Source organism: Lepus europaeus, chromosome 14 (assembly GCF_033115175.1).
Source record: "Lepus europaeus isolate LE1 chromosome 14, mLepTim1.pri, whole genome shotgun sequence".
Classification (NCBI taxonomy): domain Eukaryota; kingdom Metazoa; phylum Chordata; class Mammalia; order Lagomorpha; family Leporidae; genus Lepus; species Lepus europaeus.
The window spans coordinates 20,500,173-20,561,120 of record NC_084840.1 but is presented as its reverse complement, the minus strand read 5'-3'; the positions used below and the strand labels follow the sequence as shown (position 1 = coordinate 20,561,120).

The 60,948-nt window shown below is 59.4% G+C and overlaps 1 protein-coding gene across 2 annotated transcripts; it reads right to left on the bottom strand.

The window, feature by feature from the left end:
- Window positions 1–625: 625 nt before the first annotated feature.
- On the bottom strand, window positions 626–24,283 carry CDK18 (cyclin dependent kinase 18). Of its 2 annotated transcripts, none has more exons than XM_062210214.1 (16): window positions 23,904–23,921; window positions 8,198–8,346; window positions 7,965–8,098; window positions 7,331–7,456; window positions 6,548–6,604; window positions 5,825–5,939; window positions 5,630–5,724; window positions 5,378–5,440; window positions 4,682–4,805; window positions 4,456–4,576; window positions 3,866–3,963; window positions 3,563–3,668; window positions 3,422–3,464; window positions 2,852–2,942; window positions 2,557–2,634; window positions 626–2,033 (listed from the first exon to the last, which is right to left on the bottom strand). In XM_062210214.1, exons 2-16 carry the CDS (start codon window positions 8,319–8,321, stop codon window positions 1,999–2,001), a joined length of 1,410 nt encoding a protein of 469 aa, XP_062066198.1. In that variant the 5' UTR covers window positions 8,322–8,346; window positions 23,904–23,921; the 3' UTR covers window positions 626–1,998. The 2 variants fall into 2 exon arrangements, with proteins under 2 accessions (XP_062066198.1, XP_062066197.1); XM_062210213.1 differs by lacking the exon at window positions 23,904–23,921 and adding an exon at window positions 24,009–24,283 and having other exon boundaries at window positions 627–2,033.
- Window positions 24,284–60,948: the final 36,665 nt, after the last annotated feature.

Genomic DNA, 60,948 nt, shown 5'->3' with positions numbered 1-60,948 from the left:
CCCCCTGGCCCCAGCCACGCTAGGGAGGGCCAACTCTCAAGGCCACTGCACAGGTGACATGGGAGGCAGGGCCTGGGGTCTGCATTCTTGGGTGGTCTTAGGGGAGAACACACCTGGGCAGTGACCTGGGGGATGGGACAGGGCTCTGTGTGTGGCCCGAGGCTTCATGGGTGGAGCACGGTTTGTAGCAGTGGAGAACAGTGAGGTCTGCAGGCCCGTTCTGCTGCCCCTGGCCCTGGCTGCCCTCCAAGCAGCCCGCTCTTGAACCTCCCTCCCTCCATCCTTCTCTCTGGCTCTGCACTGGGAGTGCATGAAGCAGGCAGACCCCAGCCCAGTCCCGGACCCCCTCCTCTAGCTCTCCTGTTGGTCTCCACCCACAGGCGCCACCTGGGGCCAGGGCCAGCATCCAGAGCACAGCCTCTGGGCCAGGGCCTCCTCTGGGCCCCACCCCCACCCCCAGTCATTGCAGGTGCTCCTCCTTGTGGTCGGCTTTGGGCCTGCACACAGCAGGGAGGCTGCTGGGTCCCCTTCTGCACCAGAGCCCAGCACAGGTTCAGAGACACACAAAGCCAACCCCCCCTTTACTTCACACACTCACACTCACACTTACACTCGCACACAGAGACAGGCTCACGAGGCCTGAGAGGCTGTGGCCCTCCGTCTTCGGCATCCAATCATCCATGGCACGAGGCACTCCTTTTGTTACCACGTGGATTAAATATATTATCTGTCTTGGCGCCAAGTCCCAGGATATTCACAGTACAGTGGGGACAGAGCTGGGGGAGCCTGAGACTTGGGCGGAACCTGGTGGGAAGGGCAGGACCCAGCCTCCCCTCGCCTCTGCCATTCAAGTTGTGAATGCGAGAGGGGCGCCCTCCTAAGGGTGGTGGCCCCTGGTGCTCTGGGCCCCTGGGGTGGGGCCCTCAGGAGAAAAGGCTATTCCACCTCAGACTGGGCCTGCGCACCCCTCCAGCTCGCAACCACCCTCCGGGCAGGCCGGAGGGGCCCAGGGAAGCTGGTACCAGGATCAGGTAGACAGAGCCACAGGTAGGAAAGGAGGGAACGAGGGAGGCTGTGCCACACTGGTACCCGGGACACACTGGGGTGGGAGAGCAGCCAGGGCCCTTTCCCCTCCCCCTCTCTCAGCCCCCAGGAGCCAGGGCCAATCGGTCACCAGTGTCAGGGTGACCCTGCATATCTGGCGCTGTCCCCAGGCTGTCCGTGCTCCGGGGCGATAAGATAGGCAAGGGACAGGTAGGAGCTGGGTCAGCTCCAAGGGCAGTGGGTGCTGTTCCACCTGCCAACTTAAGGCAACTCCATTCCGATTCGGGAGGTGGGCAGGGCTCACGGGGGTGGCCGAAGTGCAGCCGGCAATGCCAGGACATCCCCGGGTGCAGATGGCACCCAGCAAGGGGGAGGAGGAGGGAGGCGGGGGATGCTGGTTCCTTCTGCTGCCCTGAGGGCACGTGCCTCTCAGGGCTTGGGCACTCGTGGGGCCCCAGGGCTCCAGGTACCCAGTCTGGGTGCTGTGTCCTTTCCTACTCTCTTTAGAAAGAAAGAGGGTGAGACGTGTGTGGGCGCTCAGGGCCAGGACAGGGCTCCCCACTCTGGTGAGTGTGGCAAGATGGAGCCCGCAACCTGGGCGTGGCACTCAGCCTGGCCCGTGAAGTCTCCTGTACCTGTCGGTCACTGTACCGACAGCACACCTGCTGTACGCTGGTGCTCTGGCACACTGGGGTGGGAGAGCAGCCGGGGCGCCCTCCCCTTCCCTCCCCTCTCTCCGGGAAGCAGCTCACAGCCAGCTCCACAGTGGGTGATGGAGGGGTCGTGTCCGGCAAAGGCCCCGGGAGGTGTGTGGGCAGTAGGGAGGGGAAACAGCTGTGGTCGGCATGGTGGCCAAGCAGTCCTCCAGCCCAGCCACCGGTCTCGGCCGCATCCTGTCCGAAACTGTGCTTGGCGCGACCTCTCACCCCTGGGGCCTCGGCAGGTGCACCCAGCTCAGAAGATGCTCTGCCGCCGGCTTTTCGCCCGTCCTGGGGAAGGGAGAGGCAGAAGTGGGGCTGAGGTGCTGCCCTAGGAGGGTCACTGGTCCCCAAGCACACTGATGAGCAAGGGTGTGCGCTCAGCAGCGGATCAGGCCTGGGTTCAAATCCCGCCTCTGCTACTTTCACCAGCTGTGTGAGACTGACTTAACCACTGCCTGTGAAATGGGGAACACTGGTGGCACCAACTTCACAGGCTGCTTTAAGGAGGAAACCAGATAACGTATGGAAAATGTTGGTCATGGCCAAGGCCATCAGCTGTTCTAGGGACAGAGTCGCTGTCCAGGTGGAGACTGGTGAGAGGCGTTCGCACAGAGCATGCACCTATGCCAGGGTCACTGCCGAGTGCAGAGTCCTGGGGAGGGAATGGCCGAGGAAGCCCTCCCCGCCCCTGCTCCCTGTGGGCCCAGGGAAGGGAGGCTGGGGGGCCTGCTCTGGCCCCTGAGAGAGTGCCCACTGTGGGGGCGGCGCCTGCCCCGGGGCCCACCAAGGGGAAGCGGGCGAGGCCCCCTACCTGGTGGCTGGCTGGCCAGGCCGCGGTAGCCCGGGTCTCTCTGGAGCTGGACTTCCTTCAGTGAGAAGATGGAGGCGGCTGGGCGAGAGCACAGAGGGGCCAGGAGCGGGCTGGGGTTGGCCTCAGCGAGCGCTGGCCCCGCAGGACCCAACAGGACCCTCAGGGACGTCCCAGCCCCCAGCTCTGAGCACCAATCCAGGAGGGAACCCACACTCCACTCTGCTGGTCCCCCCTGGGGCTCTCCCCACAATGCTGCTGCCCCAGGTGGCTGAGGGGTGGCCACGCCCTCACTCACTGTCTTCCAGCTGGTGCACACGCTCCCCCAGCGACCGGAAATAGGGGTGCCTCAGGGCGGCTTCCGCTGACAGGCGACTCTTAGATTCATACTGAAAGGCAAGGGGAGTGGGCAGTGAGGCCCCAGCCAGGAGGCCGTGGGGACCCTTCAGGCAGCGTGACTCCTGTGCTAAGTTAAATCCCCAAGGTGAGAGGGACCAAGTCCAACCAGAGAAGTCACTGGGGTCAGCCACCAGCCCCCACCTGACCCAAAGCCAGGCAGGCCTGGGGCTCGGGCCCCCCAGGCGTCTCCAGCACCAGAGACGCAGACATGAAACTCCAGGAGCTGCCCTGGCTCCCGTCACAATGCGGGATCTCAGTGCGCCCTGGTGAGCATCTTTCCCTTCACTCTGTGGTCACAGAAACACCTGTGCTCCTGTTTCTGACACCTGCAGGTGTGGGCTGGGGTCTGGGTCCGAGGCACACCCGAGGCTGCGCATGGAACGCGGTACCCAGGCCCTGAGGAGGACACGACAGGGACATTCGGGGGACTTGGAGCAAGCAACCACAGGGGTGGGGCCCCGGCTCTCACCAGGAGAAGGCTGCTCAGGAAGCCGATGCCATCAGGATCCAACCTGCAAGAAGGCAGTGCTGACACAGGCCGGGTGGGGGCGCTGCCACCTGCGGGAGGGAGGGCTGGGCCCCAGGCAGGGGCTGTGGGGAGCAGGGCTACCTGGGAGCGTGGCTGAGCAGCGGCTGCGGGAGGTACCGGGGGAAGTTGTAGGCTCGGAACTCAGACAGGGCCATCACTCCAGGCCAGGTCTCTTCTGTCGGGGTCCCTGGGGAGATAAGAAGGGGCGGGGAGGGTATGCATGTGGCCAAGGTCAAGGTGGATTTGGAGGAGGGGGTGCAAAGAGTGACCCAGGCCACAGGGGTGCCCGCCCTGCTGACGGGCTGAGCTGCTCTTGGGCACCTGAGCTGGACAGAGTTCTGGCGCCCCCTGGAGGCAGAAAGGAGGGAGAGGCCAGAGACTGACCTAGGAGTCGGAAGATGAGGTGCAGTTCCTCCTTGACCGTGGAGCCAGGGAAGAGGGGCCTCCCTGTGGCCATCTCATAGTGGATGCAGCCCACGCCCCTGCAGGGAGCAAGGGGCGTGGTCAGAGGGCGTGCCATCCTCTGCCACCCAGGATGGAGAGCGGTCCTGGGATCCGCCCCTCTCTGGGGACTCGCCCGGCCCTGGGAAGCTGCCAGCTTAGGGTCTGCAGGATCCCTGTGGCCACTCCATGGGCAGTGCCCAGAGAGAGAAGGACGCGAACGCCCACCCCAGCCCAGGCACGGCCACTACCCACCTGACACATGAGTACCCCAGGTCATAGGTTTAACATGAAAATGACGCGCCTTTCAGAATTTTCACAGAACTGATGCCTAGGGAGGCCTCATTTCAGTACACACAGGTTCCCCCTCCCCATGCCCTCTGGGAAGCCCCCACACACCCCAGGGCTGGGAAACCCCGGTCTATTTCAGACTCAATTTTTGGACATGAGTTTAGCAGGATCCACGTGGTCTGTAGGGGGAGGTGGGGAGCTCCCGGCAGAGGGCCTGGGTGCACAGGGTGAGACTCACTCACCACATGTCGATGGGGGTGGAGTACTCAGTGGATCCCAGCAGCACGTCCGGGGGCCGGTACCACAAGGTCACCACCTCGTTGGAGTAGGTCTTAGTGGGCACTGACTTGGCCCGAGCCAGTCCTGGGGACAGATGTGTCACTGAACCTCCGCCCACAGGCGGAGCAGCACCAGCTGCTGAGCGCCCGCTCCCCCACCACTCCTGCGGCCCCCAGAGGCCGTGCGCACCGAAGTCCGCCAGCTTCAGCTCGCCTCTGTCATTGATGAGCAGGTTCTGGGGCTTGAGGTCCCGGTGCAGGATCTTGCGGCGGTGGCAATAGGCCAGGCCGCGGAGCAGCTGGAACATGAAGATCTGGGGCACGCGGGGGGGGGGGGGGGGCGAGGTGAAGCAGAGGGGGGCGCCTGCCCCATCTGGAAGACCCTAGCTCTGCCCCAAGTCCAGGGAGCGGATGGGGCAATGGAGTCCCGGGGAAGTCGGCTGGCTCTCGGGGCCCCTGCAGCCCCCGCCTGGGTGCAGGCCCACCAGGACACCCCACCCAGGACTACAGAGGAGACCACGTGTGCGCAGGGGGCTGGGGTGTCCTCTGGGCAGGGGTCCAGAAGCTGGTCTGGCCTGGCGGGGGGAGCACGCGCTGGACTCTTTTACAAACACTGGACAAGGTCATCTGTCCCCTGAGTCACTCCCTTCCCCAGCCCCAGCCTCCCTTCATTCTGGCAGGCAGCTCACGCCCCGATTTGACGGCGCTGGAAACTGACGCTCAGTCAGAGAGGGGCTTTCTACCCACGCCAGGTGCTGGCCCAGGGCATCCGTGTCCCTGGGTGAGGGGTTCCCGACGCAGGGATCGGCAGGGTCCCCCCTCCCACTCTGAGCTCTGGACAGCTGCAGGCTGAGATGGGCGGGGCTCCCGGCCCTGCGGCCCTCACCTTGACATTGTGCATGCTCATGAGGTTCCCACAGTGGTCCAGATACTGCTTCAGGTCACTGTCCTGGAACACAGCGCCTGGCTCGGTCCCGCCCTGGCCAGGCACAGGGCCCCCTCCCTGCGCAGGGCGTGTCCGTGGCTTGCGGCTGCCCTGAGCCCGCTGCTGGGGCCACTCGTGCACAGAAGTGTCAAACAAACCTGCCCCTCCCTCGCCCCCAGCCCAAGGCCAGCCTGGCGACCCAGCCGCACTCACCAGGTACTCGAAGACCAGCGTGAGGGAGCGGTCGGTGTGGATGAGGTCGTGCAGAGTCACGATGTTGGCGTGTTTCAGGTCCTTCAGCAGTGACACTACGGGGGCGGGGAGGGGACAGGCCTGCCTGGGTCCCTGGGCTCGGCCCCAGGAGGCCCCACTCTGTGCGGACGCCCGGTCCTCCCAGCAGCCCAGTACCCTCTCGGATGGCAGTGCAGGGCGCCCCTTCCTCGTGCTCCAGCCGGATCTCCTTCAGGGCCACGAGGTTCTGGGTCAGTTTGCTGCGACCTTTGAAGACGGTGGCGTAGGTGCCCTGGGGTGAAGAGGCCCCCGCCCCGTTAGCACGGCTGGGTCCTGGGCCAGCGCCTCTGCGTGGCTCCCACCCCTCTCCCTTCACCGAGACTTCGTCCCCCACTTCCGGCCAGGGTCCCTCTGGGACAACAGCAGCTACCCACAGGGCTCCTCCAGGGGCTCCCAAGGGAAAGGCCTGGGCGTTCCTCCTCTCTATACATGGCCGCTCACCCCAGGCCACCGACACAGCAACAACTGACCAGCACAGTGGCCCAAGGGCGCACATCAGCTTACGACAGCAACCCCCAGAGTCCTCACTGCCACCCCATGAGGTAGGACCATCGGATGGCTCCATTTCACAGAGGAAGAAACCAAGGCACCCAGAGAGGTCATGGGACACACCCAAGGTCATGGTGCTGGGGATTTGAACCCAGGTAAGAAAAACTCGCAGAGCGAAGACAAGAATGGCTTCTCCCCAGGGCCTGTGGGCTGCTCCATCCCCATCGGAGCACCTGCCCAAGGCGGGGCCAGGCTGCACGGCTGACACCTGCTGTTCTCCTGGGCGAGGGTCACACAGGGGCAGGCCAGGGAGGATCCTGGATTGCAACCACAGTGCCCTCAGTTTCTTACCTCCCCCAGCTTGTCCAGTTTCACGTAGGTTTCCAGTTTCCCAAAGCCGATGTCTGACTGAGAGGGAGAGCCAGGGTGCCGTGAGCCAGAAGGGGACCACAGATGCCATACCTCTCCACCCCCAGCCTCCCAGAGGGAGGGAGTGATGGCCCCATTAACCGACACAGAGCAACTGAGGCTGGCAGAGGGAGGGCAGCCTCTGAACTTCTCCTTTCTCCTTTGTCCCTGCGATGGAGGAAGGAGTTCTGGGGAGTACGAAGGTGTGGAGCCCAGCGCTGCACACCCCGGCTACCGTGGCTCAGGCCGCGGGCTCCTCCAGGGCAGGTGCTGTCCCTCTGCCCATTGTGCCTCGAGTGTCCCCGTTCAGAAGCCACCTCCCCAGCAGTCTCCTTCTTCTAGCTCAGTGTACCCCATCTTTAAGGAGACAGATTCCAGGCCACCCTCCCCCAGAGGCTGACTCTGGGAGTCTGGTTTTGTAGGATGCCTCCAGGCAAATCTGATAGACAGCTAGGACTGGGGGCTCTACCAGGTGGAGACCCCAGGGCCCAGTGGGGGCCAGGCGCTAAGCCAGAGCAAGGAGGGACCTACCCAGGGAATGAGTGTGGATTAGGGAAGGCTCTTTGGTTGAATCCACTATGGCCAGCAGGTGGCACCAGAGCCCAGGAATCTCCCTGTGAACCACTCCAGGCCTTGGCCTGGACAGGCAAGATCCCTGGGACTGCTAAGTCTGACGCTGGGGAGAGGGTGTCCCACCCCGTGACCTCTGACCCTCTCCGGACTCACCAGGGAGGCGCGGCGGGACATGCGGCTGAGCGGCTTGGGCAGGTCTGGGTTCTCCAGCTGTAGCTTCTGCAGGAATTCCTGGGGCAGACGGATATCCATGGGCAGGGAGAGCCTCTTGCTGATGTCCTGCAGTGACCCGGATGAGATGGGGACACCAGTGTTGGCCACAGGGTAGCGAGAGCTGTGGGGCCCTCAGCTCTCACTCTGGGCCCAGCTTTCCCTGCAGAGCAACACAAGCTGTGATCCAGGCTCACTCCCAGCTGCTTCACCCGGGGCAGGGGGCGGTGTGACCACCCAGGGGCTGCTGTGTGGACCGCAGGAGGCCACAGGAGCCTGAGCCCAAGTGTGGACAGTAAACCTCATGCCGCTCGGGCAGGTGCATATGGGTCAGAGGAACCGTGGTCAGGGTGGATGCGGCCTGCCCCATCCGCAGTACGGCCGGTGCACCTGTTAGAGACAGCCATTTCACGCTCCCAAGGATTGCTTTCAAGACAAAGAGGCTGAGGTGCCCGGAGGTTGCAAAGTCACCGAGCTAAGAATGAATGGCAGAGCTGGGATTTGAACCCAAGGCAGGCAGCCCAGCCTCCCTCCTGTGAAGGCATTGGGGGTCTAGGCAGGGCAGGGAGCCACTCACCTCCATGGAAAAGCGGCGCTGGCTCTGCGGCCGGCGGTACTGCGTGCCGGGGGACGGGTGCCCCAGCTCCTCCCTGCTGTCTGCGGGCGACAAGGTGCTGGGCTCCGGCTGGGGGTCTCCACTGAGCTGCAGGTCTGAGACAGATAGGCATCAGCTGCCCCCCCCCGGGGGGGTGTTCAGCCCAGTCCCCACCCCTGACCTTCTTCCCAGGGCACGCTGGCTGGGCCCCTCACCCTCGTTCCGCTGGTTGTGGAGCTGGGTGAACTGCTCGGTGAATTCAGCCAGCGACTCCTCAATGGTCTCTGTGCGGGGCACGGACAGGGAGAAACGGCGCTTAAAGTTCTTCATCTTGTTCATGATCCTTGGGGCCGGCAGCAGGGCCCTGGGGCAGAGGGACGAGAACAGGGCAGGGTGTCCAGGTCTGCTCCAAATGTGGATTCCGGTCTGGTTTCCCCAGAGGTCTGCTGCCTTGCAGGCCACAGGGAGCCAGAGCTGTGTCTTAGCCCAAGTTCAAGCTCCCTGGGGGTGGCCCTACCCTGACCCTCTGCCCCCAGAGTTCCCCGCCGCAGGAGCTGTCTCCATTTCAGATCGAGGAGCCCGGGCGAGCACAGATCATGACTGTGGGTGCAGTGGGCAGAGCGCCTGAGAGCCCCCACCTCCATCTGCTGCCACGAGTTCTGGGGGAAGGGCTGGGGTGACAGGGAGAGCAGCAGAACCAGGTGGCCCCGGGGCCAGCACCTCTTTACCACCTGTGTGTGACAGCTTGGAGCATCCATAGCCGCCAAGCCCTCCTGAGGGAGACCCCCACACTGAACACCAGCTAGGCTCACACCTCGGGACGTGATCTGCTCCAAACCTCACTTCTCCCTGATTCTGACACCTGAAAGTCCCCCCTGGCTTGTCCTGGCTTCCTCTCTCAGCGGAGGAGGCTGAGAGAGGCTCGTGTGCATGGCTGCCACCCCGGCCCTCTCCACTCCGGCTCAAACACGGGAGATCAGAGGCAGCCGAAGTCTCAGGGGGAAGCAGTCTGCAGGAAGCAGGGTCCCCAGGGAGAGGGGGCTGCAGCCCTGCCGGCTCCTCCCACACCAGAGCTCGCAGCAGGCAGGGCGGCCTCTGCTACAGCCATGGTGGGGGGTCGCTCCACTTACCCCCAGGACCCCTTCCCCCTGCTCAGGTCCCCATGCCCTCTGAGTGACAGGACACCCTGCTGGCCACCCACAGGGACCCCCGTGCAGCTGCTGCTTCCTGTAGACACCTCCTCCTCTCCTGCCCTGGAAACCCAGAGCATGGCTGCCCCGCTCCCTCCCCCTCCGGGGTTCCACAGGCTCGGGGTGCAGTGCCCCCATCCTGCTCTGCCCACAGGGCCCTCTTCTGTGGAGTGGCTGGGACCACAAGGCAGGCACAAGTCCCCTCCCTGCCACGCCTGCCTGCCGAGCAGACACCAGAGCCAGGGTGTGGTGTGGGGGCCAGCCCGCACCCCTCCCAGCAGTCATCCACGCGCCAGGCACAGCCCACGCCTGGAAGAGGCTCCTAGCCGTGCCACCGGCCGGGATGTGGTTGCCAGGGCAACCAGGCCCCTCCTGAATCCTCTCGGTTTAAGAGATTACAGGTCAGTAACATGTTTGCTTTGCTTAATGATCACCTCCTCTCTGCACCAGACAGGGAAAGGCCTTCTCCCTGGCACTGCCTCCTGCTGGCCGCCTCCAGACACAGCTCAGCTGTGGTCCCAGCGCTCTCCTGAGCCCAGAGGCTGGACCCGGCCAGGCCCTCCTTCCTCGGGCCAGTGGTTCACAGGTGTAGAGGCCACGGATCTGAAGGCACTCAGTTCAGCTCAGCACATGCCGGGCGCTGAGCTTGTGAGGTGTTTAGTGGGGTCCCTACTCCCAGGGGCCCCCGGGGCTGATGAAGGTGGCCGAGGGCTTGTGGCCAGCTTCCCTGGCAGAGCCCACCAGGCCCCCTCACTCACCCCTGCCAGCGACCTGCAGCGATGTGGCTGTGTCCCATCTCAGGCTTGCTGCCTGCAGGGATTTCTGACAGGAAGCTCCCAGGGGGCAGCCGCCTGCCTCCCACCCTTGGGTGCAGCACCCAGCCCAAGGGGATCCACAGAACAGTGTCACAGAGGTGGCAGGACGGCCTGGGTTCCCGTGACAAGAGGGCCGGATGCACCCCACCTGATGAGCGCATTTCAGAGCCCAACAGGAGAGCAGGGGCAGCCCCGTGATGCAGATGGGGGGAGGGGCGAGGGGGGGCCAGGCTCTGGATCACCAGGGAGCACCATGAACAGGGATTCCGTTTCCCTGCGGATTCTGAGGCTTGGAGGGATTCTGAGGCTTGGAGGGATTCTGAGGCTTGGAGGCAGCGTGTAGGGAAATGCAGTTTTCAAAGTCTCTCCAGTGATCCCAGCGTGAGGCAGCTGGGATCCAGAGGAGGACCATCCTGCCCAGGTGGTTCCAGATGGTTCTACCATGCTGGGGCAGGGAGTCTTCGGGGCTGGGGAAGGGACTGCACAGAGGAGAGAGTGCAAGTGAGGCAGGGGACCCTTCCCGGGACAGGAAAGGGCATTGCCTCGCTCTGCAGCCCTCACAGCTCGGTCATAGTTATCCTGGGGGGTGCGGGGGAGGCGGGCACTTGGCTCCCTGGGGCCTGAGCTCTGCCAGGAAGGACCAGCCACGCCCCTTTCTAAAAACAGGGCTTCCCCCTTCAGGCCATCCCAGTCTGGGATTTATGGTATGGCACAAAGAGTTTGCGGATCAGGAATCTCCCAGGAGCTGCCATAAATCCCTAATGGGTCAAAGGGGGCAGAGAGGGCATTAAAAGGCTTCTAGGAGGGAGACCCCAATTTCTGCAGTCAAAGGAGAGCCGGCCCTGAACGGCACCTGCTCTCCCCAGGGTTCGGTTAGGAGCAAGGAGCTTCCAGCTTGCATCTGGGTGGGATGGAGGGTGGGAGAGGCAGCCAGCGGGGGCAGGCAAGCGGGGCCACACGGCAGGGATGGGGAGCAGCCGTTCGGCACCGCCAGCGAAGATCCCCAGAGGAAGTGGCTGCAGCGGGAGGGATGGGCTCCTGACGGTGACAGGGGAGCAGGCGGCGGGGGTGGTGACCACAGCGGAGTGGGCGCCTCTCTCTGCTGGGCACAATCGGGGCATTGAACCCGGCGGGGTCTTGGGTGTGACGGGGCAGACGGGCAAGTGAATGGGGTGTTGTTTCCGAGCGCTGGACACAAGATGTCTCTGTCACTTTCCCCTGGGAGTGTCAGCTCCGCGGATCGGGGGTCGAGGGGGAAGGGAGACAGGAAGAAAGCCTGTCACCTTGGTGCCGTCTGCCCCTCACCCCGACTGGGGACAGAAGGGCTCAGTGTGACCCAGCCCAGGGCCTGGCACAGTGTGGCCTTTGTCCCCGGGTCAGGGAGCCATCTGGGGCTGTCCTCGTACAACTGGTGCCAGGGGAAGAGCAATGGGCACCCAGGGGTACAGGCCTGGCGAGGGAGAGGGGGAGGTCACAGGAGGAGGGATCCCTAGGCGCTGTGGGTGTGGGCAGGCAGACCCCAGTCAGCCTTCCCTCCTGCCTCCCTGCCCAGGTGAGGGGCTCATGCTCTCGGCCACCTCCTGTCACTTCCTCCTGGGCACACACTCGCTGGCCCAGAACTTCCTGCTGGCGCCTGAGCAGTGAGTGGCACAGGAAGAGGAAGGAGCCAGGCCGGGGGCACAGTGGGCACCTGCCAGAGGCCGCTGTGTACCCAACAAGAAAGGGCAGACCCCAGGTTGTCATTTACGGACCTGCCACTCCCACGGCTCCCTGAGGATGCTCAGGCTCCCGAGGGGAGAGTGGGGGGGAGGGAGTGCGGCCAGACTTATCATATCCAGCTGCAACTTCCTAGTTGTCCGAGACGCGAACTGACTCCCTTCCTCCTTTCTCCTCCTAGTGGGAGTCCTCCCCAGCCCCGGCCCCTCCCCATGGCTGCCCGGGTTCTAGTGCTACTTCTCCAAGCCTCCCCAACTCCCACCCTGAATTAAAAGCCAGACAAACCCAGGTTCAGATTCTGGTGTGACGACTAGCAGGCTGTGTGACCGCACTTCTGGGCTCCAACCCCGCTCACTCACTCAGCAACTGCTTACCGAGCACCTGCTGTGCCGGGCACTGCTGCAGGCCCTGACTCCAAGGTGGAGACAGTAATTCCCCATGGGGTGGGGAGACCCAGACAATAAACAAATAAAACATGCAGGATGGCAGAAGGTGACAAGTGCAATGAAAGGAAATCGAGTAGGAAAAGGGAACTGGGTGATGGGGGTGCTGCTGGCTGAAACAGGGTGGTCAGGAAGGCGCCTGTGACAAGGTGACATCCCTGGAAACACTCAGAACAGGCACAGGCGAGGAGGCCTGTCCTACCGAACTGGGAAGTGAGTCAGCTCGAGAATGGTGGTGCAAAGGCCCTGGGGCAGAACGGAGTCTGGTGTGTCCTCACACAGTGAGGCCAGAGAGCAGGCCAGGGCGGAACCGGCAGCAGCTGTGTGGGGCCTCACAGGGGAAGGGAGGGTTTGAGCAGGTGAGTGGGACGCTCCCACCGAAATTTCAACAGGCCGCTGCGTCGTGGGCAGACTGTGTGCAGGCGTGGGGAGCAGCATGGCGGAGCCGGCGTGGGCACAGTGGAGCTGGTGGCCAGGGGCTGGCTTCGTCTGGCATAGGCTTCGTAGAGAGAAGCATGTAGGTGAGAAGGGCTGAGCACGGTGGGGAGGTGCTTGGGGGGAGTCCGGCAGGCCACAGCAGTCAATGCTGAGGACGAGGGCTTCCGGGGTGGGAGGTGGCGACAGGGCTGGGGCAGCGCGAGGCTTTGTGGGGCAATGGCACCGAGATGTGCGAGAAGAGCCTACCCTGTGGGTGCAGCCCCAGCCCCAGGAGATGCCGGAGACAGAAGCCGTATCAATGTCATCAGCCTCCCTCCAACTTCCGCCCCATGCTGCTTTGAGACCTGGGATGGAAGGGGTGGGGAGCAGGGGCCAGCGGCCTGAGCTCCAGGACTGAGAGGGGAGGGCCAGGGAGGCAGGGTCCCCCTAAATGACCGCTCTGCAGGCCTCCGGGGACAGGTCTCTCCCAGCCTCAGAGCGGGCCTGGCCAGAGGGTGTGGACGCACCTGGGTCAACCTCTGCCCTGACTGACGTGATCTGCAGGCTGGCAGAGCACACAGGACCCTGGGAAGTAGCGCCGGCTGCAGACGGCTGCGGGGGCAGGAGACTCGGCCGCTGCTCAGCTTCCAGGGCCGGCATTAGAGCCTCCATTTAGCAAACCCCTCGGAACGCCCTTTGGCTCCGCCCCGGAACTGAGCCCCAGCTGCCAGCCTGCACCCAAAGTCCTTCCAGACCTTGCAGTCACCCCACCCCATCCTGCACTGTGCTCTCAGGTCTCGTGGGTCTTCAGCCGAGCCCCCAGGACCACCAGGTGCCTCTGATTTCCCTCCCCAGGGGCGCGGTGGTCCCTATGCCTGGTGCAGGTGGCACACAGCAGGCACGTGTCTGCTTCCCAGGGACACACGGCGCACGCACTGCGTCCCAGGCACATGTCAGATCCTTCCCCAAGTCTCGCTTTTGCTTTTCTTCTTTGCACTTTGATCTTGGTCTCTGTGGGCCCAGGGGCACAGGATGAAAGAGGAAACTCGTGACTGCCCACTTTCTGAACCCCAGAGGGTCTGTGCTGTGTTCCCCAAGGCTGACAGCCAGCCAGGATCCTCAGACACCCTCTGCCTCCTGCTCCCTGCCCGCACCGCGTCCCTCAGCCAGTCTGGGCCTTGGGCGAGCTTCAAAGAACGAGAGGCCACAGCTGACCAAGGCTGCAGATCACGAGCGGGGACTTCAGAGCCACTCCCTCCCTCCCTCCTCCCAGAGAGACTGTGCTGGCAGCAAGCTGCAGATAGCATCTCTTCCTTCAACCTCCAGCTGAGCCTGCTCCAAGCGGCTGGAGGCCTGGGACAAGGCTCAGGGAAGCTGCCCACCCCCGGCCGTGGCAGGGCTCGCAGCAGTAGCGGCAGCAGCCCTGGAGCCCCCTCGCTGACCTTGGCCATGGGCCTTTGGGCTGGCCAGGCCTGCAGAAGATGTTTTGCATGCTGGCGCAGCTTGGAGAAGATCCCCACACCCGTCTGGAATGTAGGAAGCAGGCAGGGGAGGCCTCCCAGAAGCAACCTGGAGAGGCGGCGAAGTGTCTGGGGCTCAAGGTCACCCCTGCTCCGAGCCTGCACCCCAGCCCCTACAGAGTCTCCCTCAGACCAGAACATGATGCTGTCCGGCCCTGCTCTCCAAAATTCTCTGTAGCCCGGTATCCCAGAAGAAACCCGCCTACCACACTGTGGCCCAGGAAGACACCGATACCTCAGTTTCTTTGCCTGCTAAATGGGGATGATACCTCACCCCCACTCCAACTGCTCAACTTAACTTTCTCAGCTGTGTCCTAGTGATGTCACTCCCCTATTTAAAATCCTTCAAAGGAGTGGGCCTTTGGCCCAGCAACTGGGATATCGCTTGAGATACCTACAGCCCATAACAGAGTACCTGGGTCTCAGCCCTGATCCAGCTCCCTGCTCATGTGCACCCTGGAGAGACAGCAGGAGATAGCTCAAGTAGTCGGGTCCCTGCCATCCACACAGGAGATCTGGATCGAGTTACAATCTCCTGGTTTCAGCCTGGCCCAGCCTTGGCTGTTGGGGGCATTTGGGGAGTGAACCAATCAATGGATGACTACTCTCTTTTTCTCTGTGTTTTGCTCTCCCTCTGCCTTCCAAATAAATAAGTAAAAAAAAAAGGGGGGGGGGGCTGGTGTGGTGGCATAGTGGGCAAAGCTGCCACCTGCAGCACTGGCATCCCATATGGGCAGGGGTTCAGGTCCCAGCTGTTCCACCTCTAATCCAGCTCCCTGCTAAGGTGCCTGGGAAAAGCAGCGGAAGATGATCCAAGTGCTTGGATCATCCATGCAGGAGACCCAGGAGAAGCTCCTGGCCCCTGGCTTTGGCCTAGCACAGATGCAGCCCCAGCCAATGTGCACCCAGCTGGGGAGTGAATCAGTGGATGGAACAGCTCTGTCTCTCTCTGTAACTCTTTCAATTAAAATAAATTAAAAAAAATTAACATTTAAAGCCTTCAGAGTTACCCTTGTGCTCAGGAAACAGTCTGAACTTTGTCTTTGGATTCCCGAATCCTTTGTGTGTCCCAGCAGCCACGCTTCCCCAGAGTCCGGTTTTATGGACCGCACCGGGCACACCCAGAGCAAACCACACTCACACCCCATGGCTCTGCACTTGCTGTGCCTGTGGCCCGGGCTGTCCTTCCTCAATTTTTCCCCGGGTAACACCCCTCCCCAACTCCGTATGCCAGTCACTTCCCTTGGGAAGCCAGGTGCGGCCACACCTGCTCCACCAAGGTGAAACGAGCTGCTTCCCCCACTCGCTTCCACGGTGGCCATGCACACAGGTCACCAGGCTGTGATGTGCTTCCGGGTCACCTCATGTAGCATACAGGGCCTGCGGGCGGCTCAGCTAGCTTGTAGAATGAACAAAGACGAGGCCAGACGAGCCCATGGCATTGCCTTTTCCTCCCTACAGACACACACACCCTGGACCCCTCGGGTCAGAGGCCGAATCTCCATCACCTGGAGCTCCGGACACACTGCCCTGTGCCAGGAATGCCAGCATCCTTCCTTCCACGCCAGGCAGGCGGGGGCCTCTTGTGAGGTTCTTGTCCTCATTAGGCCAACTCCAGGCTTGGCAGTGAGGACGCGTGCACAGCTGGGGAGGTCTATCCCGGCCCCCTCTCTGCCCTGTCCCCCAGCCCCGGCCTCTAGGGACGTCCTTCCTCCCCTTGAATCTCAGAGGGAATGGGAGGCGCAGGAATTGGTGCCCACACGAGCGGGACTAGGGGGCAGTCACCGAAGTGGCTCAAGTCAGGGGTGATGTCTCCCAGACGCCCTCCACCGAGCCCTGCAAGTGTCCCCTGGCCTGACACTGCTGTCCCCAGCCACGGGAAGGTCCCTCGCCCACACTCCCACCACATTCCAACACTCTGGGTGAAGCCCCCCAGTCCCTGGGCCCTAACTGCTCCCTGTCTCTGCCCCTAAGGCAGGCTGCTCTGACTCATCCCAACCCCCAACCCCCAGAGCCTCACCCGAGGTCTCAGTTGGAATCAGGCCCCCTCCCAGGCTTGTGGCCCCAGGCTGGGGCAGGGCACAAGGTCCTCAAGGACAGCAAGCCCTCAAGGGAAGTCTGTGATGACAGGTTCCCCTGACAGCAGGGCCTCCTGGGCTTGTGGGGAAGGGGTGCTGGGTAGGCTCTGGGCCACTTCCTGGGCTCCCATCACTGGGACAGATTCTCAGCCCCTCACAGCACCCCCTCCGGCCCCCGCTAGCTCCCTGTTGACCCCTGGCCATCTCCATTCTGGCTGTGTGGGCTGCGCATCTGTGCGCTGGTGCCCCAGGGCTGCTCTCGGAGGCACACTCATATCTTCTCCTGTTCCCCTTCTGACCTCTTGTGGGGCCCAGCTAAGGCTGCTCTGGACATCCTGAAGCTGAAAGGGGACAAGGGGCCCTTCCGTCAGCTCTGGTCCCGGAGCACCCCAGACCAGGGGGCCGGGAAGGCACAGCCGCCGGCTCCCCCAGCCTCGGGCTTCCAGACAAGGCCCGCCTGCCTCTCCCATGGGAAGTCTCCCGGCTCCCTTCTGCGGTCAATGTCTCTAACCCACAGCAACATTTAAAAATGATTTAGAAGTTATTTGAGATTTGGAGAGATAGGGAGCTCCCATCCACTGATTCACTCCCCAAATGCCTGCAACAGCCAGGACTGTGCCGGGCTGGAGCCAGGAGCCAGGAGCTCCTGCTGAGTCTCCCACACCAGAGGCAAGGGCCCAACTACTTGAGCCATCACCACTGCCTCCCAGGGCGTGCATTCACAGGGAGTGGAGGCAAACACGGAACACAGGCGTGGGGACACGGGACACGAGCCCCTTACCCGCCCCGGCTCTCTACTCCTTACGGCTGCCTTCTCTGACGACCCTCAGGGACCCTGTGCCCACCACATCCAGTGTTGGTCTACCGCAAGCAGCGCTCCCGTGCACTCTGCGCGTCAGCAGACATAGGTGCCCACGTATGCAAGAAGCCAGGGCATTTGGCTGCGTGCCGAGGGAAGCAGCCCATTACGGGCTAGGACTCCTGTCTCTGGTGTGCTCTCCATGCCCAAGTTTAGCAACACAACCTCGAGGGCCTTGGAGCCCTGGTGTCCCTGGGGAGCTCCGTCTCCCGCGCTGGGGTGAGGGAGGATTTCCCGGCATCTCCACACCACATTCCTATTTATATATCGCACCCCCGCCCCGCCCAGCCACAGCCTGGCCCCGGACCCACATCCGGACAGGCCCCCCTGGCCAGTCTTCAACCTTCCCTGTCCCAGTCCAAGTGACCAGTCTAAAACAGCAGCAGCTTCATGTCACCCCAAACAACCCCACGGGGCGCCTCTGCCCAGCCCCTGGCCTCTGGGCCCGCAATTACAGCCTCCCCCCAACCAGGCAGGGCCCAGGTGGCCACCTTGGCCTGGACAGCCTCCCTGCCCCTCCTGGGTCTCCATGGTCTCCCCCTACCCCGTGCCTCTGCACACACTCCCAGTTGTTCAGCTGTTCCCTAATTGGCCCTTGTCAGTGTCACTCACCCATCAGAGCTCAGGCTTTGGGTGGGAGTGGGAGCGGGTGTGTAGCTCCTTCTGGTCACTCATTTCTCAAGCACCTGCTCTGTGCCAGGCCCTGCCCCTGGGCTCAGTACCCCGTCCTGCACTCTCTCCACCTCCATGACAGCGCAGCCTCACTTCCCCTACCTGCCCCTCAACTGCCGGCACTCCCAGAGCACTCCGTGTGCCTGCCTGTTCTTCCCCTCCAGGCACCCTCCCTGGGTGACCTCATCCTGTCCCATGGTGGAAACCACCACCCACACGCCGATGACTCCCAGATCTGCAGCTCTGGCCCCACCAGGCCCCCGAGCCTCTGTCTGGATATTCTCCGAGAGTCCCCTTGGAGACATACTTTTAAGAGAAGACAGGAGGTACGTACAATTTCTAAGAAAATAGCAACACTTCATTTTAAATGGAAAAAAAAAGTATTTTTAGACTATGATTCCAGACCAGTTTTGTGTAAGGCCTAGGGAGCATAAGGCAAAGCCTGGCAGGTCAGGCAGCCAACAGTGGAAGAGCGGGGCCCACGCCGAGCAACTCTGCCCTCACAGCGGGAAAACACTACAGACACAACACACGAGAACGCACACAGCGCGTTCGGTACTTACAGACTCCAACGTCTGAATTTCAGAGGACGTCTTAAGTCTCACAAGATACTACTTTCCTCTTTTGATTTTTTTCCCCCCAAACATCTAAAAAGCATAGAAAACCACTCTTAACTCACAGGCCATTCAAAACCAGGTGGAATCTGGCCAAGAGCAGAGGTTGGCCAAGCCCTGCCCTGGAGCAACCAGCGGCCAAGTGGCTTCTGCATGTAGCACTTTGTGCACAGCGAGGTACTTGTTCTCTTCTGATTTGCCAGGGGGCCCCCCGGGGGTCTCCTTGCCCATCTGAGTGATGGCAGGGATGGGGTACCTGGGCCTCAGGTCGGGGGAGCCCTGGGGTTCCAACGTCAGGAGGAACGGAAGGCTGAGTCCCTCCTGGGGCCCCAGAGTACAGCTCACCACGCTGATGGGACTGGCAATGAGGCAGCCACAAGCCAGCAGCCCTGGGTGAGGTCTTAGATCCCTGGTCTGTGCTTCAGTTTTTGGGTAAAGGCAAGACTAAGAAGAGGAAGTGGCCTGCCCAGGGCCACTCAGGGTGGTGAGCAGAGCTGAGAACCAGCACTCTGGCCGTGTGAGCTGGTGTCCCGTGCCCTCTTTGCTTCCCAAGGCAACAGGACCTGCAAGGGCCTGCCCAAAGCCGGTGCCCCATCCCCGGGGCATCAGGGCTGAGGAAGCCAGCAGCCCACGTCGGTGAGGAAGGAGCCGTGTCAGGCCTGGCATCAGCATAGTACGTGGTACCCAGCCAGACACGGCAGAGCAGGCTGCCAGCTGGGCTCCAGGCCAGCGCCAGGGACGGACTCCATGACCCCTGTCCCGGCCTCACCTCCTCTGGAAACCCAGCGCTGCTTCGGTCACGAAAGACGTCCTCCCCAGCGGCACCTGCCTCTCCCCTGCTTTCAGGCTGGGGATCCTGCCAGGACCCTGGAAGGCCAGCCATGCCCCCGCCCTGGGCCTGGCTACTCCACAACAGACTCCTTTGCTGGGTGTTGGGCCAGAGGAGAGAAGAGGGCTTGGCTCCTGAGGGGTCTCCCCAGCAGAAAAGGGTGGGCTTCGCTAGGGATCCAAGGTGTGAGGGGAGGAACTATCCTGGGGCTTTCTCAGAATTCCCCACAGGAATGGAAAATGGAGAGGGGGCCGGTGCCGCGGCTCAATAGGCTAATCCTCCGCCTTGCGGCGCCGGCACACCGGGTTCTAGTCCCGGTCGGGGCACCGATCCTGTCCCGGTTGCCCCTCTTCCAGGCCAGCTCTCTGCTGTGGCCCGGGAGTGCAGTGGAGGATGGCCCAAGTCCTTGGGCCCTGCACCCCATGGGAGACCAGGAGAAGCACCTGGCTCCTGCCATCGGATCAGCGCGGTGCGCCGGCCGCAGCGTGCCTACCGCGGCGGCCATTGGAGGGTGAACCAACGGCAAAAAGGAAGACCTTTCTCTCTCTCTCTCTCTCTCTCACTGTCCACTCTGCCTGTCCAAAAAAAAAAAAAAAAAAATGGAGAGGGTGTTCAGAGTGATGACAGAAACACTTCAAGAACAATATTCCTGGGGCAGGCACTGGCACAGAGGTTATGGTGCCGGCTGAGATGCCAACACCCGGTGGCAGATATCTGAGTTGGAGTCCCCACTTGGCTTCTGACAGCCTCCTGCAAATGTATCTGAGGCAGCAGGTGATAGCCCAAGTACTTGGGTCTCTGCCACCCACACGGGAGACCCGGATGGACCTGCACCTCCTGGCTTGGACCTGGCCCTCCCAGCCCTGGCTGGTGTGAGCTGGTGTGAGTGAACCAGCAGTGGAAGATCCCTCTCTCTTCTCTCTCTCTGCCTGGCACCTGGGGCCGGCGGCTATAGGAATGCTAACTTCATTTTTATATTTATTTACTTATTTTTATCTACTTGAAAGGAAGAGCATGAGAGAAATCAACTTTCTACCTGCTGGTTCATCCCACAAATGCCGACACTGGAGGCTGGGCCAGGCTGAAGCCAGGAACCTCAAACTTCATCTTGGTTTCCCAGGTGGGTGGCAGGGGCCCAAGCATTTGGGCCATCACTGGGCCTCCCGGGATACATCAACAGGAAGCTGGATCAGAAGCAAAGTACTCAGGACTCGGACTGGCACTGATATGGCACGTGGGTACCCCAAGTGGCAGCTTAACCCACTGCACCATAACACCACCCAGGACCCTAACTGTAGGAAGAATATCAAGTAGGGGCCAAAGGCACTGAGAACCACCCGGTGTGGCCCACTGACCCTGTGGACCACAGCCCTCGGTGAGGTCCACAAGGAGGGCAAAAAGCGGGCTGTGTCGTAGACATGATCTCATCAGGATTACCACACGACGTAATACCAGCGTCCGCCCCATTACAGATAAAGGAAACGGACACTCGGGTGAGCACATCACTTTACCAGTTACCGAGTGGCACAGACAGGATTAGTACTAACTAACCGCAAAGTCCACAGAGGGCCTCCGCCCATGGATGGGAAATGCACACCCAACAGGTAATGGGTAAACCCATCCATCAGCCATCACGGGTCATCTGGTCTACCCTCAGGCCTCTATTTCAGGGAAGGAGGGGAGGGGACACAGGGTGAGGCTGTTTTAAAGAGTTTTGGGGAGGAGGATCTCTACAACGCCCCCTCAAAAGTCCGGCCAGCACCTTCCCGAGTAGGATGTCCTGGCTCGCCCTGGTCACATGGGCTGCCAAGGATGGTCTGGGGCTGAGAGCTTTTCAGGTCAAAGCCAGCGCCGACTGATGCCTTTCCAGTGTGCCTGCAGGCGGGGGGCCCTGGGGACTGAGGAGCAGATGGGCTCTCGTCAGACAGCTCTGGCCGAGATGCGCCCACACCTTTCTCTCTTCCTAATCTGCACCATGCCACTGGCTGGCTCAGGCCAGGCCCGGCTGACAGATCTGTAAGCAACGCTAGGCCCCAGACCCCAAGCTGCTGCGAGCCTGTGTCGTGCTGTGTGTCCGTGGGGGCCAAGGACAGGGCTGACTTTGGTCTGCTCCCCTCCCCTGGAGATGGCAAAGCTGGGGCTCAGCAGTGCTTGCCTGCAGGGTGAAGGTGAAGAAGGGTGGGGCAGGGGAGAATAGGGCTCAGGGCGGGGCCCAGGGCTGGGGATGAAAACTTGACTTGGCTGCAAGGGGGTAAAGCTAATCAGGTGGATCTGGATCCAGGCCAGCCACGCCCCCATGGACAACAAGCAGAACAGAAGTGGCAGATCCTGAGGTTCCAGGGGGAACGTCCTCTCGCCCCAGGGGAGGAGGCCACGGCCATGGCACCTCGGGCAGGAGGCTGCCGGTTCTCCAGCTCCCCCTGCCCACCGCCCTCATGCTCTGCAAACTAGGGGGGAGGCTCCCCAAAGCACAGGGTCCATCCAAGCTGTCTCTGACCACCACCACTGCTTATTCTCCTACACAGGGCCCTCCTGCCCCACCTGAACAGGAAAGGTTCTGGTGAGGGGCCTGTTCTGATGGGGTAGAAAAGCCTGCTCCCTACCCCAGAGCCAGCCACCGTGCAACCACCAGGAAGTTCCCCTTCCTAATAACCACTGTTGCAACAGCTGCCAGTTATTTGGTCTCTGTGATGTGCTGGGGCCCATGCATTATTTCACTGAATTCACATGATAACCCTCACTATGATGGTCCCCATTTCGCAGATGAACAAACTGAGGCTGGAGGAACTGCAAGAGTTGGCTGGGGAGAGAAGGATATGCACAGCTCATAGGAGCTGCAGCTGCAGCTGGAGGTGGATTTCGACAAGGCCCAGGGTTCGCCTTCCCTTTTAGCTCCCAAGCTTGGTTACAGAAGGAAAGAAAGAGCTGTGGAGGGGCCCACGGAGAGGCCGGACAAGTCCAAAACAGGGGCCCAGGAGGGAGAGGCCTGGTTGGCATAGGAAGGGCACTGTGGTGCCCGTCTCGGTGGCTGCACAAGTCTCAAGGAGGCAGAGCACTGCCCGGGCCTGCGGAGGAAACAGCCGCAGCCCGAGCCACAGCTCCAACCCCTCTGCGCCTGAGGCGAGGGTGCCCGGGCAGGTGCAGGACCAGGAGCCTGCTCGCTCCCAGATCCAGTGCCCTATCTCCTGCGACCCACGGGAAGCCTGGTTCTGCCTCTCTCCGAGCGACCCCAGCGCCACCACACACACCCCTCCTTCTCCTGAGGATGGATGCAGAACCAGACACCCCCACAGAGGGCGCTGGGACCGGCCGGCGACGGGCAGGGGCTTGGGGGCAGATGATGAATCCTACCTCTGTGCCACCCTGGGAAAATTGGCATCTCAGTTTGCTCAGCTATAAATTGGGGATATTATGCCTGGTTTGTAAAGCTGTTGTAACATACTGCTTGGCACAAGGCAGATATTCAACAAGCGGTAGCCAGTAAGGCATTTGGGTGTCAGCCATGGGGTGGACAGTCAGCCTAGTGGTTAAGACGAGCTTGCGATGCCTGCATGCCATATCAGGTGCTGGGGTTCAAGTCCCGGTTCCATTCCCAGTTCCTGTTTCCTGTTGTTGTGCACTGTGGTGATGGCTCAAGTACTGGGATCTGCCGCCCAATGTGGGAGACCTGGTGGAGTTCCCAGTTCCCAGCTTCAACCTGGCCAGCCCCAGCTGTTGCAGTCATTTGGGGAGCGAACCAGCAGAGAGCAGATTTCTCTCTTTCCTTCTCTCTGCCTTCCCAATAAATAACAAGAAAATAAAATTAAAAGAAATCAGATGTAACTTATTGCACTCCACTCTGGCTCTGGAAACCCCAAGTTTGAGAAGAACTTCTCCCAGCAGGATGTGGGCACCCGTGGGGGCAGTCCCAGGAACCCAACGGCCAGGGACACCTCCCAGGTCAGTCCTGGGACGGGAGCCCAGCTGTGCCAAGGTGACCCTCTCTCTAGAACCCTGCAGACACAAACACAAACCGACGCCAGCGCTGCCTTGCATCCCGTGCCCGCCCCACCCAGGGTAAAGGCAGGGGCTGTCTGAGGACCTCGGGCAGCCTCTCTAGCCATCTGGGAGGCTTCTGCCCCAGCAGCTCAGTGTCCAGGAATGCGGCCGCGGTGGGGGCAGGGACACACAGGAGCATGAGGAATCTCACGGGGTTGGCCCAGGGGGGCTGGCCACCGGTGACTGCGTCTGGGCACACAGATCACAAGGCTTCCAGGCGGCAGCACCCAGAGCCCCAGCTCCCCATTTCGGATTTCCTCCTCATCCCACCCCACCCCCGCAGCAGATGCCCCGGACCACAAATCCGTAGCCCCTCAGGGCCCTCCATCCGCTCCCAGGCCGTAGAAACCCTGTGTCCACTGCTCCTCTGGCCTCCCTGATGGGCAGACAGAGCAGGCAGTTTCCCGCTGCTGGGACCTGCTGATCTGGAAAGTTCACCGGAGCCCGGAAAGCCCTGCCCGGCGGCGACCTGGCTTCACACGCCCGGGTCCTCGCGTGGCAGGCGAGTCCTGGCCCTTGTCCTCCCCAGAAGGAAGGGCTCTTGGAAGGCGCCCGGCTCCCGCCTGGGTGGACACTCAGCTTTGGGGGGTGCAGCCGGAGCCCAGGCCACACAGCCTCCCAGGGGGAGACTGCGCGCGGGGGTCCGGGGTGGCACTCTGCCCCCACCCGGGATACCTGGCACTGCGGAGCGGCTTTCCAAGACGTCCCCCACCCCACCCCAGACACCTACTCGCACGCCTCGTGACCCGCGATCTCCCCACGTCGCTCGCCTTTCCCTCCAACCTCTTGCCCCGGGGCAAAAGCAGACCTGCGCCTTTAAGAGCCGCCCGCTTACCTTTGCTCCGCTGGCCCGGCGCCGCGGTGCCCCCTCCTGCGACCTCCCGGGCCCCGACGCGCCGCCCGCGGGACTCTCCGCGAGCGTCCTGGGGCCGCCGGGGGCCCGCGGGGCTGGGGTCCCTAGCCGGCGCGCAGCCGCTTCCCGGCTCGGGATAGGTGAGCCGCTGCCCCAGAAGCTGCAACCTGAGCCGGAGGAGGAGGAGGAGGAGGGGAGGGGAAGGGAGGGTGGAGGAAGGTGGGGAAGAGGAGGGAGGAGAAGGAGGAAGAAGAGGAGGAGGAGGAAGAGGAGGAAGGGAAACCCCGCCCCCGCCGCAGTTTTTCACGTGCACAGCTGACTCCTCCCCCGGCCCTCCCGCCCTGCCCACGGCCGCTGCCAATCCCCGGGGCTCCCTCTGCCCGGTGCCCACCCCTCTCCCCTACTCTGGGAACCGGGGTCCAAGGGCGTCTTCCTGTTTCGCTCCTGGGCCTGGCTTTCCCCAGCCCTGAGAGCGTTGACGGGGGCGTGAGGGCCCCTGGCCAGGGTCAGCCAGGACGGAGAGCGTGAGTGTCCTCTCCCAGCACCCAGCACCCTGGGAGCTGACGCACACGGACGGGTTCTGCTGGTCATTTTCTTGACAGCAGGAGCCCTGGGGCTGTCCCTGTGCTCTCTGCAGCCACACTTGTTACTTCTCTTTCTGGACAAAGTTCCCGCCTCAGGGCAACCTGTCCAGGACTGTCCTAGCCACTTCCCACCCGGGAGGGTCCTTGGATTTGTCCTTTGGAATGAAATCCTGCAGGCCAGGGGAGAATCACCCCAGGAGGAGCCCTACAGAATCTCTGGGCTGGTCCAGCGCTCCTTTGACGGGGAGGGAAACTGAGGCCCAGCAGTTACTGGCAAGTCGTGATTAGAACCCAGGTCAGTGGCATCTGACCTCAGGGGTCCCAAAGCCAGACACTGGGCCCCTCGCAGCCCTGCTCGCTCCTGGGGCCGTGTCCTCTGCCCTGCCCGGGGGCGCGGACTCTGCAGTCTGGGGGCCCAGGCAGGCAAGCTCTCTTGAGGGAGGCAGGCAGGTGTCAGGCAGGTGTCCTGGCAAAGCCTTTGAGGAAAAGGCTGAAGCATTGCAAGGCATGGCTGGACCCAGAGCCTCCAGGCTTGGGGGGGGGGAAGCAGCCTGCTGGCTGTTGCCCTCTGTGTGTGTCGGATAGCGGGGAGCAGGGAGCGGGCAGCAGGGTGGCCGTGCAGGGACAAGGGCAGGGCTGTGGCAGAGAAACCGTGTCTACCATTTTGTAAAAAACGGGCCTGAAGGGTTGAGTTTTCAAGAACCACGGAGAAGGGGTCAAGAGGTCTCAGCAGCATTTTCTGAGCATTTCTTTTTTTTTTTTTTTTTTTTTTTTTTTTTTTTTTACAGGCAGAGTGGATAGAGAGAGAGAGACAGAGAGAAAGGTCTTCCTTTTTGCTGTTGGTTCACCCTCCAATGGCCACTGCGGCCGGCGCATCGCACTGATCCAAAGCCAGGAGCCAGGTGCTTCCTCCTGGTCTCCCATGCGGGTGCAGGGCCCAAGGACTTGGGCCATCCTCCACTGCACTCCCGGGCCACAGCAGAGAGCTGGCCTGGAAGTGGGGCAACCGGGATAGAATCCGGTGCCCCAACCGGGACTAGAACCCGGTGTGCCGGTGCCGCAAGGCGGAGGATTAGCCTGTTAAGCCACGGCGCCGGCCTGAGCATCTCTTCTATGCCAAATAACAGCCAGCTCTCTGCGCCCAAACGCTTAACAAGGCCTCACCCGCAAGGGGCAGGTAAGTGAACAGCATGCTGGGGGCCCGCGTTAGTGCTCTGCTGAGCTGAGGGTTATGGTAGGAGAGGACCAGGGAGGGGAGAGAGGGCGTCTCCGTTTTCCCAGGAGAGCGGACACCATAGGCAGGGGCCGGAGAACATGGCTGCAATGCCTGGAGGCCAGAGCTTAGCACCTGGGGTGGGGCAGGAAGGGACATGGCAGAGGGAGGCAGATGCCGGAGGGCCTGAGGACCCCTCCAAAGCTCAAACCAGAGCGGCAGTGGCAAGGTTGGAAACACGATAGCCATAGGCAGCAGGGGGCCTTGGAGCTCCTTCCGTGTGTCTTGATTCCCAACACCTTCTCCTGTTGCTGTGTGAGCTTGGGCAGGTGGCTTAACCTTTCTGAGCCTAGTTTTGCAATCTGTAGAACAAAGATGCTGAACTGGATCTGGTGTGGTTATTGTGTGTATTAGAGAGAATATCTGCCAAGCATAGGGCCTGGCTCGTAACAGGGACCCACCAGGCACAAGGTATAATTACCCTTGTTTGTGTATTCAACAAACATTTGTGGAGCGCTTGCCTTGTGCCCAGGTGAGCCTGGGTCCTTGGGCTATCAGGATGATTTTAAACCTTAATCCCTGTTTTCATGCAGAGAGATGTGTAGAGGAACAGGCCCCTACTGCTGGGGCAGAGGCGCTAACCCTAAACGGTGTGGGGCCGCCCACCAGCTCAGACACTGTGCAGTCACTCCAACCCCTACATGGGGCTACATTTCCGAATCTCTGAAGTTGTCGGTTTTGAAGGCATTCTCTTGTTTCGTGGTGCCAGATGAGTGTCCGTAGGGAGCCTTGGCAGTCCCACACGAGGACTTAGGGAATGGGCAGGTGAGAGGGGAGCCAGGTGGAGAGCTGTCTGTATGTGGGCGGGGCTCATGGGCTGGAGTGGTTTTGGTGTTTGGGGCTGCCTTAATGTTTCCGCTCTCTGTCTGTGCCCGCCCATCCAACAGTTCCCTCCAAACCTTTTGGGGGTTCCCCACCCCCATCCCTCCCCCCAGTTTTCTTTCTAAGCATCTCAACAAATCCAACTCAGTAGAAGCAGCACCACCTGGGTCCTCTCACCACGGAGGGGCCACACTGGACCCCGCCACCCCACCAGGCAAGGCCTACAGACCGCGTGACCTTGGGCACATCTCTGCCTCCGTGTTGTGTGTGTCACGTGCAGACGGGGATGGTGTGAGGTTTCAGTGAGCTGTCAGCTTGGCGCCCTGTCAGTGCCAATTCCCTTCTCTGGCAGAGGGCAGAGGGGAGACCCTCAGCTGCGCGTTGTCCCTGGCACCCTGGCTCCTGGGGTCTGCACCCTGCAGGCCTGTAGCCCCCTTCTCCTCTGCCTGTCTCGAGCGCCTGTGGCGTCCCTGGGAGGCCGGCGCGGGCCCGGCAGCTGCGCTGTGACGATGGCCGATGGCCGGCTCAGCAGTAGTGGCCGTTGCACTCCTCTGCTCCGATCCACCCCTCCTCCCCGCCCGCCCACCCCTCGCCACTGCTCTGTAGGGAAGACAGGCTCCCGGCGCCTGGGGGCGCCTGGGGCTGAGCGGCTCTCCCGCACAGACTGTGTGGGCAGCCTTCGAATAGCTTCTAAAACCCCAAGTTCCAGTCCGCCTCGCTTTCCCCCAGGAGGCTCGGCATCCAGACGGGGGAAGCCGAGCCAACACAGAGGGAAGACGCCTCCCTTGCAGTGCAGGGCTGCAGGCTCCTCTCCGCTCCCGCCTTTACCCGCCAGCAGCCAGGCACAGTCTCCTACGGCACTAAAGGGGGCACTTGGGAGGCCAGAGACAGCCTCTGCCCCTCGGGTGCAGGGGTCCTTTCCTTTATCCAGGCCTCAGTCTTCCCGTTCAGCAGAATGGGAGTGGTGTGCTTGGCTGCCTTCTTGGGATGTGCAAATTAAAAGCTGTGAATGTGCTTTGTAAACTGTGAAACCATCTGCATGTGCATGAGATCATTAGTGTCTGGCAAGCGGGCCCTTCTCTGGGTGCTGGGAGTCCCGAGAAGCCCTGGGAACCGAGAAGCTGAGAACAGGGACCCTCACGCATGAGGGTGTGTGTCCTGGGCAGGCAGCAGCAGTGGCCCCAAGACGGGCCGACCCACGGTGGCTCAGCTGCTTCGGGGTACGGGTGGCGGTGGGGACGGCAGGGCCTGGCTGGGCGGAACCCCTTCTCTCTCCTCCTCTGGCTGAGCCCCCGCCATCGTTTTCTAGTGACTTATGGGGAGTGGGGACGATTCCAAGAAAAACGTCGCTTACCTGCTTCCAGCGGGACTCTGTGCATCGTCACTGCATCAGGAGCTACAGCCTCTCCTCGCTGTTCCCGCTTAGTGTACACACCACGTGTACCACACACACACACACACACACACACTGTGCACCACCATTCCAGGCTTCAGTGGGCAACTGAAGCCTGAGGGTTCTAGGACAGACATAAACAGAGTCAGCCAATCACAGACCTGTTGACCCTAGCAACCATCAAACCAATTAGATCCCCATCCCTGCATCCAGCAGGGCCTCCCAAGCTCTCTCTCTCTCTCTCTCTCTATCTCTCTCTCTTTCTCTCTGACACACACACACACACACTTTAGGTTGATGCATTGTCATGGCAACGGAACCACCATGCAAAGCCAGAGCCAATGGGAAAGTGACCCTGTAGCAACAGGACTGGGACACTGGGTGGGCATGCAGGCAACCCTGACTGAGGCAGGTCCCTGAGAGGCTCCCTTGCAGGAGAGCGGAGGAAGCAGAGCCCTGGGCCTCAGTGTGCTCATCTACTGAATGGGCCAAAGACTCCTCGTGTTACAGTCTGTGCTCAGAACATGCAGCTGCTTTTCAACTGATAAATGAGGATAAAAAATACAGATCTTGGGGCCGGCACTGTGGCATAGTGGGCTAAGCCTGCACCTGCAGTGCTGGCATCCAATATGGGTGCTGGTTCGTGTCCTGGCTGCTCCACTTCCGATCCAGCTCTCTGCTATGGCCTGGGAAAGCAGTGGAAGATGTCCCAAGTGCTTGGGCCTCTGCACACATGTGGGAGACCTGGTAGAAGCTCCTGGCTCCTGGCTACAAATCAGCTCAGCTCCAGCCATTGTGGCCATTTGGGGAGTGAACCAAAGATAGAAGACCTTTCTCTGTTTCTCCCTCTCTCTATAACTCTGCTTCTCAAATAAATTAAAAAAGACGAAAAAAGCGAAATATAGATCTTAAGCATTTTTAAGAATCAGAGGTAAAAGAGTTGACTGATCCCCAGAAATACCTAAAACCCAGTTCCTGAGTTCACTGGGCCTCGATGCGATCTGTGTGCGCGTGCCTGGCACAGATGCTGTCCTCTGTCAGCAGGAAGACTCGGAGGGGCCAGGCGGGGGCTTGGGGAGACTCTGGGAAATGTTCAGGAGGCCTGAGGGGCGGGCCTGGGGACAGGTGCTTATGAGGGTGCGGCGTGCCTAGGAGGGACCCTGCTCAGTGCCAGTGAGAAGGCTGGGACGGTTCAGGCTGGCACCGAGGGGCCGGGCAGAAGGTACCAGCTATCCCGGGCAGCCAGGGGCTTTCCAAGTTCTAGCTGTGAAAGTCCCGGGCAGACCAGAGTGGTTGCTCACCCCAGGGTAGTCACCTCGATGAGCTCAGTTCTGGAGTTGGGGGCAGGGGTCAGAAGCCTGTGGTGGCTGAGGGGAGATGGAAGGTGGGGAAGGGAGACTGGGAGCATGGGTGACAGCTGGGTGCTATGGAGAAGGAGCCCGGCCCATCTCTCCTGCCCCACCCTCGATTCTCTCCGCCCAGGGCTTTGGCTCCACCAAAGCCGGGAGTTGGGTCTCCCGTGTGTGGTCGGGAGCACGGTTATTGGTACCATCACCTGCAGCCTGCTAGGGTGCACACCAGCAGGAAGCTGGAAATGGAAGTGGAGCCAGGACTCTCACCCAGCGTTCTGAGCTGTTTGCTCAGTGGTGGGCAGGCCGGCCACAGTCCCGCCCCAGCACAGTGGAGCTCCAGGCCTCCTGCACCCCTGAGAAGTAGCGGAGTGTCCAGGCAGCGCTTCAGTGAATCTGGAAACCTGTGGGCAAATTATTCAGCTGCCTGAACCTTGCTTTCCTAACCGGGAGAATGGAGATGACATAGCATCCTTCCCCTCGGTCATGGTGAGGGTTAGAAGGGTTATGCACAGGGGCCGGCGCTGTGATGTAGCCAGCAAAGCAGTCGCCTACAACACCAGCATCCCATATGGGTGCCGGTTCTAGTCTCAGCTGTTCCACTTCCAATCTAGCCCCCTGCTATGGCCTGGGAGAGCAGTAGAAGATGCCCCAAGTCGTCGGCCCCTTGAACCCATGTGGGAGACTTGGAAGACGCTCCTGGCTTTGGCCTGGCCCAGACTGGGCTGTTGCAGCCATCTGGGGAGTGAACCAGTGGATGGAAAATCTCTTTCTGCCTCTCTGTCTTCCTGTAACCCCGCCTTTCAAATAAATCTTTAAAAGATAAGGGAGGAGGAGAGATGGCTTATGCATGAAAATAACCTGGTGTGGTTTTGGGGCAGAAGAAGAAGATGACCAGTATTAGCTGTTGTTCCTTCTGAGAGGGGAAGGGAAGCACACGGGAGGTTCCCAGAGGTTCTCCGTGCGGGTACGTTCCGGGTCACTGTGGCAGGTGCACCTGGGGCTCTTCATGTCCCCTGCACCAAGGGGCTCAGGACCCTGCCCTAAGCAGCCACTCAGGACCAGACGGTCTGCCTGGACCCCGCAGCACCACTGGGCAAACATGTCCAGGTTCACGAGAGATCAGAACTCCCTCTGATTCCTCCAAATGGGTAGGTCAGAAAAGCAGCCGCAGTGAGACCCTTGATCGAATTTGAAGCCATAAGCCTGCACAGCAATTAGGCCCCTGTAAATTACAGAGCCCGCCTCTCTCAGCGCTGGCACTGTCTCATTAGCCAGGCTGCCCAGAGACACAGCTCACCCTGCTGGGAGCCGCCTCATTGCCAAGTTCCTGCTCCATAATTAAACACCAAGGGGGGGCGGTAACCGAGGGGAGGGACAGAGCAAAGGTGAGGCCTTGCCCTAGCCCTGCTCAGGTATGAGTGGTGAGCGGCTGTCTCAGGGCCTCCAGTGACTCAGGGGGAGATTTGGGAAGTCTCTGGGTGGGGGGAGGAAGTGAAAGGACCCCACATGAGAGGAGGGAGCCCCCTCTCCCTCCCTGGACACCCAGGACTAGAGTGAATGGCCAAGTGCGCTTCTGTGGCACAGCCTGAGGCTGCCCTTGGGGATGAGGTCCTAGAAAGACGGGGATCATGAGACCCTCATTCCGGGTTTCTCTGAGAACAGCTGAGCACCCCCACTCACCTGCTCTCCCCCCCCCATTCCATAACCGACCAAAGGCTGATGGGGTGGATGCCTGTGGCAGACAAAACACCTCCAGACACCTAAGCAGCTTGGGCCTGGACGATTCTGACTCCACGCTCCTGCTGCAGCAGCTGGAGCCGGACAGGGAAGCACAGAGCCACGCAGAAAGTCACACAGCCCAGGCGCGCAGGCCTGAGGGACACACAGGGGCCACCCAGAGCCTTGGAGCCAGGCCACGGCTGAAGATGCCAGTGATGCTTGGCGTACGCCTGCGTGGCACTGTATGTGAACAGGGAGCTGCTGGTGTGGTGGCCAGCGTCCCATCCAGAACCCAGGGAATGGATCCCCAGACAGGGTCAGAGAAGTCCACAGAAATCCCTCTCCGCTCAAGGCTATTCCTGGCTTGCAGGGATCCCAGCTGACCCCGGGGGTCTCTGGCCCCAGCTCTCACCTCACCAGGGAGATGCAGGGCCTGCTGTGCTCCTGCCTCCCCTCCTGCAAAAATTCTCAGCTCCTGGGCAGCTCTTGGCCAGGCAGGTGCCCCAGTCCCACCCCTGCCCTTCAAGAACAAAGTCCCCAGGCCCCGCCTGCAGCCTGTGTGCCCAGCAGGGAGTCCTTTGCCACCACATCACATGACCCCGGCCCTGGGGACTCTGGTGTCCCAGCTAATTTCCTCCCAGGCCAGCTTCCCCTTTTCCTGCAGCCTGGGAGGGGCCGGCTGTCAGGAGCAGCCAGGTGTGGCCACAGGGGTGAGAGTGGGGCCAGGCAGAACAGGGGTGGGTGGGGAACTCGGGACAGCTGCGACAGGGGCAAGTGGGGGCACAGGTGGAGGAGGGAGGGAGAGATAGGGGCCCATTCCCAACCCTTTCTCCTCTGGGTGGGCCCTACGACCTGAATGGTGCGGGTTACCAGGACCCACACCTGGCTGAGCGATGCAGCAGATACCAGGTGGCTCACTCGGGGCACACCTGAGTGATCAGCTATGTCCAATCAAAATAACCCCTCAGTGTCGGCTTCTGCCAGGTGAAAGTGCACCTGAGCGGCCAGGCAGTGGTGCTGGTGAATGTCCTCGGTGAACAGGTGTGACCAGGTACAATTCCTGAATATACCGAGCTGTCCCAAGTCGGACCAGCGTGCCCAATGGCCTGGCATGAAAATCCCATTCCAGGGGCCGGCGCTGTGGTGCAGAGGGTTAAAGCCCTGGCCTGCAGCACCAGCATCCCATATAGGCGCTGGTTCACTTGAACCATTATCTGCTGCCTCCCAGGGTGCACATTTGCAGGAAGCTGGAATCAAGCAAGGCAGGACTCAAACCCGGGCACTCGGGTATGGGAGGCAGGTGTCCCAGGCTGTGTCTCCGCTGCCGCGCCCAACACCTGCCCCTCAGCCTTTCCTCCCCCGGGATCCCAGCCAATCCTGAGCTGCCTTCCCTCATAGTTAACAGCTGGTGCTGAACCCCATCCAATATTTGCTCCTGGAGAGGGTCAAAGGGCAGGTGTCAACCCGAGGAGCCAGGAACTGCAGCTGGCTGGGCTCTGGGGGAGGGCAGGAGAATTTGCTGGCTTTTCTTGGGTGCCAGAGCAATTCTCAGACCTGAAACAGCCCCTTACCCAGCCACCTGCCTCCTCCTGGCGTGTGCTGGGGAGAGCGTGGAAGTGGGGACGGGGACATTGTTCCAAGGGGCTGTCCCTGGGAGACTGAAAGCCAAGTAGAGGGGGACCTAAGCCAGGAGGTGTCAGAACCCCAAGCCGCCCTCTTTTTTTAAAGATTTATTTTATTTATTTGAAAGACAGAGTTACAGTGAGAGGGAGAGACAGAGAGAGAGGTCTTCCATCCTCTGGTCCACTCCCCAGATGGCCACAACAGCCAGAGATGCACCGATCCCAAGCCAAGAGCCAGGAGCTTCTTCTAGGTCTCCCAGATGGGTGCAGGGGCCCAAGTACTTGGGCCTTCTTTCACTGCTTTCCCAGGCCATAGCAGAGAGCTGGATCACAAGAGGAGCAGCCAGGACTAGAACCGGTACCCATATGGGATGCCAATGCTTCAGGCCAGGGCTTTAACCAGCTGTGCCACAGCACCGGCCCCCAAGCCACCCTCTTGAGACAGGAAGGTGCCCGGTGCTGCCCAGGTGCCCAGTGCAGACCCCCAGGGGAAGGAGGGCTCCCTGAAGGAAGGGGTCAGCCTGCCTCACCCTGAGGAGGGGCTGGGTGGCTCACTGGGGGATGTGGGTGATCCAAGAGGAGCACCAGGCTAGCAGCTGCCCCCAGGAAAGCAGTCAGACCACGCGGCTCGGCGAGAATCCCCAAACCTGGAGGTCTCCTCACATTTGGCTTTTAAGGAAAGGCCACAGAGGGGCCGGTGCCACGGCACAGCAGATTGAAGCCCTGGCCTGCAGCCCCAGGATCCCATATAGGCACCAGTTTGAGTCCTGGCTGCTCCACTTATGATCCAGTTCCCTGCTAATGTACCTGGAAAAACAGCGGAGGATGCCCCAAGTCCTTGGACCCCTGCACCCACGTGGGAGACCCAGAAGCTCCTGGCTTCGGATCGGCCCAGCTCCAGCTGTCGCGGCCATTTGGGGGCATGAACCAGTGGATGAAAGAACTCTGTCTCTCTGTTTCTACCTCTCTCTGCAACTCTTTCAAAGAGAGCGAATAAATCTTGAGAGAAAGAGGGAGAGAGAGAGATGCCACAGGTTCACTGCCCAAATGCCTGCAATGGCTGTGGCTGAGCGGGTCCAAAGCAGGAGCCGGAAGTTAATTCAGGTCACCTCCTATGGCAAGGACCCAAGTCCTTAAGCCCTCACCTGCTGCCTCCCAACAGGAAGCTGCAGTCAGGAACCAGAGCCAGACATGGAACCCAGGAAATGAGAGGTGGGCGCCTTAACCACTTGGCCAAACAGCCGCCCCCACACTGGCATTTTAACTTAATTCTCCCTGGCATGATAAGCAAGGGACCTTGGGGCCCAGTAGCCCTTGCAGGCTGGTTAAGAGAGAGGCAGCTGGGATCTCCCTCCCTGGAGACACAAGAGAGCAGGCAGCGGCAAGTGGGAGTTGCGGAGCGAGAGATGGTGCCAGTGGAGAGGGGACAGCCAAGTGCTCCCCTGAGAACTGACCCCACCGGGCTCCTACCATGCACTGGATCTCAGCTGACCCTCCTGGTAGCATCACGCAGATTGCTGTCCCATTTTACAGATGAGGAAGCTGAGGCTCGCGGGGCTACATGACTTTCCCTGGCCCCTTGGTGTGGGCAGAGCAGAATGCAAATCTAGGTCCGAGTCCAGAGCATGTGTGCTGTTGGTGACGCCGTCACGGTGACACTAGACTCCAGGAGCCTTGCGGACGGGGCCAATGAAACTCAGGCAGGGGGCTCCGGCTCACCCCCGGGTGCCCACGCTCAGATGCTACACTTCCTGCGGGGCCCTGCGACTTCACGGATCGGAGGCAACACCTCTCCGGAGAGGAGCCCAGGCCCTGGCCTCGGAGGAAGCTGGATTCAGATGCCTCTCAGCCGTATAGGCGATCCGGGGCCCGGGGCCACTTTCTCCACGATTCTTCCTCTGTGGGGGACCCACCCACCAAATCATGCCCACGCCAGGGGGTTGTCAGGGAGGTAAACGCCAGAGGGCGCCCATGGCAGAGCGGCCGGCAGGGCTGGCTTCCCGGGCGCATCCTCAGGCGGTCCATGGCGCCCTGTGCTCCAAGGGTCCCATTTGGAGTAATGCTGCCTTGGGATCCTAAACTTTCTAAACAAGGGGCCCTGCATGTTCACGTTGTACGGCATCCAGATCGCTGCTTTGGGTTCAGCTCTGAGAGCCCAGTGTCATTGTGCACTGCACCCCGAGACAAGCCCCCATGTCCCCGTGTCACCTTGTCACCGTCCCCTGAGTCCCCCAGCAGGGGCGGGCAGGGGCCCTGCTCCCGGCAGTAGAGGGTGGGCTCCTGGATGCCTCACCAGGGAGAGCGCCCTCCGGGGACCCAGCAGTGTCCTGTGGCCCCCTCCCCACCCACTGGGGCGAGGGCTGCAGGCCAGGCCACAGACTGAGCTCCGAGCGGCAAGATCAGGAATTATCTGGGCAATGACCCGGGAGCCAGCACTGAGCCCAGCCCCTCCCTCAGTTCCCAGCGTGGGGCTCCAGACAGTTGCTAAATTGGCAGGCTGGGCTGCCCACCGAGCCCGGGGAAGGAGCGCTGTGGGAGAAGCTGGGGACTGCCTCCGCCCCCTCTCTCCTCCCTCTGATCTGGGAGCCAGAGACCAGGGCGCAGGAGGAGGTGGGGGAGTGAGGAAGAAGGCAGTGGAAGAGGAGGGTGGGTGGAGTTTGGGGAGAAGAGTCACAAACCGACTCAGAGGTCAAGAACTAGCAGAGCCGGGTTAAAGAGGGAAAGCGAGACATGGAGAGTCACAGAGCCAGAACCGGCCCGGGCACAGAATGCCCAGCCTGGGGTGGGGGTGGGGGCTCTCCACCCACCGCACATCAGCACGTGCAGGCACCCACATGCCTGTGCACACACTGGATCTGGAACAGCCCTCACTGGGCCCTGGGGCAGCTAAGGATGTGCCGGTCACTCTCTGTACCCGTCCCATGGGCATGGCCTCTGGCCCCGGGGGCTCTCGGAGTGGCTGTGCCAGCGCCCGTCTCCCAGCGGCTGCAGCTTTCTGGGCTCCATGTCTTACGGCCTCTTGGTGGGAGGGAGGGAGCTGGAGTGTTTCCCACTCAGCGATGGGCCTGAAGTTAACAGTCTCCATGGCTAATATCTATAAGCAGCCTCTGCGTGTGGAACGCTCTCACCTCCCTGTAGAGAGAGTCACTGTCATTGCCTCTGCTTTACAGCTGAAGAAATGAGACAGAGAGGTTAAGTGACTTGCCCAAGGCCACACAGCTTGAAAACAGTGGACCTGGGATTTGGCCCTAGGCAGCCTGGGTGGGAACAGCTGGCTTACACGCTCCACTCTGCTTAGATGAATGTGGCTGTCTGGCTCCTAATTCAGTGCTCTCCCCGACGTAATACCCGCTTGGGCTTCATCCAAGGAGAGTTTATTTTTTTTTAAAGGTTTATTTTATTTATTTGAAAGGCAGAGTTACAGAACGGCAGGGGCAGAGAGAAAGAGAGAGAGAGAGAGAAAGGTCTTCCATCTGCTGGTTCACTCCCCAGATGGCCACAATGGCCAGAGCTGTGCCAATCCAAAGCCAGGAGCCAGGAGCATCTCCCGGGTCTCCCATACAGGTGCAGTGGCCCAAGTGTCTGGGCCATCTTCTGCTGCTTTCCCAGGCCATAACAGAGAGCTGGATCAGAAGTGGAGCAGCTGGGACTTGAACCGGCGCCCCTATGGGATGCCAGCACTGTTGAGGCAGCCTTACTCGCTACACCACAGTGCCAGCCCCCTAAGAAGAGTTTTTAAAAATTAATTTGTTTGTGAGGCAGAGAGAGACGGAGGGCTCCCATTCTCTGGTTCACTCCAAATGCCCGCCATGGTTGGGACTAGGCCAGGCCAAAGCCAAGAGCTGCAAACTCAATCCAGGTCTCCCAGGGGAATGGCAGGAATTCAACTGCTTGAGCCATTGCTGCTGCCTCCCAGGGTGCACATCGGCAGGAAGCTGGGGCTGGGAGCTGGAGCTGGGGCTGGAACCGAGGCACCACGTGAGACAGGTACAGGGGCTGCGAGGTCAAATGTCTGCCCCATGCACTGAGTTTTTCATTGGAAAAAGCTGCTTTTGCTACTTCCCTGCAGCTCGGCTTCCGGTCTCCCACACCTGGGTGTGGGGCACCGCACCATGGCCCAGTCAGGAGATAAACCTTGAGTTTGGGAGATGGGCGTCCAAGTTCTTTCCTGCCCCTCAGAACATCCCCTAGCGGCCTGTGCTGCCACCTCCTGGCCTCAGAGGGTTAGGACAGGCCTTGCGGCTGTTACTCCGGATTCTTCTTTCGTTGGAGGCCACGGGACCACCTCTCTGCTGTGACTCCCGCAGCCTTAGGTCTTCTGAGAGGCACGTCTGTGGCAGCAGACGCAGACCGCCTCGATCCTTGCCACCCCAGCCTCCGTCAAGCCGCGCGGCAGCAGCCCCGGTCTCCCGTCGGCTCCCCAGGTTCTCACACCCCAGCACCACGCTGTCCGTGCAAGGTGGTAGCATACACCACGGGCCCTGTGCGTGCCCAGAGGAGGGAGAGCCACCACGTGCCGGCTGGGGCGGAGTCGGGATTCAGCCCCAATCAGCCTGGCAGAAAATGGGGTGGGGGCCCCTCCTGGGGGTGTGGAGCCTCCCGGGGGAGCAGGTTAGCTGGTGGGCTGGTGACTGGGGAATGGCAGAGAGAGGTCAGAGCTGGGATCTCCGCCCACCCCCGGGGAACCTGTTAATGAGCCCCACGGGAGAGACCTTAGGTCCTGCCCTCCCTGGGGGAAGTGGGGGGATGGACGAAGAACTGGATCGAGGGCAAGGGGGACAGAGACGGGACAGTCAGGTGGGAGAAGCTGAAGCAGGAAGATTGAGACCCCTGCCCTGCAGAGCGGGAGTGGGGGGAGCTGCCACCACCTGCAATGCTGCCCACCTCCTGCTCTGGTGCCGCCCGCCACGTAAGAATGGCTTTTCATTTGTAAGTCGCTGGAAACAACCAACAGCAAAATAAAATGATTTGAGGGGCTGGCGCTGTGGTGTAGTGGGTAAGGCCACCGCCTGCGGTGCTGGCATTCCATATGGATGCTGGTTCTAGTCCTGGCTACTCCACTTCTGATCCAGCTCTCTGCTGTGGCCTGGGAAAACAGTGGAAGATGGCCCAAGTCCTTGGGCCCCTGCACCCACGTGGGAGACCTGGAGGAAGTCCTGGCTCCTGGCTTCGGATTGGCACAGCTCCGGCCGTTGCAGCCAACTGGGGAGTGAACCAGCAGATGGAAGATTCTCTTTCTCTCTGTCTCTCTGTCTCTCTGTCTCTCTCCCTCTCTCTCTCTGTCTCTGCCTTTCAAATAAACAAATAAATCTCTTAAAAATTTTAAAATGAATAAAAGTAAAATGATTTGTCATGGCACATGAAATTCTATGAAAGCCAGACTTCCATGTTTGTCAATAAAGCTTTATTGAAATGCAGCCTCTTCTCTCACGTGGGCGTGGCCTAGGACGGCTCCCTGCTGCCACAGCAGAGGTCAGCAGTTACAACCAAGACCAAAGTGCCCACAACACTGAACATGTTGACCATTCAGTCCATACTGAACCGTGCCTTAGAGGGAAGGGGCCCCAGGTGGGAAGGGGAGCCGCGTGGGGGAGGTACAAGCCTCAGAGGGGTGGGGGGAGGGGTGGGCTCTGATGAGTTTGCAGAGCCCGCAGGCCTGACTTTCCCATGAGAAAACGAGCAGGCTTTTGGCTCAGAGATTAAGAAGTACTTGGGACCCCACATCCCATATCAGAGTGCCTGGTTGGGGTCTGGCTGCTTCCAGTTCTGCTTCCTGCTAATGCACAGCTTGGGAGAAAAACAGGTGATGGCCCAGGTGCTTGGATCCCTGCCACCCACATGGGAGACCTGGATGGAGCTCCTGGCTCCTGGCTTTGGCCAGCCCAGCCCTGGCTGTCGGAGGCATTTGGGGGAATGAGCTAGCAGATGTTAACTCTTCTGTGTGTCTCTTTCAAATAAAATGAAAAACAGTAATAATGCAACAACACCCTTTCCCTATATTGCCCCAGTTCTGGCTCCACAGAGCCTGCCAAACTCCCCAGGGATGGATCCTACAGGGACCCGAGCCCTCCGTGAACCCCCTGGCCTGGAGAATCCCAGCTCTGCCATCAGGAAGCGCGTGGCCTTGGGGGCGCCATGCCTGCTAGGCCTTCGGCTCTCCACATGTCAGAAGGACCATCAATGCAGACCTTGGAGAACTCCCCAGGACACCAAGATCACGCCATGGGTGTTGCTGCATTTTGCCATCCCCAGGCCTGGCAGCTGCACAGCGCAGCTCAGCCCCAGATGTCAGTGCAGCTGCGAACTGTGTCCACTAGAGGGCAGGAAGGCCCTGCTGACTGCCTGGAGAGTCAGAGGGAGCCGGCAGGCACGGTCCCTGCACCTGGGGAGAGCACGCTGCCCTTTGGTTGATCAGCTCTTGTTCTACACATGGCCTGCTGAGGGGCAGACACGCAGAGCTTCCCGCTGGGGCAGGCTAGGCCTCTTTCTTGCCCTTTCTCCATCTTCCAAGGGCGGGGTAGACGCAGGCCAGAGCCAGGTGGACACTTGCTGGCCTGTGTGCTTGCACAGTTTGCGTGGCCCTTTCTGGCACACCGGGGTGCAGGCAGAGCAGGTGGTACAATACGCCCTCATCCAAGTGAGGGGACCACAGCCCGGAGAGGTTCAGTGACGTAGTGGCCTGGGTTGGAGCTAGTGTCTTCCGAAGCCAGCCTGTGGCTTGCTCCTGTCCATCAGGCTGCCTCTGGTGCCCACACTCCTCCCGAGGATGCTCCACCTCCCAAGGCCTCTCAGCCCTGCCCTGGGAGCACACGGGCAGGCACAGGCAGGGCCCTGGGTCCCAGGGACAGTGAGAGGGATGTGGAGGGACCCCTATAGCCAGGAAGGCTGCCAGGGCATGGCGAGGCAAGCGCAAGGCAGGACCTACCTCCCTTCAGGGCCTGAACAAAGAGGCAGGGACCACAGGGGAGCCAGCGGGGGTGCTGGGAACAGGCTTGGCCCTTAGTGACGTCATCCCTGGACAAGTGTCCTTTGTTAAATCCACTCACGTAGCTTCCACCCCAGTAGAGACCACACCCAGCACTGGGGCGGGTCTTCCGGCAGCATGTGGTCCACAGGCCCCTCCCACTGACATGCTCTAATGGGGGGGGTCTGCTGGGTGGACTGAAGGTGACACTGGATGAGGGGAGAGGAGGCAGCCAGCAGGAGAGGCTGCAGAGGTGGGTGGGCGCAGACTGCTGTTGTAGCAAGAAGCTTCCAGAAATGTACATGCCAGCCCCGGCAGGCCCAGGCACGCAGACGGCAAACGAAGGGTGCTGAGCCCCCTCCCGCATCCTGCCGGTGGGAGAGGCTGCCTTCTCCTAGGGTGCGGAGGAATGGGAGGTCAGGAGCCCAAGGACCCAGCTGCAAGGCTATGTCGGTGAGGCCCATGCAGGCCCTGCCCAAGGTCACAGGCAGGGCCAGGATTAGCAGGTGGCTCCTCTGACCTCCAGGGAGGGGCCTCTCCCTTGCACCTCGGGCCCCACCCCATGCCAAGCAGGGCCTGCCACCTGGCCCCCTGCCCTGCCTCCTCCCCCACCACGGGTGTGCTGGCTGTCCCACAGGAACCCCAGTGGGGAGGGGGTCAACCTGCAGCCCCTCCCCCACTACATGCAGTTGACTTGGGTCGCCATCAGTTTAGTGCTGGCTTGCCCTATCGCACCATCTGAGGCCCTTAGGGGAGCCTTGTGTGCTGCAGCAGTCCCTGCTTCAGGGGGTGGGGCCTCTACAACCACGTGGGTTTGGGGGTGGGGCCTCCACAACCACGTGGGTTTGGGGGTGGTGCCTCTGGGAGCCAAGTGGGGTGAAGGGGCGGGCACTGCGGGTTTCTGGAGTAAGCGTGAGCTTGGGAACTTTACCAGGATCGTGGCTTAGGGTGGAACCAGGAGAGGGCTAGGGGCGTAGCTGAGGGTGAGGCTCCCACAGGGCCGTGGAGCTGGTGCCCCGGGCCTCGTAGGCCCCTCTGAGGCAGCACATCCCCGCCTTGCACTTGGGGCCTGCGCCGGCTGCGGGCACACCCTCCCCCAGGCACCCAGGCAGAAACCCAGGAGCCCTCTTTGCACCTCCCTCTTCCCTACTCTTCCTGGCAGCCCCCACGTCCTGCTGGGTTCACCCGAGTTCGTCCCTGGCCGCCCCCTCGACGGCGGCTGCGGCAGTGACTGCCCTGGTTAGCAGCACAGAAGCGGCGGCCACATTTCCTGGGTGCAAACCCGCCTGCGTCTCGGGCTGTGTGACTGAGGGCGAGTTACTGAACCTCACTGTGCTGTCGCTTCCTCAGCTCTGCAACCCGAATGGTACTCGCCTCCTACACCTGTTGTGGGGGTTCAGCGGGCTTTTTCTGGTGGGAGGAGGTGAGAGCTGGGATGGTTACTGCCTCCGGCTCCAGGTCCCTCCCCTGGCCTCCAGGACCCTGGGTGGGGGGCTTCCCTTCCATAGCAGCCCTCCTTCTCACTATGGCTGCCTCACTGTCCCGTCCCCCAGCCTGGGGGGGCTGGGAGGTCCTGGAGGGCAGGCCTGGGTCCCTGGTGCCTAGGACTCTGCCATGCGAGCAGTAGCTGAAATGCAGGACCTCTCATTCCCTGAGAGCCCTGGCTGGGGGCGGGCACGGAGGCTCCAGGAGGATTTGCGGGTGTTGTCTCTAGCATGCGCTTCCCCTGCTGGGCCCCATGCCCACTCCACCAATAGGAACACTACGATGCCAGGCCAGGGAAGGAGAAGGAGCTCCTGGGTCCACACGTGGCCTCTGCCTCCGGGAAGGGGCTACAGGGACCAGCAGAGGAAGAAGGCGGAGTGCAAGGAGCTTGGACCTGGCGTGGCGAGGGGTCTGCTGCCCCCAGCTTCCCTTGGGCTGTCGGCGGTCCCCATGGCCTCGGGGACCTGCCGGCAGTGTTCCCCAGCAGTGTTCCCTGGGCTGCAGTGAGAGGCAGGAGCTGGCGGCCGGACCTCACACCCCTTGTCAGAGTGCCTGCGGTTGAGTCGGGCTCCTCTCTGATAGTGCAGTCTGGGAGGCAGCGGAACTGTGCACCTGCTGCTTCCCAGCAGCCTATGGGGCGCACACTCGCCGCTCACCCATTCTTCATCCATCCATCCTTCACTCACTTTACTGAGTTTTTATCTTCCTGGTGCTTGTTGCAGGGGACATGACCTTGGTTGAGACACGCGCAGCCCCTCACTCACCTGGAACTTGGAGAGTTATGAGACAGACTGACAGTGAAATGCTGAAGCTGAGGTATGGCGAGCTATGATCAAGAAAGCGTAAAGGCTGGGGCCGGTGCTGTGGAGCAGCGGGTTAGCACCCTGGCCTGAAGCGCTGGCATCCTATATGGGTGCCAGTTCGAGACCTGGCTGCTCCACTTCCGATCCAGCTCTCTGCTATGGCCTGGGAAAGCAGAAGATGGCCCAAGTCCTTGGACCCCTGTGCCCACGTGGGAGACCCCGAGGAAGCTCCTGGCTCCTGGCTTCAGATCGGTGCAGCTCCGGTCGTTGCGGCCAATTGGGGAGTGAACCATCAGATGGAAGATCTTTCTCTATCTCTACCTCTCCTCTCTCTGTGTAACTCTGACTTTCAAATAAATAAATAGGTCTTTAAAAAAAAAAAAAAAGAAAGCGTAAAGGATGATGGGAATGAAATAAACAGGAGACAGGCTCCTCAGGACCCCAGGAGTGCCAGAGGTCTGCTCATGTGGCGATGCCTGTGCCTGTCACTCATCCGAGTGACTGTCAGGTTCCCCACCCCACCCAGAGCTCTGCTGAGCCTCCAGGGCCAAGGTCAAGGCCCACACTGTGTTCCACAAGGCTGTATGATGGGTAGTAAGCACAGTGGGGGCTGGAAGGTGACCTGTGGTCACACATTCCAGGCTCCGTGACCCCACTACCTCCCTGCCCTCCCCTCCGGAGGTCCCACATAGCTGCCTGCAGCAGCTGTAAGGGCTTAGAACTGTTAAGAACCCGACACTGTGAGGTTCCAAGATGTTTACAGCCATGGTTAAGATCAAGTCGGCCGGAGGGCGTGCGTGCAGTTGTCTGGCAGCTGAACCGCCCTGCTCCTGCGCTTCTCCCCTCCCGCATTCCTGGGCCAGGGAACTAGCACTGTGGAACAGCTTGACTGAGCTGGCCGGCCTGGGTTTGAATCATACCTCTACCCTCTACTAGCTGGGTGGCCTCGGACAAACTGCCCAACCTCTTCGAGCCTCTATAGCAATTAATAATGCTGTCTTCCCTGTGGCTTATCTTCCTCCCCCAAGAGCCTCCCACTTCCTTATTCATCTTGGTGTCCCCAGGGCCTGGCACAGAGCCTGGCTCAGAGCAGGCAGGCCAGAAATAGTTGTTGAGTGACACCAGACTAAACGGTCAGTGCGACCACTGGGCTGGGCTGGGCCAAGAGCCAAGGCTGCCCACAGGTGGCTGGGGGTTCTCTCGGCTTGTGGGGGGTCCTCAGGAAGATGCCAGGAGGCTGAGTTGGGGGATGTCTGCTCCCAACGCCATGCCTCTTCTTTTCCTGGTTGCAGATCCCAAGGGGGCAGTAGCCATCTGCCGCGGCAGGGAGGCAGCACATGCTCCGAGGCAGGTGCCCCAGGGAAGTAGGGTCTGCAGCCAGCCTGCAGGATTTTCTCTTCCGCCACTGAGCTCCTGGACCCGAGACAGCTCCCTCAAGAGAGAGTTCACACGGCCCCACAGAGTGGATGGGGCAGCAGGCCAGGCTGGGGGAGGGGCAGAGAGCAGCCTGGAACCCTAATGTTAGGGAAGGATGGGGTGGTCCTGGTGGGTACCATGATGAAGAGAGGAGGCTGCGCCCTGGCAGGCCACAGAGTGCCAGCAGACACCTGGCTCCATGCCCCTGCCACACTGGGGGGAAACTGAGGCCCGCTGGGGATAGCACCTGCTCTGTGCCCCCGGGGCATCCCTGCAGGCCCAGGGCTCACCTTCCAGCCACCACTGTGCTTTCAGCCTTGTGGAACACAGTGTGGGCCTTGACCTTGGCCCTGGAGGCTCAGCAGAGCTCTGGGTGGGGCAGAGAACCTGACAGTCACTCGGACGAGTGCGCTAGGAAGCACCTGCTCATGGTGGTCAAGGGCCAAGTCCAAGTCCATGAAGGGCTGGTGTGCTGGGCTAGGTCAGGAGTGCTGGTTTACAGGGGGCTGTCTGCTCTGCTCCTCTCCCCGTTGAGCTCCTTTTTTTTCTCTTGGCCATGTCACCCCCCCAACACACACACACATACACACATATCACACACAACATACACACACCACACACATATGTACCATTCACACAAACACCACACACAGCACACACACCACACACATAAATACACATTTATGCACACCATACATGTCACACACATACACAGCCACATACCACATACAAATATTTACACACACTACAAACATATCTCATGTGTGTGTCATAACACATGTATACTCACGTCACACATGCATTGCACCTGCCCACATCATACACTCACAACGTACACACACACACCACACATATACCCGCACACTCACTTTGCCCCCCACACACTCACATACACACCCCGCTTTAGACCCTTCATAAGTCAGAAGTGTTCCAAACACGTGTGCCTGTCCAGTGTCGTGTTCTGTCCCCAGCAGGCAGGGAGCCCAGGGCTGAGGACCGGCTTGTGGGAGCTGTTTGTGTCACTGTCACTAAGCCTGTGTCTGCAGTCCCCAGTCACTTAGTCGTTGCACTGCATCTCCATATTCACCCACCACCTGCCATGTACTAAGCACGATTCCAGGTTCCGGGGCCTTAGTTTGGGTTTCCTAAGAGGTGGACCTGAGTCGGTGTTTTAACAACTTAAGAAGCTGGTGTGGGTGTTGTGGCACAGTGGGTTGAGCTGCTTGGGATGCCCACATCTCATATGGGAGCACCTGAGTTCAAGCCCGGCTACTCTGCTTCCAATCCAGCTTCCTGCTAATGTGCTTGGGGAGCCAAGGGATGGTGGCCCAAGTACTTAGACCCCTGCCACCCATGTGAGAGACCCGGGTAAAGAGCTTGGCTCCTGGCTTTGGGCTGGCCCAGCCCTGGCTGTTGGAGGCATTTGGGGACTGTACCAGCTGGTGGAATCTGTGTGTGTGTGTGTGTCTTCCTCTCTCTGACACACTGCCTTTCAAATAAAAATAAATCTTACAAATAACTTAAAATTGTTATTGAGATGTCATTCTCATGCTGTTGACCCCTTTAAAGTATATCTTGGGGACAGGCACTCGGTGCAGCCGTTAGGACACTGCTTGGGACACACACACTATATAGGAGTCCCTGGCTTTTGCTCCCGGCTCTGCATCTGATTCCAGCTTCCCAGTGAGGCACAGCCTGGGAGGCAGGAGGTGCTGCCCCCACTGACTGAGTCCCTACCACTCATTTGGGAGATCCAGATTAAGTCCTTGCCTCCTGTCTTTGGCCTGGCTTAGCCCTGGCTGGTGTAGGCATTTGGGAAATGCATCAGTGGATGGAAGACATTCCTCTCTCCCTTCTCACTCTCTCTCTAATAAATAAAAATAAAGAGTATAATCGGATGGTTTGCAGCATAGCCACAGAGTTGTGCAGCCATGGCCACAACCTTAGACCATTTCATCCCCCTTTGAAGAGAGCCCACAGCTACCTGCAGCCATTCCCAATCTCTCTGTCCCATGCCGTGGGATCATGTCTTCCAGATTTGCCCATTCTGAACTTCCCAGACTGTTTTCAAGGTTCCCCCATGGCATGGCTCATCAGTATTTCAGGCTTTTGGACGATCACACGCTATTCCACCCTATGCACAGGGCACATGGTGTGGGTCTCCCCAGGGTGACGGACGTCAGCCCGTTTCCGCTGTCATTGGCTCCTCCGGATGGCGCTGCTGGGAACGTTTGTGTGCAAGGTTCTGTGTGAGCATGTTTTCCATTCCCAGGAGGAAAGCTCTGGGTGCCCCGTCGACATCGTGTTTAACACTTTGAGAATCTACCAGACTCGCTCTTGAAGCACCGGTTTTGCTTTCTCCAACCTGCCAGGTTCTAGCTGTAGGGTTTGACTCAGAACGTCGTCCCAGGACACACGAGCAGAGGAAGGGCACACAGCTAGGAAGGATCACTCGTGGGCAAACTTCCACGGAGAGTGGTGGAAGAGCCAAGCTGCTGAGTAACTCTGGCAGCCAGCATCGAACTTGCCCTTGAGAGCAACCCCACCTGAGGAGCGAGCAGGTGGACAGGTCCTGTCTACTGACGGCCACTGGTTGAGAGCTGCCGGTGTAGAGGTGTGTGTGTGTGTGTGTGTGTGTGAACTCCCTGTTACTTTCATTTTGCTGCCTGCAAAGACAAGCAGGCAGGCCCAGCAGGAGAAAGCACCTGGCTAGGACGTGCAGCTGCAGGCCGGTGGAGTTAAGCCCGTGGTGCTTCATGGTTAGGGCAGAGGTGAGCAGACGGAAGGTCCTGCCCTCAGGGACTTGCACTCCTCTGAGAGGTCACTGAAGGAGCACAGGCACTCAGAGTCAGGGAGCCCCCGGCCCAGGGGGCAAAGAGGATGCTGTGTCAGCTCAGGGGGTCAGGGTGGGCATCTCCAGGGAGTTGAGACTTCAACTAACACTGCAATGAAATAAGGGACAGGTTTGTCTGACCATGGGCCCCCATCAGAATCTGGGCAGTGGGAACAGCAAGTGCTAAGGCACCCAGCAGAGATGAACCTTGCGCGCTGGGGCCACTCAGTGGGTCCAGAGTGGCTTCTGTGGGGCCCATGAGGAATTGTATCAGGGGCCTCGTCACCGTGGGAGATGGTTTGATCTTGTTCTCAAGGCAGCAGGAGCCCCTGGGTGCGTGAGAGCCGGGGATTTCCTGTCTGGTTTACGTTGCTTGTTCCCGAAGCCACTGCAATTCTCTCCTCCAACATCAGGAAGGCTGTCACACTCCCAACCCCCGCCATCACTCATTCCCCTGCGTGCCAGGCCCCGGGTGGGCTGCAGTGAGCACAGCACCTGACCCAGGTGAGCAGGCAGCACGGACGCTGGCGAGCCCAGCGGCTGTGCATAGATGGGACCCACGGGAGGAGCCGGTGGGCTTCGTACACACTGGGGGCTGTGCAAGTCCAGACAGGACTGCCCCTGCCTGCCCCCAGGGAACCTATCCACTTCCTCCCGATCAGGGACCCTGCAGGCCAGTAGGGAGGACACAGCCAGATCCTCTGAGGAGGGAGAGAAGAGCGGAGACCCCCAAGCAGAGCCCCCCCTTCACCGCAGGCATGTTCATCAGCGTGTCCGGGCACAGAGCCTGGGAGGAGGAGGGGCACAGGTGGGGGCAGGGGAGAGCAAGGGCTGGGTCTGCCTAGCCACGGGGGAATATTGATGAGTTTTCTGGCAAGAAGTGACGGAGCTGGTGGGGATGTCGTAATGAAGACAGATGATTCTGGGCCGCTCTGCTCATCTCCTTGATGCCAGCAGGGTGGGGGCGGGGAGGGGGAGGGCAGAGTCACAGCTGGAGCCGGGTGGGGTGGGCAGGGCCGGCCAAGGGCCTGGTGGGCCAAGCCTCAGGCATCCTTGTGCTCCATGCTCTGCCACCCAGCTGCCTCCTCCCCTCTGTGCCCTCTGTCTGGGGATAGGACCCTTACTCGTCTCCGCTTTTCCCTCTTCTTGCATCTCTCTGCAACTCTGGGTTCTCTGCTCCCCTCCACCCTGGCCTCCTGGCTGGGACCTCCTGAGCATGCCTTGCCTTGGGGCAATTCTCCGCTCAGCAGCCTCCCCACCCCTCACCCCCAACCCCAGCAACAATGATCCCGTACCTGCTGCCCGCTAGGCACCCACCGGGCCAGTACATGGGCTGTGACTGCAGCAGTGCCCAGGAGGCAAGCGCAGGGCCTTCTCTCTAGTTTTTTCTTCCTTCCTTTTTTTCTCCCTCCTCCCCCTCCCTCCTTTCCCCTCCCTCTTTCTTCCGATGGTGGTAAGAGATGCAGAAGGTAAAATTTACCATTGGCGACATTTAGTGCCTGCACAAACCTGTGCGCCCAACATTAGCACCGACTAGTTCCAGAACATTTCCTCCCTCCTGAAGGAAATCCCACCCCCTCAACACTCACTCCTCACTCCCCCTGCCCCGAGCCCCTGGCAACCACCAATCTCCTTCTGTGTCTCTGAACTCGCCCAGTAGGGAGAGTCCGTGTGAATGGAGCCATGATGCCCCGTTCTCACGCTGGCACGGTGCTGCCAGGCTCCATCCGCGCTGCTCCCTTCCTTTCCCCGCCAGTCAGTGCTCCACTGTCGGGTTAGACCAGCCGTCCACCACCCACCTAGCAGACCACCAGTTGGCGAGCATTCGGGTTGAACTTGGAAACAGGAGCCTTCCTTTGAATACTGCCCCACCCCACCTCCACAACCGTGTATGTCCTTGAGCCTGGACACTCTCACCTGTAGAATGGAACTGCAGATTTTGAAACTCTTCTGTCCTCTCTTGGAGCATAAGAAAAACGATCGGCAGTCATCCCAGTTGGTGAACTGGAAGCCGCCTCTCATCCCTCTCTCTGTATCCCCCTCCCATGAGCTGTCGACTTAGGAATTGATGTCCGATAATAAGATTCCTATGCCAGCCAAGTGGCCCAGCATCCCCTGCGTGTGTGCTCTGTCTTTTAGACCATTTTTATCAATTTCAGCTTGCATTATTTTCCAAACTTTAATATCTGAAATTGGGATGCAGCTCGTAACTGATGGTTGGACAGTAACGGGCGATGCTCTGTGTTTTCATCTCGGAAAATGAGCTTGTCACAATCAGAGGCCCGAGACTGGTGTCACATGCCAGGCACCGGCAGTGACTGTCGCCAGGAACAATAAGAGGAATCAAAACTGACTTTGGAATGAAGCCTCTCTGATGGCGGGATCGTGAGCGTGGCCCTGGATCGGTGTCTGCGGACGCCTAGCCGGGAGCGACGGGTGTGATGTGAATGCTGATCTACCAGGCCAGCGCCGTTCTAAACGCTACGTGGGCACACCTTGCTGGCTACACGGTTCTGAAACACCCAGCTGCCCTGACAGGGCCCTGGATCCACAGAGAAATTAGTGTGAAGGGGTGGGGTGAGGGGAGAGGCTGGACGGAGGTGTGAGACCGAGTTACTGCTCTCCTCTCCCAAAGCACCACTTCCTGCCCTGCCCCCTCCCGCCCTCTCCTCCAAGGGAGAAACCACATACAAACGTGGAATATTTTTGCCTTCATTAAAACAGGCCAGATATTGTAATTGCGTCCCAGGGAGCAGAGGCTCCATCTGGGAGGGGCGGGGAGGTGGATGAAAGTCAGTTGGACATGCAGAATTCATGAGCTGGGCTAATTGAGCACCTCGACTCGGAAGCGGATCTCAGCTGCGGGCGGGCAAAGCTGTCCCGGTGCTCCTAGCTCTGCTCAGGCCACATCTCCTTCCGAACCTCGCCTGGGGCCGCCTGGCTCCAAGCCTTCACAGCAAGCCCTGGGGAGAGTGCTCCCTGGCGTGGTTTCTCGCCTAAGCTGGACTGGGGGCTACTTGAGGACAGAGGCATTTTGTGGAAGCTTAGCACGTCTGCTTGGGTATAAAGCAGGCACACAGTGGGCAGGCGTCACAGCAGCGTCCAGCCAGACCCCCGCGTGGGCTGCCACCTGCCGGAGCAGGTTGCAGAAGAGAGTCCTAGGTACCCATGGAAGATTGTGGGTCAGTAGGTAGGGGCTAGGAATCTGCCTTTTAACAGCAATCCAACACTTAGTAAAGCAAGGAAACCACTGAGCCTGGAGAATCAACGAGGTGATGCGCACGGTCCCCATGTCAATGCGCTTCGAGATGCATCCCAGGCTTCTAGGCATTCAATCCCCATCTTCCTTCTGGCTGCTGGTGCAGGAAATGGATGCTCAACCTGGGGCTCAGGGAAGGAGACAAAGAGAACAGGGGTATCATCGTCCCCCACTTCCGCTTCTGGCAGGAAAGCAGGGAGGGGGTGGGTGCTGGGGCGTGGCTTCAAGCCACCCCTTGTGATGCAGCACCTCATGTCCGGGCATTGATGCGCAACCTGGCTGCTCTGCTTCTGATCCAGCTCCTTGCTAATGCCCCTGGGAGACAGCAGATGATGGCTCGGGTACCTGAATACCTGCCACCTATGTGAGAGATCCAGATGCAGCTCCGGGATGCAGCCTGGCCTTTCGGGGTTGTGAACCAGAAATGGAAGGAAATCTCTCTCTTCTCTCTCTGTCACAAGCAAGCGGGGTGGGGGTGGGGGGAGCCAGACAGGGCAGTGGGCTGGGAGGGGGAGCAAGGGGGCAGGAAGGAGCTGAATGGGCAAGCGGAGATGCACCTGGGTCTGGTGGCCACTGGGGGCCCTGCTGGTCCTCCTACTGCCCCAGCGTGCTGGGGAAGAGACACAGCCGTCTGCCCCGTTCACAAGAGCTCCAGCGGCCAGCAGCAAGAGCGGGCTGCTGGGGTTTAACAGGACCGCTGTCAGGGGCTTTGGAAGCCTCACCTCTCCACAGAGCTGGCCCTGGACAGACGCCATGGAGTCCTCTCTCCCGGACCTTCCAGGTGTCTCCAGTATCTCCTCCTGTTTGAGGTGAGCATGCTCAGAGCTTAGGAAGAGCTACTGCAGCTACCATGGAATGTGTCGTGCCCTGAGCCAAGCACTTGAGTGTTTTACCTTGTTTACCTCTCCGCCAACCCTACGATTAAACCCCTTTCACAGCTGGGAGAACCGAGGCATGACCTATTGCTGAACCGCACAAGTTTACTTGGCTCTTCAGAGTGGAGAAACGGGGGTTGTACACACGCTCCTTCCAGGGGTGTCCTGCTCGCCTCCCAGCCTCAGGGCCAGGAGTGCGGGCTGTGGGACGGACTGTCAGCACCGGAACCCCGCACTGAGCATTTAGCCCTGTGGCCTGGGGAGTCACCGCAGCCTGTGGGCCTCAGCATTCTCCCTGCAGTGGGGATGCCTATGCTCCCCTGGCTTGTTGTTTGGAGGATTCACTGTGCTGGTAACTGGCAGGTAAGTGGCCCCTCCCCCTCCCACTTCCCCCCTCTCCTGGAGTCCCTGGCCCCAGTCCTGCGGACACCTTCCCACATCTGCTGGATCATAGGGCCCGTGTTGCAGAGGGGAGCTCCCGCGCCAGTGATGAAAGGGCTTCTGCCGAGTCTGATCCGCGCCTTTGTTGTGCCTCCTGCCTTCCCTCTGCTGCTGCCTTCCTTCCAAGTCCTGTGCTCCCAGCACTCCGTGGCCGCCTTTTCTCTCCCCAGGGCACACTGCAGTTGGGGCGGGGAGCAGAGCTGCTTTGCCCGGTGCCCTCCAGGAGCTCCTGCCTGCAGCCCGCAGGGTTGGTGGCTGTGTCGGCCTGCATGCTCCCTGGGGGCTGCGAGGCTCAGGAGTTCTGGGCCAGCCGAGGCAAGGCTTTGGGCACGCTTGGCCCAACTTGTCCGTCACCTCCTGGGGCTGGTTGTACGGGAAAAAGCAAATAAAATACCAAGGCCAATATGCTGACCACATTTTTATGCTCTCCATTCAATTCCCAAGTCTCTCCCGTGGGGCCTGCTGGGAGCTATTCCTAAGAGAAAGGCAGAGACATTGTCCAGCCAGAGGGGAAAGGAGGAAGCTGGGAGGCTGCACCGGTGGGCAGTGGCCCCCCTCTCACAAAGGCAGTGCCGGATGGAGGGCTGGGGGGTGGGGTCCTCCGATTTCTCTGAATTCCCCAGTAATTCCTCCAAGCCGAGGTTCACATTATGTAGCCAGAGATTTCCCAGTCTCCAACCAGACTGCCCTCTTTTGCCCCTGGTGCTGGGGCCAGGCCTATGCCCCCCACCAAAAATATTTAGAGTAGTGGGCATGCATGCTATGGAGCTCAATTTCTTTCCTGGGAGAGAGGGCGGGGCACAGCGGGTTGGGCAGCCACATGGATGTCCATGTGGAAGCTCCGGGGGTCCAGTCCCACCCCTGCTTCCGATGAAGCTTCCTGCTTCGCGCACCCTGGGAGGCAGCAGACAGTGACTCAGTACTTAGGTCTCTGCCACCCTGGTGGGAGACCTGGGGGAGTTCCTGGCTCCTGGATTCCATGGGCACTTGGAGAGGTGAACCAACAGATGGTCCATTGTGCCTTCCAAATAAATACAAATAAGAAAATACATTTTTTAAATAGGAAACTAGGAAACCACACTCAGATGAACGTTAGAAAGACAGAGAGAAAAGACGAAATGTGAGAGCAAAGGGTGAGCCTTTACATTGAATTAATATGGGCTTTATTAAAGTGTCACTAGATTGTCCTTCTACTTGCTGCTTGCCAGGAGTCTGGGAGCCAGGACCCATCCCGGGGCTGCCGCTCAGCAGGGCCTGACGCTGGGGGCGTGAACCAGCAGACTTGAACGTCAGTAGATCGGTTTGCAGCTTTGCCATCTGTCAAGCAGGAACGGCTATATGGGGGCCATCAAAGACGTTTATGGAAAATGCATATTAGGAAAGAACCGCCTGGACTTCAAACTTTTTGGCAACAGAATTAATTTTTCCCATGGACTTTTTAAAGTGCCCTCATACATATCTCATAGGAGTTGGGGGGAGGGCGAGGAGGGGCAGGGAAAGGAGTGAAACTGGCTGGGCAGCCGTGAAGACAGGCGTGCTGACATGGGTGTCTTGTTCCACTCTCGGGACAATCTTCTCAAGTCTGTGTTATCGCGACCACTTTACAGACTAGGAGACTGAGGCTCGGAGGGGGATGAGGAATTTGTCCAAGGTCCTCGCAGACCCAGAGTTGGCACCCACATCTGCCTAAATGCTGAGCCACACTCCTTCCAGTAGGAGGGAGGCAGAAGGGAGGAAAAGGAAGGAAAGGGACTGAGGGCGAGACTTCCTCGTCCGGGGCCCAGTTTTCTCCGTGAAGCAGAGAGCAAGACCCTCTACTGAGCAGGGAGGGCCGGGGAGTGGCGGGAGTGGTGTAGGCTCAGAGAGACTTCTGTGGCTCTGGGACAGGGAGACAGCATCCCTCCCTGGAGACCAAGTGGGGAAGGGCTGGGGGCAGCTGGGGGGGTGTACCTCCTCCGGGGTTGGGCCAGAGTTGAGGTGCAGTGGATTAAGCCACTGCTTGTAACTCCAGCATCCCATGTGAAGCACCAGTTCCGGCTGCTCCAATTCTGATCCAGCACCCTGCTAATGTACCTGGGAAAGCTTGGGCCCTTGCACCCACGTGGGGACCCAGATAGAGTACCATGCTTCTGCTTCTGCCTGGCCCAGACCTGGCTATTGCTGCCATTTGGGAAGCAAACAGGTGAAGGGAAGATCTCTCTCTATATATATAGCTCTGGCTTTCAAGTAAAATAAATAAAAATCTTTAAAAGAGAAAGAGAGAGAGAGCGCCCTCTCAGGAGCAGCGAGGCCGAGACGCTTAGTACCTGGTTTTCTGTGACGTGTTCCTAGAGGGAAGGGAAGGGCTACCAGTTTTGTTCATGGAAAAGAAACAGATTTTTTTAAAAATTATTTATTTGAAAGGCAGAGGGACACAGAGAGAGTTTTCCATCCACTGATTCACTCCCCAAATGGCCACAATGGTCAGGGCCGGGCAGGCCAGGCTGAAGCCAGGAGCCTGAAACTCCTGGGCCATCCTCTGCTGCTTTCCCAAGCACATCAGCAGGGAGCTGGATGGGAAGTGGAGCAGCTGGACTTGAACTGGTACTGGTCTGGGATGCTGGCATTGCAGGTGGTGGCTTAAACCACTGTGCCTCATCAGGGCCCAAGAAGCGGATTTTTTCCTACTCCTTACTGAAACTCTAGGCGTTAGTACCGGGCTTGGCACATAGAGTGCACGTATTTCCTTTGTGACTACGGTGGGGCCCCGTCGTAGGTGCTGCGGATGGGGTAGTGACACAGGCAGTTGAGTCTTGCGGTGGGGGAGGTGTGTGTGTGAGTCACATGGCAAACAGAAGCCACTTGGGGTTGCAGCACAGCAGTGAGGAAGATAAAATAAAGCAGTGGGTAGGGAGTGCCCGCCACAGTGGGCTGTGCCCGGGAGGCAGCCCTGGAGAAGTTACTGGGATGATGAGGAAGCTGTTCAGGCCCGTGTGGGGAAGCCACAGCAAGTGCGAAGCCCCATGGCAGCTGGAAGGGGGGGCCTGTGCGACTGAAGAGGATGGGGGCGGGCGGTGCAGGAAATGGGAAAAGAGGGGTCAGACCATGCAGAACCTCATAAGCCAAGCTAAGAAGCTTGGATTTTATTCTAATTCTGGTAAGACGTCTTTGGGAGGTGTTAAGCAGTGGGAGGGATGTGATCTGATTTATGCTTTCAAATACTCACTCTGGCTTTTAGAGATTGTGGTGGGAAGGGTGAGTGGAGGCAGGAGACCAGTGGGGAGGCTGCTGTGTTCGTCCAGCAGAGGCGAGATGGCTCAGCTCCAGGCAAAGCAAGGGAGACAGGGAGAAGGGCTGGGTCTGAGCAACAGCTCTTGCTGATTAGCAGTAAGAGGTGAGGACAAGACAATCAAGAATGTTCGCCAGGTGTTTGGACAGACCCGACAGCGCTATTAAAATGGATAGGGAGGGCCGGCACTGTGGCTCACTTGGTTAATCCTCTGCCTGCAGCACCAGCATCCCATATGGGCGCTGGGTTCTAGTCCAGTTGCTCCTCTTCAAGTCCAACTCTCTGCTGTGGCCCGGGAAGGCAGTGGAGGATGGCCCAAGTGCTTGGGCCCTGCACCCACATGGGAGACCAGGAGGAAGCACCTGGCTCCTCCTTAGCGGCCATTTGGGTGGTGAACCAACGGAAGGAAGACCTTTCTCTCTGTCTCTCTCTTTCTGTCTATAACTCTACCTGTCAAATAAAATTAAAAAAAAAAAAAGCGATAGGGAATGGATTGAGCAGGATTTGGTCCCTGAAACCTTACAGCCTTAGGGATTTTTTTTTTTTTTTTTAGTTATTTGAAAGGCAGAATTACAGAGACAGAGACAGACAGAGAGCTTACATCTGCTGGCTCACTTCCCAGATGGCTGCTACAGCCAAGGCTGGCCTGATCTGAAGCCAGGAGCCAGGAGCTTCTTTCAGGTCTCCCAGGAGGGTGCAGGGGCCCAAGCACTTGGGTCATCCTCTGCTGCTTTCCCAGATGCATTAGCAGGGAACTGGATGGGAAGTGGAATAGCTGGGCCTCAAATCAGCACCCTTATGGGATGCCGGTAGCAGCATAACCCACTACACCACAGTGCCAGCCCCACAGCCTTAGGTTAGCAGTAGATTGTTGCTGATGGTCAATGGACTAGGGTGGAGACCTGATCTAATTGTGGTGCCCAGGAGGTGGGCCCAGCAGCAGGTGCTTAGGTGGGGGTGTGGGCACCCTGGGAAAGCAGTTCTCAGGGGCAGGGTTGGTTCTTTCAGCTGAGTCAGGCCCAGCTTCTCTCTGTTTCCTGGCTCACTGGGTGACCCCACCTGCACACCCCGTCTGCCCCTGCTGGCCTCCACCTGACCTTGAGCTGTGAACCTCCAAACTGTGAGATCCACCTCCTCCTGCCCCAGCTGCTGCTCTTGGGGACATTAATTAAATTAATAATAATCTGACAAATACACCGGGGAGGAACACATTGCAAGAAGTAAAGAAACCAAGAATTCCGTCATGATCATGTTAAGTCTGAAATATGAAGCAGGCAACCAAGGGATGTGGGCTGGCAGGGTAAGCCACCTCCTGCGACACCAGCATTCCCATGTGAACACCAGTTTGAGTCCCGGCCGCTCCACTTCCAATTCAGTGCCCTGATGATTCAGTGCCAGAAAAAACAGAGGAAGATGGCCCAAGTACATGGGCCCCTGCCACTCACGTGGGGAACCTGGATGAGTTCCTTTGTGACCATCTGGGGAGTGAACCAGCAGATAGAAGATCTCTTTCTTTGTCCCTCCCTCTCGTTGTGTAACTTTGCTTTTCAAATAAATAAATAAATAAATCTTTAAAAGCAAACAAACTAACAAAAAAAATGTTGAGTCCTACTCCCCAGTCTGGAAATAGAATTTTTGCAGAAGTAATCAAGTTAAGAAGAGGCCCTTAAGGTGGCCCTGACCTAGTGTGACTCGTGTACTTATAAGGAGAGGACAATCTGGACACAGATGTGCAAGAAGCGGACCCCGCGTGTGGACACAGAGGCAGGAGCGTGGCCCTGCCAACGCCTGGATTTTGGACTTCTGGCCTCCAGAACTCTCAGAAAATGCGTCTTTGTTGCTCTGTGCGACCCAGTTCGTGGAAGCTAATAAAGCAGCCAAGCGCAGAGGTCAAGTGGGAGTTCGGATCTGCAACAGAGGTCAGGGCAGAGAACTGAGCGGAGGAGAGAGCCGAGAGACACGGGGGCGACCAGCCAGGCAGGGGTGTCCCAAGGGAAAAGAGAGTTGGACGGAAAGTAGTGGATTGTGTCACACACTGATGATGATGGGTTCAGTCAGGCTGGCTTCAGCCTTTGCATTCAGCAAGATGGGGACTGTCTGTGACCCCGACAAAGCGAGGTGTCAGCACACTCGGAGACAGAAGTCCAACTGGAGTGAGCTCAGGCGAGGTGTGGAGCAGTGACAGGAACTGCGGGGTTCTGCTGTGAGGCCACAAAGAAACGCAGCCAGCCGCGGAAAAGATGTGGGAAGCCCTGTATGCTTTTGTTAAGGTGAGAAACCTTCAGGCATCTGTTTATGTAGCGGATACAATGTAGCAGTAAAAAGAGACCAGCGATGCAAGGAGCAGCTTCCTCGCAGCAGTCGCAGGAGTGGATCTGACCCAGTGCACAAACGGGGGACCTGGGCCTCCAAGAGAACAAACGCTCCTCACTGCCTGCGACCACAAAGGAAGCGGAGAGTACGAGCGAGGTGGTGCACGGAGCTGGTGGCTTTGTGGCAGGAAGGTGGAGTCATTTGTGTTTGTTTGCATTTATCTGTGTGTATTTTCTCGGTGAAATCCGGGCAGAGTCAGATGGAGGCACGGTGCAGGGGTTCAGAGAGAGGAGGCGGAGAGAGCGCAGAAGGATGAGAAATACGCCGGGAGAGTGTAGTGGGCTTGCTAGGTGGAGTGGAGTGCTCGGCTGAGATTGAAGGGGGTGCGTTTCAGGGAGCCCAGTCAATCAGACGGCCTGATCTCCACTGATGTACGGCTACTTGGGGATAGGTGAAAGGCAGTGACGGCTGATTGGAGCTTGCCAAATGTGTTAGTCTGTTTTCTGTTGCTATAACAAAATACCTGAATCTGGGAAATGTATGAAGAAAATACGTATTTTTAAATAAATTTATTTATTCATTTGAAAGGCAGCCAAGGCTGGACCAGGGCTAAGCCAGGAACTGGAACTCCATTTGGGTCTCCCACATGGGTTCAGAAGGTCCCTCTTCTGCTGCCTTCCTGGGTGCATTAGCAGGGAGCTGGATCGAAAGCAGAACAGCTAAGACTTGAACCAGGGCTCATACGCAATGCTGGGGTGGCAGGTGGCAGCTTAATCCGCTGGGCCACAACACTGGCCTCAAGAGAAGAGGTTTATTTTGCAAAGTTTCGGTAGTTCAAGAATATGGCACTGATATCTGTGTGGCTTTGAGGAGGGACGCCTGGGCTGTACCACGTGGCACATGGCATCACGGTGGGAGCAGGAGTGGGAGAGGGCACTGGGAGAGCCAGGAGAGTGGGGAGAGCGAGGACCACTGTGCTGTAACAAGCCATCCGACAGGCGCGAACCAAGTCAGACCCTTCAGAAGGCAGTGGTTCCAGGGACCTAAACATCTTGCACTGAGCCCCACTTCTTAAAGGCCCCCACCTTCCAACAGCAGCACACCGAGGACCAAGCTGCTAACACATGGACCCTTGGGAGAGTCACTCAAACCATAGCCAAACCACAGCCCCGGGTCAGGCCATGGAGGAAGAGTGAGGCGAGGAAGTTGAAGGAGTTTGTCAGGGAGATGTTGCAAGAACCACGGAAACTAGCCTGGCGAGGGCAGAGGGGTGGTCCCAGGAGGGCATGACAGACAACAAACCTGCCTCTGTGATTGGTCCCTATGAGATCAAAGCACACGTGGAGTGAGGGTGGCACAGAAAGTTGATCAGGAGGCCCAGGGACATCCACAACAAAGACGCCTGCAAGAGATTGTTGGAGGCAGGGACACTGGTGAGGACCACACTGAGGGGCTGGGGTGGGCGTCAGTTGCAGCGGCTCAGACGCTGCTGGGGACACCCACATCCCACATCAGGGTGCCTGGGTTGGAGTCCTGGCTGTTTCCTGCTAACGTGCTCCCTGGGAGGCTGCAGGTGACGGCTCAAGTGCTTGAGCCAAACTGAGTTCTGGGCTCTTGGTTGCTTTGCGGGCATTTAGGGAGTGAACTAGTGGATGGAAGATCTGTCCATCTTTGTCCCTCTGCCTTTCAAATAAATTAAAAAATGACCAACAAATACAACTGAGGACCTGGTGGTGTGAGTAGAGAAGCTAGACCCTGAAGGGAGCAGGAGGTAGGGCCTAACCATACCCATCTCCAAGGAGATGGGGGTCTCTGGAGGAGGGTGGCGGGATGCACCTGTCCAAGTGATGCGCTGCACGGCGGTGGGAGAAGAAACGCAGTCTTCAATGTCTCCTTCATGCTTCATCCTTGTCTGGAGGCAGGGCTGCTAGGAAGGCGATGTCTTCAGGGCCCAGCCAGGAACCTGCAGAGCCAGTGAAGGGAGCACCCAGGGAAGGGTTTAAAGACAGAGGGATGTTGGCCAGTACAGACTGGATTCCAGAGGACACAGTGGAAAGGGTTGGGGGAGAAGCGGGAGATGGGATTCATTTGGCAGCCGTATGGAGTGGTTTGGGGATCACAGTTCGTGCCAACACATGACGTGGGAGGGCCAGCACTTGTGATGGGTGTGGACCCTGTCATCGAGGAGGTGGCTGGTTGGAAAAGCTACATGCAGTCCATGGCATTCAGCTGGCCATTATGAGAAAAGGATAAATGAAAGAAATCCTCGTGAGGCCGGTGCTGTGCTGTTCCCCATTTGCATCACCAGTATCCCAAATCAATGGCTTGAGTCCCTGCTGCTCTACTTCCAATCCAGCTCCCTGCTAATGCACTTGGGAAAACAGCTGAGGATGGTCCAAGTATCTGGGCCTCTGCCACCCAAGTGGGAGACCCACATGGAGTTCCTGACTCCTGGCTCCGGCATGGCCCAGCCTTGGCTGTCGTAGGCATGGGGAGTAAACCAACAAATGAAAGATTTATTAGTCTCTTTCTTTGTGTGTCTCTCTACCTTTTAAGCAAATTAAAAAAAACTGTGGCTCTGTATCTATCCCATTTTTGATGCTCTGGAGACTGGAAGAGGAACAGGCCCTAACCCAGGGCACTGCACGTGATAGATACTTGGCATCCTGCACGGGATGGAGCACGATGTCCCTCTGACTGCTCAGTATGGAAACATCTGTGGTCTGTCCTCCTGAGGGAAGTCCTTCCTGTCTTCAAGACTGACCAGGGACAGACTGCAGTTGTGTTTTGCCTTAATTAGGAAGAGGTGGACAGGAGGCAGAGGTGAGGGTCAGGAGAGCGACTTGTCCGTGGCTGAACTGTAAGACACACCTGCCACCCTAGCCCCAGCCCCAGCCCCAGCCCCAGCCCCAGCCCGGCCCCAGGCAGAAACCCTGCACTGTCAGCCCATGCCCATCTCACAGGAGCGGTGGAGTCCTTACATGGAGAAGCGGCCGCTCCAGCCAGGGCCTTTGACTCTCCTTCCTTTTCATCCTCAGCTGCTGCTTCTCCCGAATCAATTAGTCTATTTCTTTTAACTCCTACTTGTCTGGTCTTTCTGATCCCTTCTGCTCCACCCTCAGCCCGTGTCACTGAGGCTGGGCCCCCATCTCTGTCTTCCCTCCCCAGGATCTCCCACAAAACGTTTCCTTCCCATCCTCACCCCTCCCCCAGCAGCAGGGGAGCTGAGCCTCCAAAGCTAAGCCCCTTCCGAGGCCTCTTCGAGTTCCCACGGATGTTGTGCCCCAGTGTCTGGGGTGACCTGGCCTGGTCTCCATGTGGCTGAGAGAGTGTCTCTTTGTGCTGGCTGATGAATGGATGCCCTGTCCTGTCCCGGGCCCTCAATACCTGCAGGGTAACAGGAGAAAGCACCCTACCCTGCAAGGCTCTGCACCTGCTGCTCTCGGCTTTCCCCGGGGGCACAGGGAGCCCGGGCAGGTGGCTAGCTCACTACGCCTTACAAGAAGCCCTAGCTTCATAGACCAGGGGCCCCTCCCTGCCCTATCCTCTCTGGACACAATGGGGCCTGCAGTGGGGCTACCCAGACCCCACAGCCTTTCCTTCCCATTACCCCAGCTCTGTCCCTACTCATCTACGACCTGCAGGGACTCGGATCTTGTAACAGAAAGCAAGCCTGCTGGGGTTCTGTTTCCCTCTGTAGACCGACAGTTTGAACTGTAGATTTTCTGGGCTGGAAAAGATTCTTTCCTGGTTCGCCATCTTCACCTTGGTCTGGAAAAAAAAAAAAAGACATGATTCTTCTCAGTAACACATTTTGTAACAAAACTCCATTCAGTTCAACCAAAGTATAAAGGGGCCAGCGCTGTGGCATAGGTTAAGCCTCTGCCTACAGTGCCAGCATCCCATATGGGCTTTGGTTCGAGTCCCAGATGCTCCACTTCCCATCCAAGTTCTTGCTAAAGTACCTGGGAAAGTAGCGGAAGATGGCTTGAGTGCTTGGACCCCTGCACCCATGTGGGAGCTCCTGGGTCCTGGCTTGGGCTTGGCTCAACCTCAGCTGTTGCAGCTATTTGGGGAGTGAACCAGAGGATGGAAGATTCTCATTCTCTCTCTCTCTCTCTCTCTCTCTCTCTCTCTCTCTCTCTCTCTCTCCCCTCTGTATTTAAAAAAGAAAAATGTTTTAAAAAGTGTATAGAGTGGCGGGGCCGGCACTGTGGTGCAGTGGGTTAAAGCTGCAGCCTGCGGCACTGGTATCCCATGTGGGCGCCGGCTCAAATCCCGGATGCTCCACTTCGAATCCAGCTCTCTGCTATGGCCTGGGAAAGTAGTGGTAGATGGCCCAAGTCCTTGGGCCCCTGAACCTGCGTGGGAGACCCAGAAGAAACTCCTGGCTTCAGATCAGCTCAGCTCTGGCCATTGCGCTCATATGGGGAGTGAACCTGTGGATGGAAGACCTCTCCTTCTCTCTCTCTTTCTCTATCTCTCTGGCTCTACCTCACT

Bases quoted from the DNA above. Each gene is read 5' to 3' on its own strand.
- CDK18 (XM_062210213.1), bottom strand. From the start codon at position 8,321: ATGAACAAGATGAAGAACTTTAAGCGCCGTTTCTCCCTGTCCGTGCCC. The intron at 5,940-6,547 runs GTAAGAAACTGA...TCTTCACCCCAG, and splicing joins AACTGGACAAGCTGGGGGAG to GGCACCTACGCCACCGTCTT. The intron at 4,577-4,681 runs GTGCGCACGGCC...ATCTGTCCCCAG, and splicing joins GCTGAAGCTGGCGGACTTCG to GACTGGCTCGGGCCAAGTCA.